The sequence below is a fragment of the Nicotiana tomentosiformis genome, chromosome 9 (genome assembly GCF_000390325.3).
Source record: "Nicotiana tomentosiformis chromosome 9, ASM39032v3, whole genome shotgun sequence".
Lineage (NCBI taxonomy): Eukaryota > Viridiplantae > Streptophyta > Magnoliopsida > Solanales > Solanaceae > Nicotiana > Nicotiana tomentosiformis.
Genome location: NC_090820.1, coordinates 22,882,864 through 22,954,952, shown reverse-complemented (window position 1 = coordinate 22,954,952; position 72,089 = coordinate 22,882,864). Strand labels below are relative to the sequence as shown.

At 35.4% G+C, this 72,089-nt stretch overlaps 3 protein-coding genes and 1 pseudogene across 7 annotated transcripts; 3 read left to right on the top strand and 1 right to left on the bottom strand.

Annotated features, from left to right (window-relative positions):
- Positions 1-11,860: 11,860 nt before the first annotated feature.
- LOC104115145 (glutathione transferase GST 23-like) lies at positions 11,861-13,310 on the top strand (annotated as a pseudogene).
- An 11,772-nt stretch (positions 13,311-25,082) lies between these two features.
- Positions 25,083-40,251, top strand: LOC104115142 (protein BLISTER-like). Its single transcript, XM_009625725.4, has 13 exons — positions 25,083-25,522; positions 27,144-27,891; positions 28,078-28,601; positions 30,519-30,638; positions 33,199-33,264; positions 34,871-34,981; positions 36,078-36,154; positions 36,845-36,912; positions 38,027-38,140; positions 38,249-38,421; positions 38,553-38,621; positions 38,968-39,123; positions 39,573-40,251. Exons 1-13 carry the CDS (start codon positions 25,466-25,468, stop codon positions 39,651-39,653), a joined length of 2,364 nt encoding a protein of 787 aa, XP_009624020.1. The 5' UTR covers positions 25,083-25,465; the 3' UTR covers positions 39,654-40,251.
- A 2,647-nt stretch (positions 40,252-42,898) lies between these two features.
- On the top strand, positions 42,899-60,883 carry LOC104115141 (7-hydroxymethyl chlorophyll a reductase, chloroplastic). Of its 5 annotated transcripts, none has more exons than XR_690541.4 (21): positions 42,899-43,044; positions 43,186-43,276; positions 44,335-44,419; positions 45,731-45,842; positions 46,042-46,126; positions 46,533-46,574; positions 46,670-46,748; positions 53,769-53,820; positions 53,915-53,977; positions 54,976-55,073; positions 55,896-55,931; positions 56,010-56,071; positions 56,556-56,583; positions 57,635-57,714; positions 57,826-57,895; positions 57,983-58,040; positions 58,842-58,906; positions 59,017-59,111; positions 59,200-59,330; positions 60,390-60,556; positions 60,756-60,883. XR_690541.4 is itself a non-coding variant. In XM_009625724.4 (20 exons), the coding sequence occupies exons 1-19, from the start codon at positions 42,975-42,977 to the stop codon at positions 59,288-59,290; spliced, it is 1,362 nt and encodes a 453-aa protein (XP_009624019.1). In that variant the 5' UTR covers positions 42,899-42,974; the 3' UTR covers positions 59,291-59,330; positions 60,406-60,883. The 5 variants fall into 5 exon arrangements, 2 of the variants coding, with proteins under 2 accessions (XP_009624019.1, XP_009624018.1); XR_690543.4 differs by adding an exon at positions 59,795-59,877 and having other exon boundaries at positions 60,406-60,883; XR_690542.4 differs by adding an exon at positions 59,795-59,877 and having other exon boundaries at positions 60,390-60,883.
- A 1,652-nt stretch (positions 60,884-62,535) lies between these two features.
- LOC104115139 (probable indole-3-pyruvate monooxygenase YUCCA3) lies at positions 62,536-65,224 on the bottom strand. Its single transcript, XM_009625722.4, has 3 exons — positions 64,323-65,224; positions 63,577-63,948; positions 62,536-63,068 (listed from the first exon to the last, which is right to left on the bottom strand). Exons 1-3 carry the CDS (start codon positions 65,007-65,009, stop codon positions 62,838-62,840), a joined length of 1,290 nt encoding a protein of 429 aa, XP_009624017.1. The 5' UTR covers positions 65,010-65,224; the 3' UTR covers positions 62,536-62,837.
- Positions 65,225-72,089: the final 6,865 nt, after the last annotated feature.

Below are 72,089 nucleotides of genomic sequence, written 5' to 3'. Positions count from 1 at the left end.
AGTCACGATCAGGCGACAAATCAGCAAAATCAGTCAACTGAGGAGCACATTGAATTCCAGGAACCGTCTTCTGCTGAACAGTCAACTACTGTGGAAAAGGAGCCAGTCACAGGTGTTCCAAATGAATGGAAAAGTGAACCTGGATATCGCCATAAGTTCATCATTGGAAATCCACAAGAAGGTATCACTACCAGAAGATCTCAAAAGATCAACTCTAACGTGGCCTTAATATCACAACTTGAGCCAAAAAAGGTTGATGAAGCCCTCAAAGATGACTACTAGGTCAAAGCCATGAAAGATGAACTTGATCAATTTGAAAGAAATAAAGTGTGGGATTTGATTCCAAAACTACCAAATGCTTCCATCGTAGGAACTAAATGGGTTTTCAGAAATAAGCTGAATGAATCTGGTCAAGTAGTTCATAAAAATCAAGGCTAGTCGCCCAAGGTTACTCTCAGCAAGAAGGAATCGACTACGATGAAACATTTCCTCATGTAGCAAGATTAGAATCCATTCGAACACTACTTGCTTTTGTTGCTCATAAAGGATTCATGCTATTTCAAATAGATGTAAAAAAGCGCCTTCCTAAATAGATATATCTCTAAAGAAGTATACATAAAACAACCTCCTAGATTTGTAAGCAACAACTTCCCAAACCATGTATTCAAGTTGTCAAAAGCTTTATACGCACTCAAGCAAGCCCTCGAGCCTGGTATGAAAGATTAAGCTCTTTTCTTCTAAATCAAGGTTTCAAATGAGGTAATATCGACATAACTCTGTTTATTAAGTGTTCAAATTCAGGTAATCTTATTACTCAAATTTATGTAGACGATATTATTTTTGGGAGCTCTAACTTTGTATTATGTGAAGAATTTTCTCATATCATGAAAATAGAATTCAAAATAAGCATGATGGGAGAGCTAACCTTCTTTCTTGAATTACAAATCAAGCAATCTTCCAAAGGGATTTTAATTAGCCAAACCAAGTACACCAAGGAACTCATAAAAAAGTTTGGAATGGAGAATGCAAAGCCTATTGGAACTCCAATGAGTCCAACAACTACGCTTGAAGAGGACATAAACGAAAAAAGTGTGGATGAAATAATGTATAGAGGAATGATTGGATCTCTACTATATCTCACGGCTAGTCGACCAGATATAATGTTCAGTGTTTGTAAGTGTGCAAGATTTCAGTCAGCTCTAAAGGATTCTCATCTTACTACAGTAAAATGCATCATTAGATATCTCATTGGGACCACTGAATTAGGATTATGGTATGCTCATTCCAATAATTTGATTTAAAAGATTTTTCAGATGCAGATTTTGCAGGTGATAGGACTGACAGGATAGTACTAGTGGAACATGCCAATTACTGGGGAATGCTCTAATTTCCTGGCATCGCAAGAAACAAAATTGTGTTGCCTTGTCAACTACTGAAACAGATTATTTAGTTGTTGGAAGTTGTTGTACATAAGTTCTTTAGATCATGCATCAACTTCTCGATTATGATTCATCTCTTACTTCTACTCCTATTTTCTTTGATAATACAAGTGCTATATGTCTGTCAATAAATTATGTGCATCATTCTAGGGCAAAACATATAGAAATTAAGCATCATTTTATTCGTGATCATGTTGCAAAAGGTGATATTTTGTTAGAGTTCATTAGTACTGAGTCATAAATTGCTGATATTTTTACAAAACCTCTTTTGGAAGAAAGATTTTGTCTATTGCGTAAAAAAATTGGTATTTTGTCTATTACGGAAAAATCTTTCATATCTTTGTAAAATATTTCACTTCCTTTTTAAGGTTGCTTAATTGATGAGTGTATTAATTTGATGTGAGTGCTATTATTACTCTTCTATTGGTGCCGCCGAAGCAACTCCTCAAAAGTGTCACTTCAATATAAACCATCCCTTCCTCTAACCGATGCAACCCTTCAATCTTTCAAAAGCCTAGTTAAGTACCCTCCTCCGCTCTCATTCTCCATCACTTATCACCAACTTTTCTACCATGGCTAAGAGAAACCTCTCATCCTCCACTGCCACAAGACGAAGCAGACGATTTTAAAAAACCCAAAACCCTGAAGACACCGTCGATCTTGAATCATCCCTTGATTCATACCTCCTCAAAACCAATAATAAAAGCAGTAAATCATCGGAGGATCTCCCCATTAGCCAGAAAAAGGTAGAAAAAAGACCTATGGAGCAAACCCCCCAAAAGGCCTACATGCAATAAAGGGAAAGTGAAAAGCACAGATTTTGGGCCAAAGGATAAACTGAACTTCTATGGACCAAGTGAGAAATCGAGGTTTGAGTCTTATACGTCTAAATCTATGGCTTATGGACGCTCTGTAAGTCTCTCTCTTATGAAAACTTTGCACTGTGATGTGATCTTTATCTTTGATTTTCAACATCTTTCTCCTTTGTTTGATACTGTTAGAAATTCTATGTATGAAGAACATGTGAGAATGTTTTATGCAAATATGTTTGTTAATAATAAAGATGACTTGGAGTCAATGGTTCTAGGCACTCAGATTGTTCTTGATTCCTATTAATTTGAAAAGATCTTTTCTGCTAAGTTTCATGGTTATGATGTTTTTGTGCAAAAATCCTGGCCTAAAGACTTTGAAGTATCTCTAGATGAGGCAAAAAAGAAATTCTGTCTGAAAACCCTCCTGACATTGGTCCTAAAAGTCTTAAATTTGAACACCGCGTATTAGCCCACATGATTGCTACTACTCTACTTCTAAGGACTGGGTCTCTCAGCACCTTAACTACTAGGGGTATCTTTGTTCTTTACTCTCTTGTTAACAATAAAAGACTTGACTAGTTTGTGTGGATTCGTCAGTATATGCTTGAAAGTATCAGGGATATATCCTCTTTTGTTGCTTGTTTACCCTATGTCTTGCTCATCTCACATATTCTTGAGGTCATGAAGGTTGATTTGGTACCTTTCACCCCTAAGTACATTACAAGCACCTATGATAAGACAGTCTTTGCTATGATGGGTTACACCTTAAGTGACGATGGATGGGTCAGACGTGCCAAGGTTGAAAGCACTCCAGTACAGGTTGAGCCAACCACTGAACCAACTGAGCCTCAGTCGACTGCTACCAATAACCTACAACAGATTTAGCAAAGTCTAGATAGGGTAAAAATCATGCTCATTGTAATGAAAGAACAAGTGGAAAAGATTAGGAAAGTCACCAAAGATACAAGTACAGATGTGGCTAAGCTCAGGATAGACATGGGAGTCATAAGAAGGCAAGGAATAAGGGCATTCAACTCTATGACAGAGAAGATGGACAAAATCACCAAAGAAGTTGAAACTTTCTATGACTCCTTCTGCACCAAAGTGATCAATACCCTGAAATACTTTATGGGAAGGAACTAAGGCAGTTTTGTGTGTGTGTGTGTGTTTTAAAATAATATTTTTGCTCTTTATTTTTGTTTTGTTAATTAATTTTGCTTTGGTCTGTAAGAAACATAACCATGTGCCTCTGCTGAAGGCATAATATATGATGCCCTAACTACTATGTTATGTCTGTTCTATCTGCACTTGCTTCTTTCTTTTTGATTGATGTGAAAGGGGGAGAAACATGAAGAGTAAAACAGAGCAACAACTCAGGGGGAGAAACACTTCAGTACATGGTAACAACTTAGGAGGAGCAACACTTCAGTACATGGTAACAACTCAGGGGGAGCAAGCATTTTAAGATATGAAAATATGAAAGGGGAGTATACTTTGTTTACTCTTTTTGATTGTCATCATCAAAAAGGGAGAGATTGTTACACCTAAGTTTCAATGATGACAATAATGCAAATCTAACTGTATCTATTTAATTGCAGGAAATTAGGAGGTCCATACTAAATCAAAGGAAGTCAATATATTAAAGATATCAGAAAGGAAACAAGATCAAATGCAACAAGGACAATGCTAAATCAAAGGATGTTAAGGCCATCAAAAAGGAAACAAGATTAAGTGCAATCGCTATAGGAAGACAGTCCCTACTTGAAGGATTGATTTGTAATCGGGAGATTCTAAAGATTGATCGATCAAGTCAAGCCACAAATCACTCCCCTGAGTATGAATACGAAAAGGAAGGACGTAAATGAATCCAACCCATCTCTTGAGCAGGATTCGGAGGCACCCCTTGGATCAAAACTCTTAGAATATTTTGTGCCTCAATCAAGGGTCAATCTGCAACGGCTACTCAAGACTCTCGTATAAGAAGACTGGCAGACTCAAGAATTCAACTATGCAACTTACCACTATTTTTTATGTCTTTCTAGTTCTTAGTACAAACACTGTATTCCTAAGTTTACTAGTATCTCAAAAGATAGGAAGTGTTAGGAAGCAAAACAAGAGTTGTGTCAAGTGTATAAAACATTGTTGATGAATATCGTTGGTGGTAAACGATCCATAAAACCACTGCTACTGTAACCAACCATTGAAGATCTAAGAGAACCCTTGTGATCCAAGGGAATTGGATGTAGGTACCACACCGGTATTGAACCAGTATAAAACCCTTGTGTTCTCAGCCTTTAATTTTTTTGCAATTTATTTTCATCGTCAATCAAACCTGCTGATAAAGCTAAGTCAACTAAGTCTCTTCTAAGTCGACTAAGTTTTTAAATTAGTTACAATTCATCCCCCGTTATACTTTCATTCTTATTATTATCCAACTTGTTGCTTAACATTTTACAAGTAAAAAATATTATTTTTGCTGATGAAAAAAAATCATTCCAATGTCAGATCTCCCAAATCCTCAAGTGATAGTTCATTGTGGATATATCAATATATAAGATGGTCATTTTAATTTAATCAATTTTCTGGAATACTATTCTTTTGTCATTTTTGGTGAGGTTCAAAGGATAAAGCTTTCGTGTTTGATAATTCAGAAACATGTGTTATAAAGTCACCACTTTCAGAACCTAGTTATCTGTGTAACTGCTCAGTTGAAAGAAGATTGGTTTTATTTGGGCAACGAAAATGGTGATGTTTACAAATATTCTGATTGGTAAAACACCTGATATATTGTATAAATATTATTTCTTCTTATGAGTGCGAGAATATATAATATTGTATATCATTGGTTTAACAATTATTTTTTCTATCTCTTCATTATATGTGAACTGGTCAAGAACAGACTCAGACCTAGCCTTTGGGTAAGGGGTCATTGGTCCCCGGTAAGTTCGGCAAAAAAGTGTGTATATATCTTTATATCTTAAATAACTGATATATATTTTGATTGACACCCCATGAATCAAAGCTTACGTAGCTGTATTGGTCGATATGGGGGGCACAACTTGACTTTTAGTGTACTGTTTGGATTCGATTCTTGCTCCAATATTTGCTTAATTTTTATTTGATAGTGGTGCCCCCGCTACATTAAAATCCTGAGTCCACCTCTAGTCAAGAATATCTTTTTCTACTTAGAGCATGTTTGGAAAGCCACCTACCAATTAAATTTGTATGTACTTAGCGATATGGCTTTCGCGCGCCTGCTATGTATTGGAACAACAGTTGTTACTAGTTGTTTATCCCTTTGGATTAGTTCTTAGCCTTCATGCTTATCCTAGATTAGATATAGTTTTAGAGCTATCCTTTTAGTTCATATTTATCATTCAGTTAGTTAGCTCTTGATAGTGTTTTGATTTGAATAAGTCTCCTAATTTAAGTAGTACTCTTATGAAGACTTGTATTTAAACTGAGTTTGGCATTCAATATAGATGCAGTTTTCCATCATATTCTTGAGTGTTTATATGGTATCTGAGCCTATACAACTCAAACGAGCGCGATCCATTTTTTTTTCTCACCAAACCCTCCAATGACAAAAGATGGAAACACTACCAGAGTTGTCAATGCCGACAACAATACTGGTACCACAATCAGCATTCAATTCAACCCCGCTTCCCAACTACCTATCAAACTTAGTGGCAGTCACAATATTGCCACTTGAAAATCTCAATTCTCCATACTTATGCACGGCTATGACCTCTACGATCACCTTGATGGGTCTACTCTGATTCTCACACCGAGCACTACTTTTGGAACCAATACAACCCCTAATCCTGCTTATACGCTTTGGTTCCGTCAGGATCAACTCATCCAAAACACTCTTATGGTGTCTGTTAACCCTACCATTGCTTCCACAGTTGTTGCTGCCAACACATCCAAAAATGCTTAAGACTCTTTGCACACTCCTTATGCAAACAAGTACCAGACTCGGATCTTCAGCCTCCGTGGCCAACTTGCACGAATCACAAAAAATACCATTCCTATTAGTGAGTACCTTCAGCATATTTGGTTCCTCTCTTATGAACTTGCCACTGCAGGTGCCCCGGTCTCGAACTCTGAACTTATCGTCAAGATTCTTAGTGGACTTGGCCCTCAGTTTCGCGAGATATCGGCAGCCATACGAGCACGCGACACCACCGTCATCTATGAGGAACTATATGAAAAGTTGCTCGATCACGAGCTCTTTATCTGTCATGAGGAAGCTAAGAAAACTCATAGTCCTATCACAACAGTAGTTGCTACTCACAACAAACAGAACAACAATGTCAACAATCGCAACAATCACCACCAATCCTACAACAACAACTCTCAACCATGGCGACAGAATACTCGCTCCAATACGTCCATCCAGTGGCAACCCCAAAACAATAACCCAATGGGTGTTATTCATTGCCAATTATGCAACAAGATTGGCCATACTACAAATGTATGCCGATCCAAGTCACATAATCATTTTGAGGCCAAAACCAATTATATCACAGGCTTCAACACTACCGCTAACCCATGGATAATGGAATCTGGTGCCACACACCATGTCACAACAGAACCTCATAACCTACAACCATACCAGGGCAACGAGGATGTCTCCATGGGTGATGGTAACAAAATTCCCATCTCACATATTGGTTCTACTCAGTTAAATGCATCAAATAATGTTTTTAAGCTAACTCATACTATATGTGCTCCAGCTATCAAACATAATCTTATTTCTGTTTCCAAATTTTATCAGGACAATCTAACATCTATTGAATTCTTTCCTTTTTCTTTTCTTGTGAAGGATCTGAAAATGCGGACACCGTCGGCACGCGATCAGACCAAAATAGACTATATGAGTGGCCCACTTCAATCCACAAGCTCACATATCTACCACTTCAACTTCCCTGACCACTTGGCACCAAAGATTGGGTCACCCACACTCTAGAGTTCTTGCATATGTCTTGAATAAATTCTCGCTCCCATTTGTTGAGCGAGACAATTTTTTTTATTGTAATTCTTGTCTGTCTAATAAAGCCCATCGACATCCATTTCACACATTAACTCTAGAAAGCTCTAAACCTCTTCAAATTATTTTCAATGATTTATGGGAACCCTCTCCTGTGTTATCTCTTGATAAAAAAATATATTATTATATTTTTGTTGATCAATACACAAGATACACTTGGCTTTATACACTTAAAAATAAATCTGAAGTCAGAGAAATTTTTCAAAAATTCCATACTTTGATAAAAAAAAATATTTAGATACCAAAATTCTATCGCTTTATACTGATGGTGGAGAAGAGTATAAAAATCTTGACTCTTATCTCTCGCTTCACGGTATCGAACACATTTCCACCCCACCCTATACGCCTCAAAGAGTTGCTCTTGTTGAGCGCAGACATCATCACATTATTGAAACTGCATGAACACTCTTACATGAGGCGTCTCTCCCGTCACTCTTTTAGTCCTTCGCCTGTCACCATGCGGTCTATCTCATTAACCGACTCCCCACCACACTTTTAAATAATAATTCTCCTTTTGAAAAATTATTTGTCTGGACACCTGATTATGCTTCTCTAAGAATTTTTGGGTGTTTATGTTATCCATGGCTTAAACGATACTCCAAAAATAAACTTGAACCAAAATCCACCCCATGTGTTTATCTCAGTTTTTCATTGTCCCATCACTGTCACTAGTGCTTTGATCCAATCTCATCAAAAATTTATTTATCCCGTGATGTACATTTTGTTGAAAATAACTTTTCATTCAAAAATTTGTTCTCTAATATTGCAATTTAAAAAGTCACCTGGAATGGACAACTAGTACAATTCTTAATTCACCCAATCCCACTCTTAATATTTCTAATATTTCATATTTGCCCCAACAAATTAAAATATCAATTCCAGTTGTAGAACCCCAACCCCAAACGTCATCTCCTTCTCTAAACCAAATAGACCCGCCACTACAATCCCTCATCTCCAGCATGCCAGCGGCAGAAGCGGATTCAGACTCTTCAAAGACTTCTACTCCAAGTAATCCTTCTTCTTTTTCTTCTTCTATAATTCTGACTGCCCAGGAGTCTAATTGTCCATGCCCATCTTCTTCAAAGCCTTCGAGCACTACCCGTCAACCGCCAAACCCCAACACATTTGTAAATTCACCAAATTCTACATCTAAAACATCACAAACCTCTCCACCACTTATAGTGTATCACCGCAGAACACCCCAATCCAAAACCATGGCACCTCTTCCTACTGTCTTTGTTCGAACCAGCAACACCCAAGCGGCATCACCAGTCGAACCCATACTTTCATGCTACCCTTCCCCTCCTAATCGCATTATCACTCGTTCACAGAATAATATTCAAAAACCAAAAGCAAATTTTTAACTACCTTGCTCACTTAGAAACTTTACTTGTACCACATACCTTCAAACAAGCCGAGAAACACCCTGAGTGGAGAAAATCAATGAAATCAGAATTTGATGCTTTGCTGAATAACCATACTTGGGAACTAGTTCCAAATGATCCGTCTAAAAATGTTGTTTCATAAAAGTGGCTTTTCAGGATTAAAAGGAAAGCATATGGGTCTGTTGATTGCTACAAAGCGAGACTAGTTGCCAAAGGATTTACTCAGAGGCCGGGTGTTGATTTTCATTCGACTTTCAGTCCGGTAGTCAAACTCACCACTATCCGAATCATTCTTGTTGTTGATCTCTGGTTTTATTGGCCCCTTCGTCAGCTCGACGTCAACAATGCATTTCTTCAAGGTGGTCTTGAAGAGGAGGTCTACATGAAGCAACATCTGGGGGTTACTTATGCCAACAACCCGACTCATATATGTAAGTTGCGCAAGGCAATTTATGGCCTGAAGCAAGCACCTCGGGCTTGGTACAATGCACTCAAAGATCATCTTCTCTACATGGGATTTTTCAAGACTGAATCTAACAACTCTCTATTTGTTAGGATCAACAACGCTGGTTTCATGTTCATTCTGGTATATGTTGACAACATCATCATCACCGGCAGCAATCATATCACTGTGAATGAGGTTATATCTTCCCTTGCCTATCGCTTCTCGATTAAAGATTTGGGAAACCTTCATTACTTTCTTGGTGTTGAGGTGATTCAAAGTTCAGATGACATTATTCTCTCTCAAGCAAATTATGTCAATGAAATTTTAAGTGCTGAATTGATGTCGGATTGCAAAAGTACTAAAACACCAATGAGTAACTCTGAGTTACTCAAACTCAATGATGGGGCTGACCTTACAGATGCAACTCGCTATCGTCGAGTCCTAGGCAAACTTCAATATCTGTCTTTTACAAGGCCGGACATTTCCTATGTGGTCAATAAACTGTCCCAGTTTATACAATCGCCATCGGACCTACATTGGAAAGTTGTGAAACGTGTTCTCAAGTATCTTCGTGGTACAATCCAGTTTGGCCTCCGTGTGTCCCAAAACTTTGATTTTAATATGCATATGTATTATGATGCTGACTAGGCTGGAAATCTCACTGATAGATCCTCCACATCTGTCTATATTATGTTTCTTGATTGAAACCCTATCAGTTAGTCTTCAAAAAAGCAGAAAATTGTAGCTCGCTCATCAACTGAAGCTGAATATAGAGTTGTTGCCAATGCTCTTGCTGAGCTGTTATGGGTGAGAAACCTATTGCTTGAGATGAAGCTTCTTGTCAGAGATACTCCCACAATCTACTGTGACAACATTGGTGTCACTTATCTTAGCGAGAATCTGGGCCTTCATAGTCGCATGAAGCATGTTGAGGTGGACTTTCACTTTATGCGCAACCATGTTCAACAGAAGGGGGTTCAAGTTGTTCATGTTCATTCTGCTGACCAACTAGCTGATACGCTCACCAAGCCACTTGCCAAACCAACCTTTGACCGAAATCTGTTCAAGTTAGGCTTAGTTACATATCGCCTAACTTGAGGGAGGCGTATTGGAACAACAGTTGTTACCAGTTGTTTATCCCTTTGGATTAGTTCTTAGCATTTATGCTTATCCTAGATTAGGTATAGATTTAGAGCTATCCTTTAGTTCATATTTATCATTCAGTTAGTTAGCTCTTGATAAGTGAGGCTTGCTCAGTTGGTAAAACACCTCCATCCACGGCCGTTAGGTCCTGGGTTCGAGTCACGCTGGAGGGAAAATGTGAAAACACTATAGATCCTCCTAATTGGGAGGGATTTTAAAAATAAAAAAAAGTTAGTTAGCTCTTGATAGTGTTTTGATTTGAATAAGTCTCCTAATTCAAGGAGTACTCTTAGGAAGACTTGTATTTAAACTAAGCTTGGCATTCAATATAGATACAATTTTTCATCATATTCTTGAGTGTTTATTCTATGCCTTTGCTTCTTGCCCCTTATATCAAATACCGATACGAGAAAGATGCGCTCAAATGCCCAACCAATAAAAGAGGCTTGAGCTCAATAGCCACCTTACTCAACTAGGTTGACTCGTTAGGTCCAAAATTATAAACCATTATACGCTATGGTGTCGATTTACTACTTCGGCACCACTATCGGACATTGCAGGTGGAGCATCTATTTATCGTATATCGTTTCACATCAAGAAAAGGATTGCTTTATCTTCTTTTTAAGAAAAATTTCTCCCTTGTACAATTACAAAATTCAATGTAGAACTTAAAAGAGGGCATTCGGATTTAATGAGTAAAAAGACCTCAATATTTATAAGTTTTAAGACAAATTAAGAATATATAGTTAGCCAAAATCTTCTTTTGCTTAATTTCACTTGAAAATGAAAAAGGTAATGTGATGGGAGATTTTGACAGTTTTTTGCATTTTGCATCCCTAATATGTACATCATTTTTCAATTTGTACCATAACTTTGATTTCTCACAATTGCCCCCTACAATATGACCTCCTTAATTTTAATCATATCCAATGTTCTTATAATTTCCTCCCTAATGTATGTATATGCACCATTATTTGATTGTATAATCCCATTAGAAGTAGGCCAGCTTTTGCAATAAAAGTAACTAGTCAAAGTTTAATCCCCGGACTAGAAAATATAAGTAATCAACACAACTAGCTACCTACCTACCCAAAAGAAAAGAAAAGGAAAAAGAATTTGAGAAAAGAAAGTCAGAAGTAAAAATATAAAGTATATAATAAGAAGGAAACTTTGAATAAAGCATAAATGGGTTAGGACCCGTTTGTCCCCACTCACAAAACTGCAATATTTTTTCAAGTAAAATACATGTCCAACCATAATTTCAAATTTCAAATACCATTTTTTCAACTTAACTCCAAATACTATTTTTTTCCCCAAAAAATTACAATCTTTTTTGTCCAAACGCCTACTAAGTCATATGTCATGCATCTTTGACTAAGTTGATAAAAATTCATAAAGATAACTAATACATTATAATTTGAACTAATCTTAATTAGTTAATTAATTAATTAGTCTAACCAAAGGTGCTATATTCTAAACTTTATTAATGAAAATTCAAAACCCTTTGCTTGTTGACCAAGTATAAACTCTCAATATTTTCTTTTAAAATGACAAAGAAAATTCAGAAACTTAGAGACCAAAAAATGGATCAAGATTTGTAGCTATATGGTGCATGGCCTAGTCCTTATTCTTTAAGAATAATATGGGCTCTTAAATTAAAGGGCTTATCATATGAATATATAGAAGAAGATTTGGCAAATAAAAGTGATTTGCTTCTGAAATATAATCCTCTTCACAAAAAAATCCCAGTTCTTGTTCATGTTGGAAAACCAATCTGTGAATCTATGGTTATCCTTGAATATCTTGAAGAAAAATGGCCGAATCAGTATCCATTGTTCCCAAGTGATCCTTATGAAAAAGCTGTGGCTCGATTTTGGGTTAATTATTTCGAAGAAAAGGTAACATTATTTGCACTCATGTTTTAATTTTATTCTTCCATATTATAACTTTGGGGCTATTCGTTATTCTTGCCGTTAGCAAATCGGCATGTATTTTCTCCAAAATACTTTGAGAAAGATATTCAATTTTACATTTTTACTTTTGAGTATATATAGTTCAAATTTTACGCTTCGCAGCTCTATTAGGATTAACGGCACTATATGTTAAAATTATCATTTGTTATGCTTCAGGTTGGAGCTGGTTAGAGTTGAGGACAAATATATATGAAATAATTTGCTAACGATAATTATATAAATCATCCTAAAGTATAACATATAGTAAAATTATAATATTTGTGTAGTATAAGGGTATTTTTTATCCTTTTCTCGTCGATTTCCAATGAGTTTATCTTTGAATGTAATTTTTTACTATCAATTTATTTAAATTCATATAAGGTTTATACACTGATGTAGAATTTTTTTATAAGATTGACTTTTAGTTAAAAGCTTATTGCACGTAATTCTACCGATATGAATAGTCTTCATTTCCTTCACCTTTAGTAGTCTCCTTTTCCTTCACTTCTCTATATTCACAGGATCACTCTCCTCCTAAAAGTTAAGAAAAAATGAACAAAAACGATGTCTAAAAATTGTTACGTCCAAAAAAAAAAAAAAAAAAAAAATTTCACACCTAATATTTTCATTCATAACTATTACCTCTGACCTTGATAGTATATTTGAAAATATTTTGCAGAGTGTATCTCTTTGGATTATTTTTAGAGCCACAGGGGAAGAACAAGAAAGGGCAGTAAAGTCCAGCTTAGAAATGTTGAAAACAATTGAAGAACATGGTTTTAGAAATCAGAAACTATTTTTCAGTGGAGGAAAAATTGGAATAGTCGACATAATCTTTGGATGGATTTCTCATTGGCTAAAAATCATAGAAGAAGTCGGAGGTGTCAAACTGCTTGAAGAAAACTCATTCCCTAATTTACAAAAATGGATGAAAAAGTTCAAAGAAGTACTTGTGATAAAAGAGAGTTTTCCTAATCACCAAAAATTATATTTTCCTTTTAAACTTACAAGAGACATGTTGCTAGCATCTTGAGTTTGTTGAACAAAATAAATAAAAAATTAATTAATTAATATATGTGTGTGTAAGTTTTTTCTTCTTGTAATAGTTTCAATTTTTTTTTATGAGTTTAAATTCTGTTATCAAGTTGAGTTAATTTATTATACCAGGTAATTACTTATAGCATGTCAAAATCCGATAACTTAAAAATAATTTGTATATTATAATTTATAACATCTTAACTATACCAATAATTACATGAAGTAGCGACGGACAAATTATATAGCTAAACAGAAAAATTCGTCGCTAATCATATTTAACGACGGATTAGTGACCGATAATTTTTTAAAAAAGTGTTAGGTACGAGCGATTTAGCGACGAAATTCGTAGCTAATTCTAATTTATTTATTTATTCTTTTTTGTAATGTATAAGGGTAATTACTAATTTGAACACTTTTCAGTGCTATATAACTTGATTTTTTCGGCAAAAGACGTAGTAATGAGTTATACTTGTTTAATCATAAGAATTTCATAAATAGCTCTTCTCTTATAAGCGACCAGGAATTTTCCATTTTCATGTATTCACACAATGAATTTAATAAGTTTCCTATATTTAAAATATGAATTCATTTTTCCTATATAAAAATAAAAATTTAGCTTACCACGACATAGCATATAGTAATACTTAGCCATCCTAGGACACTTGGTTAAGAAACTACCTACATTACAAAAAAATATTCAATAATTTACCACTTGGGTTGTTAATCTCTCTGCAATTTAGGTAAGAAATCTATACTTCAAAAATGAACTGATTAATAAATTTCCAATCCTCGTATCAACATGCTATAATAAATTCATTTTTTAAAACTTCTTTTAAATGGAAATTTCATGAGTTAAACTTTCATAAAAGATCTTTGTATTGACTGTTGAATTATTTAAATTACTGTCTTACCCTCTTTTCCCTTAGTATAAAATTAGATCAATTTGTTATTCCCGGTCAATATTGCTGTATTTGTAAATATTAATTCTGCAAAATATAAGTTAACGTAATGAAACAATAATGATAAATTCGAGCCCACTGAATTCACAGTGTTTCCTTAAGGAATTTAATCCCCTCCTAGTACCCAAGGTTATGGATTATTTCCTCCCAGGATAGAACGAATAACACACTGGTGTAGCGGTACTTCAAACCCCAGTGTTTCGGCGAACACAAAGTTCGGTAGCAAATCACACTTACAGTTGCTTTGTTTGAAGTTAAAAATAATGCAGAACGAAGGAGTATATACTCAGAAAAACGTATGGAAGTTCTGAGAGGAAGGAATGCAATGTATAGCCAATTTGTTGAGCGAATTGTATGTTGAGTTGAGTATCTTTCTTCAACATTTGCTGCTCATATATATAGCAGCCAAGAAGGAGTGCAAGACCAAACGTCCACCCTTCATGGTGGAGCAAGCATTACATGTTTGTGGAGCAAGCACTTCATGTTTGTGGAGCAAGCACTTCATGGTGGGAAGACCATTATCCGGCTGCCAAATTATCAATACACGGATTGGAAAATATCCGTTTACAAATACGGATAATCTTACGTTAATATTTACTATTAACAAATAAATTTGGTCCAAAAAATTAATCAATCAATCGATCATTTGACCAAATCCAAATCCAAATCCAAATCCAAATCCGAAGCCGAAGCCGAAGCCGAAGCCGAAGCCGAAGCCGTAGCCGTAGCCGTAGCCGAAGCCGAGCCGAGCGAGCGACGACGACGACGGCGCGAGGCTTGCTTTCTTCTTAACTCTTTAAGAGCTACAAGAAGAGCAATTATATATATACCCACCAAAAATGTCTTCCACTTCCAATATGGGACAATGTCTCATTGTTAAGAGGGGAAAACTTAAAATTTTACTCAAAATTTTATTTTCCCTCCATTTCCCATTCACCCTCATTTTAAGAATATTACATCTTAAAAAATAAAACCTCAACAATCCCCCACATGAATGGGGAATGGCTATATCAAGGAAGTATGCATGAAAAACTGTGTGATTTACAAGCAAGGATTAATTGCATCTGGATAAGTAGGTTTTCCTTTGAACTTTCCGTAGTAAACTTATGTCGGATATACTCGGTCAATCGGTAGATTTGATATCTTTGAACCGTCGATCTTTGGTGTATATCTAGACAACCATAAGTCACACAATCAACCCTTAACCGTCTTTGGTTCTCATTGTTGTGTTCGTTTCAGCCATGAACACCGCATGGTTTCATAAGTGCGTAGAGAACTGGCCTTACAAATTTCTCCTTGAAGCGGCTCACACTTCACACTTAAATAGGTGATTCCTAAACGTGTCATCCTGTAGATACACTATTTGATATACCCCGTATCAAATTTAGAAATCATTAAAAAGCTTTAATGCTTTATCCTTGGTACTGAACATTGTCTCATCACGAGAATGGACTAAAATTTTATTTGACAATGTTGAACCGTCATTAATGACTTTGTTTGATCTCTTTGAACCTAGATCTTGGGATCTCCAGTCTTCTAGGTAGAGTTACCGCCACAATGACTTGTTCTCGGCCATAGCCCCATTCCCCTTGATGATTTCTCAACTACCTCTCTAGTTAGGCCTTTTGTAAGTGGATCCGACACATTATCACTTGACTTTACATAGTCAATTGTGATAATTCCTCTAGAGAGTAATTGCCTAACGGTTTTATGTCTTCGTCGTATATGACGAGATTTACCGTTATACATGACGCTCCCAGCCCTTCCAATTGCCGCTTGACTATCACAATGTATGCATATTGGTGCCAACGGTTTGGGCCAAAATGGAATGTCTTCCAAGAAATTCCGGAGCCATTCAGCTTCTTCACCGGCTTTATCTAAGGCTATGAATTCAGCCTCCATTATAGAGCGGGCAATACATGTTTGTTTGGACGACTTCCAAGATACCGCTCCTCCACCAATAGTGAATACATATCCACTCGTGGACTTAGAATCAGTTGAACCGGTGATCCAATTTGCATCACAGTATCCCTCAATCACCGCAGGAAAATTACTGTAGTGCAATTCAAAGTTCTGGGTATGTTCTAAATATCCCAAAACTCGTTTCATTGCCATCCAATGAGATTGGCCTGGATTGCTCGTATATCGACTCAGTTTACTTATAGCACAAGCTATGTCTGGTCGTGTACAATTCATGATATACATTAAGCATCCCAATACACGAGCATAATCCAATTGTGATATGCTTTGGCCTTTGTTCTTTGCTAATGCAAGATTCACGTCAATTGGAGTCTTTGCAACTTTAAAGCCCAAGTGCTTGAATTTTTCAAGTACTGTCTTAATATAATGAGATTGTGACAATGCCAGACCTTGAGGAGTCTTATTGATCTTAATTCCCAGAATTAAATCAGCAACTCCCAAGTCTTTCATATCAAACTTGTTATTGAGCATACGCTTAGTAGCATTTATGTTGGCAATGTCATTACTCATTATCAACATATCATCCACATATAGGCAAACAATGACTATGTGATTTGGAACATTTTTAATGTACACGCATTTATCACATTCATTTATCTTAAAACCATTTGACAACATTGTTTGGTCAAATTTCGCATGCCATTGTTTGGGTGCTTGTTTTAGTCCGTAAAGAGACTTAACAAGTCTACATACCTTCTTTTCTTTACCTGGAACCACAAACCCTTCAGGTTATTCCATGTAAATTTCTTCCTCCAACTCTCCATTTAAGAAGGCCGTCTTAACATCCATTTGATGAATTTCAAGACCATACACTGCAGCTAATGCTACTAACATCCGTATGGACGTAATTCTTGTAACTGGAGAGTATGTATCAAAGTAGTCTAGACCTTCTCGTTGTCTATACCCTTTGACTACGAGCCTTGCCTTGAATTTATCAATAGTGCCATCATCTTTGATTTTTCTCTTAAAAATCCATTTAGAACCCAAAGGTTTATTTCCAGGAGGAAGATCAACCAATTCCCATGTATGGTTGTTCAATATGGATTCTATTTCACTATTGACTGCCTCTTTCCAAAACAATGATTCCGAAGAAGTCATAGCTTCTTTAAATGTTTGAGGCTCATTCTCCAATAAGAAAGTCACAAAATCTGGTCCAAATGAAGTAGACGTTCTTTGACGTTTACTACGTCTTGGATTCTCCTGATTACATGTACTTTCTTTTGTTTCTTCCCGAGGTCGTTTAGATCCTTCACCAAACGACTCACATTCCTTTTTATACGGATATATATTTTCAAAAAACTCAGCATTATCTGATTCTATAACCGTATTATTATGAATGTCGGGATTTTCTGATTTATGAACCAGAAATCGATATGCTTTACTATTTGTCGCATATCCTATGAAAACACAATCAACGGTTTTCGGTCCTATCTTTACCCTTTTGGGTTTAGGAACTTGCACTTTTGCCAAACACCCCCACACTTTAAAATAATTCAAGTTGGGCTTCCTTCCTTTCCATTGTTCATAAGGAATGGATTGTGATTTGCTATGGGGCACTCGATTTAATATTCGATTAGCCGTAAGAATGGCTTCCCCCACAAGTTCTGTGGCAAACCAGAACTTATCAACAACGCATTCATCATCTCCTTTAATGTGCGATTCTTTCTTTCCGCAATCCCATTAGATTGGGGCGTGTAAGGGGCTGTTGTTTGATGAATAATTCCATATTCTAAACATATTTCTTCAAAAGGAGATTCATATTCACCACCCCTATCACTTCTTATCATTTTTACTTTCTTGTTAAGTTGCGTTTCAACTTCATTTTTGTATTGCCTGAATGCGTCTATTGCTTTATCTTTACTATTCAGTAAGTAAACATAGCAATATCGAGTACCATCGTCAATAAAAGTTATGAAATACTTCTTTCCACCGCGAGATGGTATTGACTTCATGTCACAAATATCTGTGTGAATTAAGTCTAAAGGATTTGAATTCCTTTCAACTGACTTATAAGGATGTTTAACATACTTAGATTCCACACATATTTGACATTTTGATTTTTCGCATTCAAACTTGGGCAGTACTTCCAAGTTAATCATTTTCCGCAAGGTTTTATAATTGACATGACCCAAACGTATATGCCATAAATCATTTGACTCAAGTAAGTAAGAAGAAGCTGAAATATTATTATTATTTTCAACAACCATTACATTTAGATTGAAAAGGCCCTCGGTGAGGTAACCTTTTCCCACAAATGTTCCATTCTTACTAATTACAACCTTGTTGGATACAAAAACGTACTTAAAACCGTGCTTAACAAGAAGTCCAGTAGAGACTAAATTCTTTCTCATTTCGGGAACATGAAGGACATTGTTCAAAGTCATGACCTTGCCAGAAGTCATTTTTAGAAATACCTTCCCATATCCTTCAACTTTTGCTGTTGAAGCATTTCCCATATAAACTGTCTCTCCGGGTTCAGCAAGAGCATAGGTAGCAAAAGCCTCTCTAACTGCACAAACATGGCGAGTGGCTCCTGAATCAAACCACCACAGTTTAGGATTTCCCACCAAGTTACATTCAGAGAGCATGGCACACAAGTTATCAACATCATCATGGTTTACTACCATGTTTGCTTGACCCCTTTTCTTGTCTTTCTTCGGAGCACGACACTCCGTAGATTTGTGTCCGATTTTTCCACAGTTGTAGCAGTTTCCACTGAACCGCTTCTTGCTTGGGTTGTATTTCGGACCAGAAGCCTTCTTCCTCTTTTTGTTAGCTTCAACAATATTTGCTCCCATTATTGTTGAATTTCCACGGCCTCTCCTTTCAGCAGCTTTATTGTCCTCTTCGATTCTCAACCGAACAATGAGATCTTCAAGGGACATTTCCTTTCGTTTGTGTTTCAAATAATTTTTGAAGTCCTTCCACAACGGAGGCAACTTCTCAATCATTGCTGCTACTTGGAATGCTTCGTTGATTACAAGACCTTCAGCAAGTAGATCATGAATAATCACTTGCAATTCCTGGACTTGAGTAATAACAGACTTGCTATCTATCATTTTGTAGTCCAGAAATTTTGCGGCAACGAATTTCTTCATCCCGGCATCTTCAGTCTTATATTTCTTTTCAAGCGCATTCCACAATTCTTTGGATGTCTCCATGCTACTGTATACATTATACAGATTATCATCCAGTCCGCTAAGAATATAATTCTTGCATAAAAAATCAGAATGCTTCCACGCTTCAATCACGAGAAAGCGTTCATTATCTGGAGTTTTATCCGGCAGATCAGGAACATCTTCCTTGATGAACTTCTGTAGACATAACGTAGTTAAGTAGAAGAACATCTTCTGCTGCCAGCGTTTGAAATCAATCCCGGAAAATTTTCCGGGTTTTTCTGCCGGTGCCAACGCCGGTGTTCGGCTTGTCGTTGCGTTGGCAGTCGCCATCGGAACAGCTTGGTTTTCGTTTTCAGTCATCATCTTTTCTGTAAAAGAATGACACAAACAAACGTTTAATACACGTTTTCAAACTGGAGTAAAAATCACGTAGATTTTAATATCCAACAAAACGCCACGAAGGCTTAACTCTCCAAAACGGGAGTACACAAACCACAAAGGTTTTAGTTTGCAGAATAATAAGAATAACACAAGTACAGAAATAAATATTAAATTCCTTAAGATTGTTATTCCCGGTCAATATTGCTGTATTTGTAAATATTAATTCTGCAAAATATAAGTTAACGTAATGAAACAATAATGATAAATTCGAGCCCACTGAATTCACAGTGTTTCCTTAAGGAATTTAATCCCCTCCTAGTACCCAAGGTTATGGATTATTTCCTCCCAGGATAGAACGAATAACACACTGGTGTAGCGGTACTTCAAACCCCAGTGTTTCGGCGAACACAAAGTTCGGTAGCAAATCACACTTACAGTTGCTTTGTTTGAAGTTAAAAACAATGCAGAACGAAGGAGTATATACTCAGAAAAACGTATGGAAGTTCTGAGAGGAAGGAATGCAATGTATAGCCAATTTGTTGAGCGAATTGTATGTTGAGTTGAGTATCTTTCTTCAACATTTGCTGCTCATATATATAGCAGCCAAGAAGGAGTGCAAGACCAAACGTCCACCCTTCATGGTGGAGCAAGCATTACATGTTTGTGGAGCAAGCACTTCATGGTGGGAAGACCATTATCCGGCTGCCAAATTATCAATACACGGATTGGAAAATATCCGTTTACAAATACGGATAATCTTACGTTAATATTTACTATTAACAAATAAAGCCGAAGCCGAAGCCGAAGCCGAAGCCGTAGCCGAGCCGAGCGAGCGACGACGACGACGGCGCGAGGCTTGCTTTCTTCTTAACTCTTTAAGAGCTACAAGAAGAGCAATTATATATATACCCACCAAAAATGTCTTCCACTTCCAATATGGGACAATGTCTCATTGTTAAGAGGGAAAACTTAAAATTTTACTCAAAATTTCATTTTTCCTCCATTTCCCATTCACCCTCATTTTAAGAATATTACATCTTAAAAAATAAAACTTCAACACAATTGTCATTCCAATCACCAAACTTTATCCTTTCAATATGAGTTTTTCCTCAGTCATTAGTGTTATTTTATTCTCCATTATCTTGTCATTTTACATTATACCAAGCTTAAATGCCTATAACCTCCCAACAAATAATAAATCTTCTTGGGGCTTACCAAAAAGTGTAGTTAATATTACAAATTCCTTACCCAGTGGCCCTCCTTTGGTAATTCATTGTGCATCAAAAGATGATGATTTTGGATTTCACACACTTCAAATGCAAGATACATTCAGCTTTACATTCAAAAGAAATATTTTTGGAAGAACTTTGTATTTTTGTCACTTTTGGTGGGGTTCAAAGAATGTATCTATTGATGTGTTTAAAGGATATTCTTGCAGAAATAAAGCTTCACAAATAATATCGGAGTGTGACTACAGTGCCAGGGAAGATGGGATTTATTTATCATATGACATCTTTTTTGTGCCATATACAGATTTGATAACTAAGTGGTGATGACTAAGGTCTGATGTATTTTCATCGATCTCTTCAGTAATGAGTATCTTGTTTCTTATATATTTTTTCATGTATTTTTGCATTCCGAAAATGATAGTTGGAATTAGGGGTGTATATAGGTCGGGTTGGTTCGAATTTTCTAATTATCAAACCAAATCAGGGGCGGATCCAGTCCTCTAGCACCGGGTTCAACTGAACCCAGTACTTTTATTGCGGAGTATAAATTTATGTGTAAAAATTTATTAAAATTACAATAAATAGTAAATATGAACTCATAACTTTAAAAATATAATGATGTAATGCTAAAAACCTTAATGGTTGAACCCATAAAATTTAAATCTTGGATCCGCCTCTGAACCAAACCAATTATATCGGGTTATTAAATCTAAAAACCAAACCAAGCTAATAGAAGTCGGGTTTTTAAATCTCGATTTTTCTCGGGATTTTCGGGTTGTTTCAGGGTTTTTTTTCATAAAGTCTTCATAACACAAAATATAGAATTTGTGCTCCAAATATTTCTTTAATCCTAGTAAGACAGAACTATATAAGGTATTTTTTTAATAAAATAACATAAATATGAGATGATTCATGGCATTGTACTAAAATATTCAACAATAAAGATGAAAAAATTTAATAAGCCATAATGAAAACAAACATAATTTAAAATTACCAAAAAATTTAATAAGCCATAATGAAAACAAACATAATTTAAAATTACCAATAAGTTGCTAAAATAAGTATAACTCATATTATTTACATGAATAAACATTAAAGAAAAATAAGTTATGCATTTTATCTAAACCACGGAAAAATTAAAAAATAGATATCCAACACTATTTTCATTCACAGTACAATTGAATTGAATGACTTTTATTATCATTAGTATTGATTTGATTTTGGTTTAGGATTTATTTGAGTTACTAACATTTATGAACTATAAAACTTTTTGGAGCATCCAAAAATTATAAGTCCAAGCTTGAAATAATACGTTAAAAGATAAAATTATTAAAAAACTTAAGAAATATTTATAAACTACACTACAATAAATATTTTCATGTATTAAATATATTTAAAATTTCTATACATATAATGTCGGGTTGGTTTGGTTTCGGTTTGACTTTTTTTAGTTAAAACCAAACCAAACCAAATATCGTCATTTTTTTTCAACACCAAACCAATCAAACCAAACCATTAGGATTTTTTTCGGTTTGACTCGGATTATCGGGTTGGTGCGGTTTATCGGTTTCATTTGTATACCCCTAGTTGGAATATTGAAATAGGTCGAGGTCATTTTAGATATGATAAGACGATTCAGGTGAAAGGGATATGTTTAGGGGCGGAGGCAGAAGCCGAGCTATGGATTCGGTCGAACCCAATAGTTTTTGCCCAATAGTGTATTTCGTGTTGAGAATTTTATTAAATATGTAAAATTATTAAATTTAGAACCCAATCATTTACACTTAAAATCGTGTTTTAAAATTCAGAACCTTAAGGTTAAAATTCTGGCTCCGCATTTATATATGTTGAGCGTTTAAGGGATCTTACTCATTTGTTAGAAGAAAAAAAGCTTTCACAATAATGGTTGTTCCCAGAAGACACGACTAGTTTATTTGTGGTGTTCAAAGAAAAAGAGAATCTAAGCTACAGTGAGAGGCTATATTTGTAAAAATAAATAAAAGAGGCAAATTTGAAGGAGTGTAGCCTCAAAAAAGGTTATGTGGTGCAATTCTTTTCTCCATTAAGATCAAAAAAATTGCATGGGCGCCTTATTTGGCCGCTCCCATTTAACTTATATCCATTTTTTTAAAAAGTTTTAACTTGTATCCATTTTTTAAACAACTTCAAGCCCCTTTCTCCTCCTCCTTTGTCGTCTTCTTCTTATTCTTCTTCTTCGGGTGACAGAGATTTTATATGATGTTTGTGAACATATTTTAAGGTAGTTTATGATGATTTACAGTTGTGAGCTGTTATGACGTTTTATTTTTTACTATTGCTTAGGGTTTCTTCTTCTTCTTTTTCGTAATTGCAAAATTGGTTCATTAGATTTATTGTTGTTTTGACAAATTGATGACTGGGGTTCGTTCCCGATGATATTTGGAGGTTATGTTTCAAATTTTAGCTCATTTGGACTAGATTTAGGTATTAAATCGTATATTTGATTGTTACAATTCAAAGAATAAATTTCTGTTTCTGGGCAATTTGCACTTAACATTGGTTGCACTTCAGACCTTTTGGTCTTAAGTGCATCTGAATTGCAATTTTTTACTTCAAACTTATTGGCCTTAAATGTAGCAAAACGTTTATTGCACTTCAGACCTTTTGGCCTTAAGTGCATCTGAATTGCAATTTTTTACTTCAGACTTATTGGCCTTAAATGTAGCAAAACGTTTGTTGCACTTCAGACCTTTTGGCCTTAAGTGCATCTGAAGTGCAATTTTCACTTCAGACTTACTGGCCTTAAGTGCACGAAATCATTGGTCACAATTTAGACCTATTTGGCCTTAAGTGCATCTGAAGCGCAAATTTTCACTTCAAACTTATTGGCCTTAAGTGAATGAAAACGTTTGTTGCACTTCAGACTTTTTGGCCTTAAGTGCATCTGAAGTGCAATTTTTTCATTTCAGACTGATTTTTTTAAACTTCAGACCCGATAAGTCTGAAGTTGATCGTAAAGTGGATATATTTGCAAACTTTTTTGCAAAGTGGATATATGTTCAATTGTGATCCCAAAACCGGGTATATTGCAAAAGCCCCCATATAGATGCAACATAGCCCATCAGTAACATAATTGGGCCCATCTGACCAATTGCAATACTTTCGGGATCTTTACATAAATAGCCTGATGAATTAACTGTTCACTTTTTCTAGTCGGTATGTATATATTTTACACTAATAATATATAATTCTACATATATTATACATAAATTATATATATAACGATTGGGTGCCTACTACTTAAGTTAATTCTTCGATAGATCGTTTCAGTTACTACTTAAGAAAGAAGCGTGAATAATGGCATTTGAGTGTGTAAAGGCGTTACACCAAAGTGATACTGAAAAGAGTTACAAGTGCTGACCAAAGTTGTGTTCATATGTCGAGCTTTAAACCTCTCAGTAAAAATAAAAATTTACATTGGCCACATATTATGAAGTAATCCAGTAACGACGACTTTTATATTCATTTTACTTTATTTTGTGATTAAATTTTACAATGGAATTACTTTTCTGCCTTTTTATCCGAGCTACAATAATTGGGTTTCCCTAATATAATAATTTTATCATTACGTCTAGCAAGATTGACTAGAATATATTACTATTAATGTAATTGAGCACCAAATCAATATATTGTTGCGTTATTACCATAATCTTTCATCTAACATCATTTTTGCACCCACAGTTACTACGAAAAGTTACCAATTTTGGACAAAATAATAACAGCTATTATTCATTTCCAAACTAATTAGATTCTAATATATGAACTATTAAATATACATTTTACTGAATTTGGACTTGTATCATATTCCGATAATAAATTTTTTGAAAAGGTACAACAAGTCATAAATTATTTTTCATAAGGTCTATCTAAAACTTAAAACCTAAGAGCTGTAATGTCATTTTCAAAATTAAAAAGTTCAACAAAATTAAGAAAATTTATTCATTTTTTATTGACTTAATCATTGTTGCAGGTGTGTCACGTGCCATCAAAAGTACACGTGTCCGACTATAAAACCTTGCTGCAACGTCATATCTGTAACTGCTGGTGGGTAAAACAAATAATTAACGTCATAACAAAAAAAAAACAAAAGAAACACTAAAAAAGCAAAATAACAGAAATTTAAGAGCTGCAAATCTACAGAAAAAGAAAAAAATAGAAAAACATTTGAAAAGAGCCTTTTCTTTTTCTTTAACTTTCTCTTCTTCTTCTTCGATCCCATCAGAGCCCTTATTCTGAATCAAATTTAGGTTTTTTTCTTCATCATTTTCAAAATTCCAAATTTTGGCCCCTCAACTACTCGAATTTTTATCCATTTACCCCGAAATTGAGAATTGAATTTGTTGTTATTACTCACAATTATTTCTTGTATATGAAATGAAATGTAGATTTGATTGACCTGTTTTGTTATAAGAGAATCTGGAGTTAATTTTTTTAATTAGGGTTTTGGGACGAGGATTTAAGAGGAAAGTTTTGATTTTTCTGCGGTTTTGAATGGCGTCAGCTCAGGTGCTAAAAAAGCAAGAGCATTTGCAAGCTGGGAAAAAGAAGGTATTTGAGTTTTTTTTTTTGAATCTTAGAAAAGAGATGCTTTGGTTTGGTTTAGGGATTTACTTTTTAAGGTTGTAGGATTACTTAATTTACTTGATCGTCTGCAAATTAATGTTTAATTTGTAGATAATAATAATGAGCTGAATTCTATGCGTGGAGAAGGTTTATATTGAATCATATTCTACTTCTGATTGGTTACAAGTTGGAGTGTGGTAAAGAAATCTCTTATTTTGAATTATCATAAGTACCTTTGAATTGTTATCACCTAGTTGAAGTTTATGGACTCCCTTTTCAAGAACGTGACACACCGAGTCAGATCCAGGATTTAAACTTTATGAGTTTGGGATGTCATTGAACCCACTAAGCATTTGAGTTACTGAGTTAGAAATTTAATATTACATATTTAGAAGCTCAGTTGAACCCGTAACTCGTACTGTAACGGGAAATTTTAGGTGCATTGTCTATTTATCCTTTATCATCCATAAACAAGGATTGCGACATGGCTTTTGATTTGTGAAAATGGTGCAATTTCAATTATCATGTATGAAGTTAAAACACATCAAGACTAAGATTTGAGGTTGTAGCTTGAGAAGGTGCTTTTTGTTGGTTGGATAAATTCTAGATTTTCAAACTGTTATAGACAGTTCTACTCGAGTGAGGCTGGCAGTGAAAGATATCATTGCCTAGATCATCTTCTATAAGGATTAAGGGCATTCTTTCCTTATCAAAAAAAAAAAAGGATCATCTTTTATAAGGGCAGATCTTATAATGTCACAATACTTGAATGAAACTAGCATGAAATGAATCTGATGGGTGATACTTTTTCAAAGACTTTGTTATACAAAGATTTGATACTCGGAAATATATAATCAGGTAAAGCTGGCCAGGGATTGATTTAGATGATAGAAAACCTTTGAGCCTAATGTGAAGCATCAGCGCTGATCAATCTGATCTTTCAGGTAGAAGTGAACATTAGCTGTGTTGAGATAGCTGTTTTTTTTCTTTTTTGCTTATCCCTATAGCTGACAATACTGCATAACTGGTACTATTGATTTCAGAACATCTTCTATTAAGGCAGTAGTTACAGGGTGTATACTCGTAAAAGAATTGTCTTTCGTCAGTACAAAGATTCTAATATGTTGGCTGACTGGTTTTGGGTGGGGTACACGTTCTCTTCCTCATCTGCAACCAGGTTTTGGTGTCCTATACTACGACATTGGTGCTGATGTCTTTCGAAAGCACATTGGTGCAGATATCTTCTGAAAGACCGCGCCTTAAAAGCTCCGGACGCCATCTTTCAAAATGTTAATCTGTTCTACACTTTGCCGTTGTTTAACAATTTAAATACTTGTGACATCAAGAACTGCAAAAAAATATGAGTTGGTGTTGTCCCACAAGCTGTGGCATCCTGCTAAAATTATGGTTATCATCATACCAACATCTAGATTAATCTTCTTTCGTATTAAAAGAGGTTGTTGGCTGCTCCCTTTTTTTCTATTGTTTCGACTTCACTAAATTGCTATTGCCTTGTCTATGTTCTGAACATCACCTGCTTTTGGTCTTTATAGAATTTGGTGCAATTCTTATTTATCTGATACTTTTGCAACTGTATCATTTGCAGCTAGAGGAGTTTCGCAAGAAGAGAGCAGCAGAGAAGGCTAAAAAGTCGACTCCAAATAGTCAACAGCTTGCTTCTGATGGAGGCGTAGAGAATCAATCTTCGGGAAATGAACACTCTAGAATTAAGGACTCCAGTGGAGCTGGTACATCTGATACTGTTGACAGATCTGTTCTAGAACCTTCTGAAGTACATGCTAAGCATGATTTAGCGAAGCCTGATATTACCCAGAAGTCTGATTCAATTTTTCGCCAAGATGCTAATGCTGGTGCTACGGCTAGTTTGTACAAGTACAACGATGATGCTGTTCTAACTTCTGCTGTTCGTGCCAACAGTTATGATTTTGGTTCTTCCATCTCAGCGTTATCTCATTTAGAAGATAAAGGGTCTAAAAGTGATGAGAATCTTAAGGTTTCTGAAAGAGTTAGTGATACTTATGACTCCACTGAGAAGAGGGAGAATGATGGGGCCTTAGAAGGTCTTCCATTCGGATTTACGACTAATCACTCTACAGCCATTTTTCCGTCATCGTCCCCCAATAATGACAGAATTTCAAGTCAGTTCACTTATGATGATCTGGGTAAAAGCATATCAGAGGAGAATCATGCAAAGGATCATTCTGTAACTAATGATGGTACTTATCATGCTTTTCCAGAAAATGTCTCACCTTCAAATTCATTTGGTTCTCATCAAGACAAGCCAAGTTATACAGATCGCTGGACTAGTGGCATGAGTTCCTCTTCATATGGTGGTAATTTTCTTGGTTATAATGTATCTGTTCTGCACCTGAAGGACCTTTGTTTCCATAATTTCTTTATCTCCTTTTCTCCATTCTTCTATGGTTTCTTTGACCCAGCGAACCGATTAGTGTAGTGCACTATTTACTTTGCCACATTGATGGTGCACAATCTGATATCTATATCCCCTTTTTTGGTAGATTACATGCCTCGTGCTACCAGTGTCACAAAATTTTATCCTGAAGTTGGGCGAAATGATGTTGCTGTGGGATCTAGTAATTTTGTGGTGCCTGATAAAGGATACAGCCAGTTAAGCAGCTCCGGTATTGACTTGACTAAAACTTCTCCTTGGGCGTCGGACTCCAAGTATGACGGTTTTAGTTTTGATGCTAGAAGTTCTTCTAGTTACTCACAGATGTCTCCGCCCACAACTGGGGCAACTGGGAGGAGATCTCCATCTTTCCTTGATTCCATCAACATTTCAAAAGTTTCTGCTGCATCCCTTCCCTCAATAGGATCATTCGCTACAGACATGTATGACTTGGTTCACCCTAAGGACAGTCTGGGTTCATCAAATTCTGAGAACTTGACAAAACCTTCAAAAATTACTGGTAATGGGGTGGATCCATACAAGCATGCTGTTGAGAAAGATGTGGGAAACATGGACAGTAGACATTCATTTTACTCACAAAAGCAAAATGAAGATTTTGCTGCTTTAGAACAGGTTATTATACAATTTTCCCTGTTTTACATAGTAGGTCTACAATTGTTGAATACCATTTACCTACAGAAGCTCAAATTGCTCCTTACTTCCTGGCTTTTGGGTTGGCATATATTCTTATTGCCCACTTTAGTGAGAACATTGGGCCGGAAACAAATGCTGTCCAGTCACCAACAATGTGATGCTTCTCATAAAGCAGATTGCATATTCAGCTACCAAAATTTCCTAAGTACCATGAATTGGTTCAAATAATGGGCAATTGATAGGCACAAGATTTAGAGTTTCCTACTCAGTTGACTGTGAAAACTAACTATTTCGTTGTTTCAGGCCGCTGTCAAAAATAGCAATTTCATGAAATTCAAGTTGTTAGCCACAATGGGTGTAAACTAGGATGTAGAAACTCTACTCATAACAACAGATCTTGGTACAATTTTAGATGAACTGCTAATATAGGGCATGCTAACATAGAGTTGTGTTTTGTCTAAGAGCATGTTAGATCAATTAGGTAGCGTGAAAATACTTTGACAAAAGAAAGAAAAAAGAATGATGTCTGGTGCTTTTTATTTATTTATTTATATTTATGAAAAACTGAAGAATAATATACCTTATTCTCAAGGTTTTCTTTTGGAGTAAATGAGTAATAAACATATGATCTCTATCAAATAGAAGATATTAAGTGCTGGTCAGTGTTATCAAAGGCGAAAAGCGCAAAAAAGCTCTAAGGCCCGTTGGGGCTTTAAGCGCAAAGCGCAAATAAAACGTGAGCTGTAATGAAAAAAAGCGCAACTGGATTAAGAAGTAAAAATATGTATATGTAGTCCAAGACCAACAATTATAAGCAAGAATAACAAATATATGGAAAAAAAATTGAAGAAAAAATAACGATAAAGTGAAATATCAATTGTTCAGTGTCGCATTTTCAGGATTACACTCAGTGGCAAGGAAAGTATGCCTTAGATCCTTGATGCAACACTGAAGCATCCGCAAAGCGAGGCGCAGTGCTCAACATGTTCTGAGCCTCGCTTTAGGGCTTAAGCGCGCCTTTGACAACACTGGTGCTAGTGAAGGTTCTAAAATAGTGCACACTGTCTAACATGTGGAAATAATGCCATCCACTTTAAGAGATTCATTAGCCAGAGCTTTATTTAATTTGCACCTTGTAATATATATGGTAGGCGAGTAGCAAGTTCAAATCCTGCTGGGGAACCAGGTCTGGTATTCATGTGGAGACGGTTGAAGCCTTGAAGGAGCGATGCCCCATTATCTACTGACTTTTGTAACCGGAGCCTATGGTTTTGTCGTTTATTAATATATATACACACACACACACACACATACATACATATTTACATATGTGCATATACAATTTAAGCTGGAAAAAGAGAAATAATGTCAGGTATGTTGAATGTGCTGAAAGGTAATTTGATGCGAACTGAACACTGCCCAATGCCCAATCATGTTTCTTTTCTTTAATTGTGAACTACAGAATGTCCTGTGCATTTATTAAGCTAAAAGAGTTTTTTCCTGCAGTGAACGGATATGAGTAATAAACACACACCTTGTTGCTTCATTCAAATAATACTGTCAAGATTTTTGAAGGTCTCATGCATTTGTTTATTTTTCTTGTTCCAATAAAAGAATGGTGCCATGCATTTGTACATATCCAGGGTTGATGGAGCTAAAAGAAAAAGATAGAATAGGTATTTCTGGTGTATACTAATAATTAAAGGACACTTGAACTTCATCATTCAGATAATATCCAAAATCAAGAATTGGCATCTTCCGTTTCTATTGAGGGGCGGGACAGCCTATGGCAAGAAAAAGACAGGGACATGCGTGACCCATATTTGTCCGGATATAGGATTTTGTATAGGATCTGCAGTGGTAAACAGTAACATGCTCTATGCTTATTTTCTACAGCATATTGAAGATTTAACACAAGAGAAGTTCTCCTTACAACGCGCTCTTGAGGCTTCACGAGCTCTAGCAGAGTCTCTAGCTGCTGAAAATTCAACTCTGACAGATAGTTATAACCAACAGGTATACTTTCATACTTCTGCATTTATTCAGAACTGTCAAAAGTCAAAACTTAGCAGGCTTTCCATAGGGAAGCATATGCAAGCTTAAAATATATGTTACATAGGCCATGTTGTTTCCAAACCCAATGAGAAGCTTTCAGATTAACTGTTGGCAAAATAGAAGTTCTGATTCTCCCTTATACAACTGGTCAGCATTATTATGTGTCAGCTGTTTTCTTATGGTAACTTGTACATTAATTATTTTCTACATTCTACATTTTTGTTGTCAAACCTAATGCATTACTAAAGGATTACGTGCCATCCTCATGGTTTTCTGGTAGAAGTATGTAATGAGTATTGTACGACTATTCTTTTCATGCGTTTTTGATGTAAATCCTAAAATCATTATCAAAGAAATAGTGTCGTTTTCTTATACCAGTGTTAGGTACTAACATAGAATAACTAAGTCAAAATTGTTACATCCTGTCTTTATAGTGTTCATAAAAGTGTTCATCGAGTCCCTTTAGTCTAAGATATAAATTACATGAGAACTTGCTGGCATATATTGATAGAGAAATATAAATTAAAATGGACTACAAAGTCATGGAAAAAATGTTGCAAGCAGAAAGGCACCAAAGTAAACTAGAGTAATGGGGCTTTTGTTGTTGTTGGTGGGTCGTGCTGCCAACATTAATCTCATAATAACATTTTGACTGGATAAATAATATAGGATCCCAAGACAACTCTCATTGTTACGTCCTAGTGGCATACCTACTCTATAAGCTATTTACTTGAGCACGTTTGGCGTAGCTGATTAAAAGTAGCTGAAGAGCATCAAGTGCCGAAAAACACTTTTTAAGTGGTGAACCTGAATCTATAAATAAGTAATTACATGGTTGGATAGAAGTGCTGAAGTTAATAATAAGCAATTAATGTGTTCGGTAAAAAAGTTCGCACTATTTTATTAAGATGATTGAAATGCTCTTAAAGCTATTTACAAAAAATATAAACGTAAAAGTATCATTACATGGAAAAAGATCAACAATGGAAATGGATTGGAGAGGGAGTTTTGGGTTTTGTTCTATCAAGCGTTGGGGATAAAATAATACTTTTGAAGGGCTTTATCAGAAAAAGTACTACCTTTTTTCAATTTATGTGACATATTTTCCTTGTTAGTTCATTCCAAAAAGAATAACACATTTCTATATTTGGAAACATTTTACCCATTTTACTCTTAATGAGAAGCTTTATAGTCACACAAATGTATGGCCCCACAAAGCTTTTACCCTTTAAGCTTAAGACCACAAGTTCCAAATTTCTTCTCTTTTCTCTTAAACTCCGTGCCGAGTCAAAGTACGTCACATAAATTGAAACGGAGGGAGTGATACTTTTGAAGGTGACCAACTTATGGATTTTGGTTTATTTTGCTTATAAATGCTTGTCTTATAAGCACTTTTCATGTTTACTAAATGCTTAGATAAGCCAAAAGTGCTTATAAGATGGTTTCCACCAGCTTAAGAGCTTATCCAAACACCCACTTATTTTCTTCATAGTTAAAATACCTTTTATGCAATATATGCTAGTGAAGATTAGCTCTGGGTCAGTGTCTAAATGTCTTCTTGGAGGCATGATCGAAGAGCTAACTTACCTTGAAAGCTACATCAGTGTGAGAATGAACTACATAGAGCTTCATAGACAACTATGCACTAGTCTGCACTTGGCCCCTGTGTAGGTTCTGATCTGAGTAGTTATGTTACATGGAACGAGTACGGGTATCCGATACGCTGTGCAGATTCATCATTATTTAAATCTTGAACTCTAGGATACAAATATAGGTGCAGTTGGCAAGACATGGCTAGTAGATGTATACATATCTCAGTATTAATTGAAAAGTCATAGAACTAGAACAAGTGTGTGCCTTAGGTGTGTGTGTTTGTTTATCTACATATGTATATTTAGCAATAATTATGAGAATGAAAATAAAAAACTGGAGTTGCAGGGCAATAAGCTCTCGTCAGAGAGCTTCAGAGACAACAATGCGCTAGTCGGGCACTTGGCCCCTGTTTAGGTTTTGATCTGAGTAGCTAAGTTACATGGAGATGGGCACAGATATCCAATACGGGTGTGGATTTAGAAGTTAGATTCATCATCATTTAAATCCTAAAATTCTAGAATACGAATAAGAATATGGTGCCAATCCTATGCGTATCCCACACTCACACCCAAATCCTGCTGGATCAGACATGGTGTGGCAGGTGGTTTTGAAGGACTTGTGTAGCATAGCTGAACAGTTAATTAGTCACCTGTCAAAGCTAAAGGTTGTTAAGAAGTGCTGATCATAAAATTTGAAAAAGGACTTTTTGAGTCCACATCAGTTTATGAATTATATTCTCCTTTCTCTTGGTTGAGTTTTAGTTCGTATGTGTGCTTTTTTTTTTTTTTTTTAAAAATCATTTTGCAATACATCTACATGACCAGTTCATATGGCTGGCCTCTCCTTGAAAATCTTTACACTTTTGGTAATGATGTGTGTGCCTTTACATTTTGCAATAAATCTACATGACCTGTATTTTCTTTTGCAGGGAAGTTTTGTTGCCCAACTAAAGGCTGAGATGGAGAAGTTGCAGGAGGAGATTAAAGTTCATCTGGTCTGTACAATCTTGTTCTGTTTCCGCAACATATTTGAAATGTTGAACTTCTGGAAGTTGTTATTGATGACTTGCGTTTATTATCATTTTTTATAAGGACTTGTATTTATAATCTAGGCACCTTTTAAAGTTTGTTTTATTCTGTTTGATTATTATTTATTATATTTATTATTATTATGATTAGTGCACCCTTGAAAACAACATAACAACATTCCTTTTGAAAAAAAAAAGAATCTATTCGAGGGGAAGAGGACTCGAACCTCCACGCTATTTAGCACGAAATTTTGAGTCTCGTGTGTCTACTACTACTACTACTATTATTATTATTATTATTATGTATATCTGACTTATTCACTTTTTATTTTTATTTGGTAATGATGATGACATGAGTTGAGCCTAAATGGAGATTCATATAGCTGACCCCAATTTGTTTTGTAGCTGAGGCGTAGTTGTTGTTGTGTTTTATTCCCTTTGATATATCAAGAAGTATTACTGATCAATTTGTTTTGGGGTTGTTGATGTGACATCTTAAAAGTTAGCATCCAGCACTATACAGATTGGAAGAGAACTAGTTTAAAGACGTTCTTTATCTTCTAACAGACTTGATTTGCTCTATGTAAAAGTTAGAAAGTGAAGCAATATATACTGGTTATCCGAATCTTCCATTTCTTTGCTTCCTACTTCTTTTTCCCTTTCTGTGGAGTGTGCAATAGTAATATGGTTTTAACTCTTTAGAGTACAAATGATTTATTAAATGATCAAGAGAGTTGATTGGTAGTTGAAGAATTTAACATGGTTGCTTCTCAAGTATGTCACACTAGTATCTATTACTCCCTTTGTTTCATTTTGTATGACACTTTTCCTTATTAGTCCGTTCCAAAAGAAAGACACCTTTTTATATTTGGAAACTTTTAAATTTTAAACTTCCAAATTTACCCGTATGACATGCTCTTATAACCATAGAAATGTTATGTGATGTTTAAGACCACAAGTTTTGAGGGTGCTTTTGATATGTACCGGAAGTCTTTCTTTCTTTTTAAAACTATTTGCGCAGTTAAAGACCACCTTTTAAAATGAATCAGAGGGAGCATTTATCAATTTGTTTTTTTCTTTACTCAAATTTCTGTCTTTCATGATCAAACCTTAGTCCTTGTTCCGCACTTTTTTTGATCTGGCTTCATTAAGTTTGTTTACCATCTCATAGTCTGACATTTGGTCTGGCAAATGGTAACGGATTCCCTAACTGATTGTGAATGGTTCTCCAGATTTAAATTTTGTCAAGAGGCATACATTTTGAGGTATCTGTAAAAACCTGTTGAAGAATGTATTTAATCACCTTACTTATCAAAAAAATGTACTTGAGCATCTAAACTCTGGTTACATATATCTAGGATCTTCTGGCCAAGGTTTCTGGAGCTATATGATGTACTAATTTCATTTATTGTCTTTGTTTAGATGAGTTGTGTGCCATCTATACATGGAAAACTTGCTCTTTTTTCTTTCCATCAATTTTTGTAATCAGATGGCTGGATGAGTCAGTAGCTTTCAGTATTATTGTAATTTGAGGTATATGATTTGCTTTCTTTATTGAATTCAATGTAACTAGGGTGAACTTGAAGCCGTGAAAATGGAATATACAAATGTACAATTGGAATGTAATGCTGCTGATGAACGCGCCAAGTTGTTGGCGTCCGAAGTGATTGGCTTGGAAGAGAAGGTAATTAACTGCAGTATTCCCTTCTGTTGACCCAAATAATTTGTTAGGCGTGTCTATATCAATATAATTTGTTAGGCATGTCTATATCAATATAATTTGTTAGGCATGTATTGACTTTAAAGTGATTTAACACTACTTCCTCTTTGTTACTGGTTTCACATTGAAATTTGAAACTTGTTTAACTTCGTCATCATAGCTTGAATTAGTGTAATGTCATTTCATTTTTAATTATAATTTAGTGAAAGTCATGGTGTATAAATAAGTTGACTGTATTGACTTTGAAATAAGGAATTATAGACTTTATGTTTCACTATCTAATTGTTTTGTTTTGAATTATAAGTCGGGTTTGTTCAATGTAAAACAAAACTTAAGCTGTTTAAGGTGGAGCATAATGTCTGGAGCATTTTTACCTTATCAGACATCAGGTGTTTAATCACTTAATACTTATTCAGTTCAAATGGTAACAGCATTTCTTGCAAACGTATGCTATTCTTGTAGTTCACATTTTTGTATGGAAAAAATAATTCTTTGTCAAAGAAATTGATTGTTAAGTAACTGCAAAGAAAATTGAAACTGGCTTCTCCAGATGTCTGCAAAACAGTTTGTGTTATTTCACTGATTTGTTTAAACTATCTTCTACCAAGTATTCCAAGATGATGTCTTGTTAATGTTTCTCACATATAATACTATGGCAGTTAAGAGGGAAATCCGGTCTTTTCTTCCAGCTTTCTGATGGTCTAAGGATAACGGTTAACTTAACTTATAGTTACTTAAATCAATAATGCTAGTCTTGGGTGATTGAGATGTCCAACCAGTGTATTCTTTTTTACCCGTCCTTTTAGGTAAGTGAATGCTGTTGCTTTTTTCTCTCTTTTTCTTTTTCGTGTTTCTTTCCTGGGGATATAGAATCTTTGCCAACTAAATATGAACTCTCTTTTGTGCCTGTTCTTTCTTTTTATTTTCTCCCATTCTGTTTGTAAAAAAATGTTATTGACAATTGGCTGAGACCGTAACTTTTGTTCTTTTTTTAATTTTTTTAATTATGGGATAGATTATTTTTTCTGGTCTTTATATTTTTGTCTACAACATTTTGTAGGCACTTCGTCTAAGATCTAATGAGCTTAAACTGGAGAAAGAGTTGGAGAAGTCACAAGCTGAACTGTCTTCTTTCAAGTATGTTCGAGGCTTGACTGTAAATTAATTAAGGCCGTCATGTTTCCACATAACTTTGTTCTGGTTATAGTTGTCATTTTCTTCTGTTCTCCATTTTCCTCCCTCCTGTCATTTAGACTCCCCACCCTTTTAGAGTGGGCATGCATCTTTTCATTTTGTAAAGTTGTAAAATTTTTCTCTGGTTTCTTTTTGGTGTACCTATGAGGTCCCTATTTGTATAGATAATCTGGTTTTCTTCATTGAGAACCATGTTTTGGTGTAGGTTCTCTTTTGTTGGCATACAACTTGTATACGGGGTTCTCCCCTTCTTTTAATAAAATTATTTACCTTGTCAAAAAAATAAAAAAGAGGGAGCTGAGTTGTGGTTTAATTGTTTCTTGGTAATGGAAATACTGATTGTTTGATGAATATGAAAAAGATATGCCAAATGGTGGCAGAATGTATTGCTTTTACTTATGATACTTCTAAAAAATTCGTGGCTTCTGAAATTAACTAGTTGGAAATCATATTGAGCAGCTGCATGTATATGATCTCATACTAATCTGTATTGGCATAAAAGTTTTAGCGTTGAAGTGAATGTGGGTAGTGAATATCAGAATAAAAAAGTTGAATCTTTTTCCCATTGTCATTAACCTTTAGATATCTATGGAGATGTGTATTGATCTCACTTAACTCTCTATCTTCCTGCAGGAAGAAAATTTCTAGCCTTGAAAAAGATCGTCAAGATCTGCAATCAACAATTGATGCTTTAAAAGAAGGTAAGATATGGCTATATCTGCTTGTGCGTACAGAAAAAGCAGTTTGCTTTTTTTATTGGAATTCAGTGTGTCTGCAGGGACACATATGTTGTGTCATTTTGACAAGTTTCACTGCCTTCAATTTTCTTAAATATACATCCCAGGTTCGATAAATACATCCAACTATCACAAATAAAATCATTAATCACACTCTGTTCAAAACGATTAAAAAAAAAGAGATTACACTCAGTTCAATAAGTACACAATAAGCCACAAAAAAAAGTATGTAATACTGCCTATTCTGTTGGCAAAATGGTTCCGAATTTCTTAATTATTTGTGATATTCTAGCTGTAATATCCCAACATTGGTTGCGTTTTGGGAGAAATATAGGTCAACACGTCTGCAGCCTGGTCATTTGATTAAGATAAAGTACCAAAAATAATTTTATTGGCTGGACTTATTATGCATATTCTCATGGAAGCAGTCGTCCAAAGAGTCTATAGGACTCCAAAGAGCAGCTTCCGAGTACCAACAACGAGTACTTTGTTATTGCTTCAAACCAATGAACAGTATCTTCTGACTGTTCATTTTGTTTATTTATGGTACCCTGGCTCCCTTTTTTGGATAAGTTATAGCAGCCTCGCTCCTTCAAGCCATTGAGGGGAAGGACCATTAAGATGCGAGCACTTCGTTTATCTGTAGATCATTTCATCATGCTGGAGTTAAAAATATTCGTCTGCTCCGTCATTGTGGTTAATTTTGTCTTTTCTTCGAATTCTTTTTGCACCCAGATGGTGTCTTTCCACAGGAAATGATTGATCTGTCATCCTTTTTTCTCCCTTTTGTAACAAACTTTAATATTTCATGGCTGTATTTCTCTGATGAACGATCTGAGACTTGAACCTTACAAAATTTTGGAGCTTTATGGCTCTGTCACTTCCAAGTAGGGCAAAATGCTGCAGAAGTTATTATTTCTAAACTATTTTTTTTGTGACTCTTGAAGTGATCTTTGGTTGTCAATATCCTTCCTACCTTTTCCTAATTTCTCTTTAATATGCTTAGTGTTGTGAGGCAATCTCTTTTCTCCATCATATGCTTAATTCCTTTATGTTTCCTGATTCTTCTTCCCAACAGAAAAGAAGCTTTTGCAGTCCAAATTCCTAAAAGCTTCTGCTAATGGCAAGTCAGTTGATCCTAGCAGGAGTATGCCGGCAAAAATAGATGTATCAACTTCAACAGAGGATCTCTGTATGTATTTCAAATTTCTCAAATTACTGCCTCATATCATTTGAAGGCCACTTTTTATCATTGAATTGCTTTTTATATATTCATAGATTTCAAATTGTGTCCATTCAGGTGAAGATACTATCGCAAGTAGTGCCATAAATGACCCTAATTTGGTTGGTGCTGATGGCCCCGCCTTCTCTTCTCTGCCTGATTTTGGGCAGCTTAGTCTTGAAAGTTTGTCACTGGCCATTCCTGCAGATCAGATTAGGATGATCCAAAACATTAATACATTAATTTCTGAGGTAGCATGATATCCTTGAGACTGATCATTTTCTACACCCTCTAATTTAGTCCTATCTTCTTTGCTCCAAATAAAATCAGGCGTTCATGACTATCAAATAACTAAAAATTGCACTACTTGGAATGATTACAGTTAGCCTTGGAGAAAGACGAATTGACAAAAGCCCTGTCAGTCGAATCTTCTCAGAGCTCGAAATTGAAGGTAATTTGAACCGATGTGCTAGACGGCAATCTCATTCTCTGCTTTTTCCTTTTCTTTTTACCTGAAATTTTTTATTCCTTTCTTTTTCCCCTTTGTTATCTGTGAGTAAACTACATGCATATTTCTTTGGTCATGTATGGACTACTAATCTCTAAAAACTCATCCTCTCCAACATGCCCAGACATTCTTTTTAATATCTGGCCAGCTTCATGTAGTGTTTGTGTTAGAAGTCCCGCATTAATCTTCTTGAGGTTCATAGCTAGTTTAAAGGTGGATACTAATAATTTTGTTTCTCTCATTATAATATTCTTGGGGGATTTTCCTTCTGTTCCTTTTGGGTGTCAAGGAGTTAAACAAGGACTTAACTCGAAAGCTTGAAGCTCAAACTCAAAGACTGGAGCTTTTAACAGCTCAAAGCATGGCAAATGATAACAGCCAAGCAAGGCAACCAGATTCAGTGTCTGTACATGACAATATGGCGTATGCTGATGAAGGAGATGAGGTAACTTAACATATGTTGCTTTGTAAGCCTTTTACTGATATGACTTCTAATTACTGCTTTTATGTGCTTCGCTAGCCTTCTAAAGATGTTTTGTTACCTTTCCATCTTTCAATTTTAATAGTTCTACACTTCTGCTGTTACCTTTCTTCGTAAAGGGAACTTAAATGATAAGGCCTCTATGCTCTAGGATTCCTTATTTAAAATTCATCTGTGTTAAATGCTAAACTACATTGATTATAGCAAGCTAAGAAAGACTTGAGTTTGAACTTGACTCTTTCTCTTGGAGTCAAGTTGCTGGAAATTATCCAATCTGGCATCAGGCTGTTAATCTTGCATGTTGGTGCATATCGCCAAGCTGATAATATCCAGTATGATTAGTTTGGTGGTTGCTGTAATTTTTCCTTTTTATCTTCTTTTTTGTTTCTTTTTTTGCATGTCGTTTGGATCAGGTGGTGGAACGGGTCTTGGGATGGATCATGAAGCTTTTTCCTGGAGGGCCATCAAGACGGCGAACCAGCAAGCTTCTTTAATCTTCATGGCACGAGTATGATGACGAGTGTTTTCTTGTGAAAAGCTAGCCTTTTGCTCCTCTCCAGCCTGTATTTTTGGTAGCCAGACGGAGTCCAGATTTTGTACATTATCCATGGTTTAGACACACACCCCATTTTTTTTTTCCACCAGAGAAGCAAATTGTATCTAAGAGGCATATCAGAAGATGGGATAGCCAGTTCTAGACAGTTTTGGCAATTGTATCTAAGAGGCATATCGGAAGATGGGATAGCCTGTTCTAGACAGTTTTGGCAATTGTATCTAAGAGGCATATCGGAAGATGGGATAGCCAGTTCTCGACAGTTTTGGCAATAAACATGATTTCGTTGTATACAAGGATTCGTTTATCAAACATTGTAATGAAGATTAGAGACGAAGAAAGATTTGGGGACTTCTACATGATGTATTTCCAGAAGATGTGTTTAATTGTCAATCACGAGAAGAAAAGGTTCAAATGTACTTTTTTCTTTTCTGGAAATGATATTTCTTTTTATATAAATATTATCTTCCTTATGTTGTATTTGCTGAAAACTGGGGCTTTAAGTAGCCCAATATATTAAAAAGATGTTTTTGGCTGTCCTTTGTACTTGCTCTGGAACCAGAATTCCATTAGTTTTTCCATTTAATTTATTATAATATTGTGTGTTCTTTGTTCTAGACAAGCGATTTATAACTCAGTTGAATCGCGATTTTGGTTCTTCCTTTCCAAGTGCAATGCATGTCCAACAAATGGGTTTACAATATTTTTTTAATGATAATGGTGTTCGAGCTAGTTTATACGTGCCTCAACCTATTTTATTCGAGCATAAATATTGAGTAACTCTGCCAAGAACAAATATGATAATTACATCATTGGTTTATAAAGTAAGATAAACCCGAAAAAATTGTTGAAGGTATTCAAATATAAAACCAAAATCCATTATTTAATATTTCTTCTATTAAAATTAATTGTCCAAGGTTGATTTTGATGGTCAAAATGAAGAATTTGGCAGTTGTATTATTCATAGTTACTCTTTGCAACCTAACGTCAATTATTTGAATATAACATATTATAGCCTGAAATTTTTGAACAAAAAACTTAGAAAAAAATAGTACTCCTAAAATTAATCAATTTGACCTTTTAAGATACCGAGCACGGACAGATGATTTTCTTTAAATATTTCATCTTCCACCATATAATTTTGTTGGGCGACACGGAGTGAGTATTTTTTTTTTTGGTAATCTTTTCACTGTTTTTAAAAATTATAAAATTGATTAATTTAGGTTTGCGCCATCTAAACTCGACAAACTGCTGATTTATGAAAATGCTTGTTTTGGAAATGTTCTTTTGAACTTATTCACGCTTCTTTTTATAATCCTCATATATTTCACTGTTCCTTAAATATATTTTTATAAAAATTATTGTTAATCAAAGATTCAGAGTTACTGCTTCTTTTCTATTTTTCATTAAACCGCATTAAGGAACGTGGTATACAAAATGTTAGTAAATGATATAATTACAGTTCCATTTGCCTGTACTAGTCTTGTGAATGTTTGGACGCTCAAACCACAAAAGATGAACCAAATTGTTAAATAAAATCTGTTTGTTTTTGACTTTTTTCTTAATTCTCTCTAATGATAATTAGTATTACTTGCAGTATTTACATGGTTGTCTTGTAGTAGCATTTAATTAGTTGAAAAAATTTATTTATTAGTACACCAGCTATTTATAATAATGCAACATTACACTAATATTATACGGTTTGGTTGTGGAAATGAGCGAGTAATCCCACACCGTTATTGAACAATTCTTTTTTCCCAGTTATAATAGCCAAAGGAGGCAACACTATTCGCCGAGCTCAGTAATGTGGGCTTGTAACCCAAATGGGGGTAATAATGTGGTGGAATGTTGGGCCGTTCCAGATGGTAGGGCTTGGTGGGCTAATTTCTGGCCTGCCCTGTCCAAGCACAGAGTTGGGTCACGTGGCCCAAGAAGTGGGGCGGACCGCGTGAGGCTGGTTTCACAGAGCAACGAATAGCTCCCCTTCTGTGCAGTGGAAGGATAATGGGCCGGTGTTCTCCAGGCCCAACAAATGCCTGATGGGCTGCTCCAATTAAACCACCACTTTTTGACTTGGCCCAGCCTATATAATGTTTTTTTTGGTCGACAAAATATTTCTCTATCAAATTAAAATAGCACGGACTTGCTAGTTTTCAGACTAATAATTAAAAAATAGCCATTTTTTGCAAAGTCATTGAAAAATAGTCACTATTTTGCTGCAACACGGAAAATTCCAGCATAATATACTGGAGATTGGTGCACATGTGTATGAACTTCCAACATATTATGCTGGAACTCCAATACACGGAAAGTTTCAACATAAAGTCACTATTTTGCTGCAACACGAAAAATTTCAGAATAATATACTGGAGATTGGTGCACATGTGTATGAACTTCCAACATATTATGCTGGAACTCCAATAACGGAAAGTTCCAACATAATATATTGGAGATTGGAGCACATATGTATGAACTTCCAGCATATTATGCTAGACTAGTATATTATACTAGAACTCTAGTATATTATGCTGGAATATTTTCCGGATTTTGAACAGTTTTTTCGTTCAAATTTATCTTTATATGAAAAGTGGATAAATTTCAATTACTTTTGAAACTGTGACTATTTTTCAATCACCACTTGTAAATCTGGCTATTTTTTGAATTTTACCAAAATTAACTTCTTAACCATTATTTTACTAATTTTTCTGTTACCACTTAGATACTACTCCATCTGGTTCATAATAAGTGATTTTTAGTCTTTTTATTTTGGTCCAAAATAAATAACCTTTTGTATAATCAAAAAAGAATTAACTTTGGTTTTTCAAAATCTGTCCTTATTTATATATCCCAGCGTGTCAAGTTAACAATATACAAATTTTTATTTAGGATAATTTACTCAAAATACCTATTTTTTAGGAGTTAGTATTTTCTTAAAGGGTATGTTAAATGTCAAAATGTCACTTATTATGGTTAAGTCCGGAGGAAATAATAAATTAACCATAATAAATATATCAAACTCTTTATTTAGTCCAACAATATCAAAACAAATTGTAACAAGGGAAGTATTTTATTTTTTAATTACATAAATATACAAATATTATACTATATTTTTACATAAGCTTAATGTAGTACCACACGACATCGTTAAAGGCACGGCTGTTGATTTTCCCATTAAAAGATTCACGTTTGATAAATTTGTGGCGCAAAACACTTCTGCAGATACACACACACCCCAAGCTCACAGTAAGAGAGTAGAATAGCAATGGCGTTGCTCACTGGAAACATCTCTTCTTTACCTTTCAACTTTTACACTGTTTCTTCTTCATCACAAGGTTCTCTTCTCTCCAATTATACGTAAACTGTATACTGAAGAGGAAAAAAAGATAAAACAATGACAAGCTTATGCTACTACGTTTTTTAAAAAAGAGACAATGTTGAATTATGTTAATTTTGTTATTTGAATTATGTTGCAGAAACGAAAGCAGTGAAAATTAGAGAAGATTGGAGGAAAAAATCACGACCTATTCCTCCTGGTGGGACTTATCCAGCTAAGGACCACTGCAGGTTCATTATTCTTTCTTCTAAATTTAAGTTTATTAAAATATTAGCTTTACCTCTGAATTAGTATCTATTACTCCATTTATCTCATCTTATGTTACCTTATTTGACCGGGTATGGTGTTTAAAAAAGAAATAAAGACTTCTGAAAATTATGGTTTAAAACAAGTGATATACATTTGTGCGGTTATAAATCAAAAATTTTAAAGTTAAATTATTTGTGAATATAGAAATGTGTTATTCTTAGACAGACTAAAAGGAAAAGTGTATGATCATACAAATTGTGATTATGGGAGTATTAAAAAGGGAGAATAATTGAATGAGTTTGTTGGGTATTTTTAGAAAAGAGTTGAAAAATAAAATTAATTAAGTATTTATTTTTAATCGGATTTTTGATTTTTGATTTTTTGATTTTTTGTAGGTTAGAAGAGTGAAAATGTTGTAACGAGAAGATAAAAAGAGGGTCTCGTGTTGTTATTTCTTTTTTGAATTATTATGTGTTTGACAAGTTTTCTTTTGAGGAAACTATGATGGTTCAATTTTCATAAATTTCATAGTAAATGTGAAGCATTTATAGAAATAAATATACGGATATTGGACATTATTTGGCATGAATTGAAAACAGAATGTGAAATATTCAATTGGAAATGGAGGGAGTATTTCGTTGGGTCTTAGAAAAGCCTTATAGTATTCCTCTATCATATTTTGGAATATTTCTGGTGTTAAAACTTGAAAAGTACTTTGGGGTTAATTTTATATAAATAGGAAGAAGAAAAGTTTGAATGTGTTATATGTTAAGTTTGTTAGGAATATGTTAATGTAATGCTATTGTTGATGTCACATGAATGTTGTACATTAACCCCTATTACATACTAGTAATTCGACGTTTTGGAGGTTATAATTTCGGTATGTTGTTTCACCAGTCATCTTCATACTTATTAAAGTTAATTGCTTGCCATTTTTGTGACATTTTCTTAATAATCGTATTTCGTTTTAGTGGTACCAGGACTAGCTGTAGGTTTTATATAACTTTCTGATGGTAGTATAATATTTTCTGGTTTGCAGCCAATGTGGTTTATGCGACTCTTACTACATTGCCCATGTCAAGAATGCATGTGCTTTCTTGGGGGATGGCATGTCTAGAATTGAAGTGAGTCTTTCTCTGCTTTTGTACTAGTCATGGTACTGCTAGCTTTAGTTGCAGTTCTGATTGTTTATTCCTGGTTTTTCGTTCCGTAAGTTGGTCAAATAACTCACTGAAGTTTGATTATGGCATGCTTTCACTGTGACATGCAGATTTTCCCTGTGAATTTTCGTTTGTTTTTGCTTCCTACCTATTGCTGTCTCATTTGTATGTTTCACATGTCATGAATATGTATTATGTGCTATGCATGCAACAAGACTTGGCATTGTTATTGCGGTGTGTTGTGGAGGTCATAAAAAAAGTTGGCCAGATAAAATTAGAGTGCAGAGATCATAGTGGTCCTTGCTTTCTGTTACCATCCACTATTAGCTTGTGTGAAATTGAATCTATCTTTCTTTGGCCACACTATTTTCATTAAAACCCCTTTTGTCGGGATCATAAGAGATTTTAACACTTCAGTCCTATGAAAAGTTTTGTACTAGAACTTGATGGGTTCTCCTGTTCTCGCCCCAACTAATTCTTGCATAAGCATGCTCGTCTTTTATTTTTCTGTTTCACTTGCTTTAGTAAAAGGTGTGACCTGCTATTCTGCTTTTGATTATTGACAAGATATTGGAATAAATGAAGTATTAAGCATTATTATATTGCTATAAGAGCTGGCTTGTGAGCAAATGTGTTGCATTTTGAATCATGTTAACATAATCTCGCCGTACTGAGATAAATAGGTTGGATAATGTTATACACTTACACTGAGCCGCAGAACGGTTTTAAGTCAAAAAAGGACACATCATAGGGGAATGGAGAAGCAATCATAGACCTTCATCAAGCTCTCCGTCGGGGTCTGCATCTTACGCGAATGAGCTGTCCTCTACTCTGTTAGTTCTTGTCCTTTATTTTTAGGTTTAATAATATCATACAGCCTAACATAGTTTACAGGTATATTATTATCTTGTGACATTTCAAGAGGTATCTTGCCCAATTTCGCACAAGTTCGTTTTACTTTTTCTTCTTTTGTCCTCGTGGAGATTCATAAGGGGAACTTTGTCCAAAGGAACTTGGTAAAGGTTGAAATTTTGTCCTGTTTTTAGTTTGACTGGTGGAGGAGGGTGATACATAGTGCATATTTGCTCTTCTATGATAAAGATTGATGGGACTACTTACTAATAAAACTCTGGTGCTAGCTCCGAGTACTATCTCCTAGGAATGCGCTATCAACACAGACCTGCTATGCTATGTGGAATCTGCTCTTTTAGTCAAAGTTATATGATAGTTCAAAATAACCAGATAATGTTGACTGTTTCTTATCTTCTGTTTCAGGCTTTGGAGCCTATTGTCCACGGACGAGGACGGAAAGAAGATTCGTTGGATGAGATTTATATGGGAGTGTATGAGAATCTGTTGTATGCTCGTAAAACTCAGCCTGTGGAAGGTACAACTTTGGATCTGGTAAATAGTATTCCATTTCATATGTACAATTGTTTGTCTTCTTGTGCTCTTCTACTGAATTTAACAAATTAGTTAGTTTTCCGGGAGATCTATAGATTTGTTTTTGAGTGAGTTGTTACTGCATGCCAATTTCTTATCAAACATCTGCAATTTTTATTCCATCTTTTCATTCTGGCTTTCAGGAGCTCAATGGACGGGGATAGTGACAACTATTGCAGTGGAGATGCTAAAAGCTGGGATGGTGGAGGCTGTTGTTTGTGTTCAGAGGTACGGTCTGCATCCAACTTGGTTAAAAAGAATTTTGGTTCTCCCTCCTGGTTACTTTCATTGTAATACTTGTGCATTTGAAATTCTGGTTAGTTATTCCATAGTTGCCCTTAGTAATAATGATCTAGAAAACCTCGCATATTTCAGTACGCATAAAAGTGAAGAATTGTCTTGGTGGAAATCATGATTTTCGTTTTAAGCTTTACGTAACATCTTAAAACAGAAAGTAGTACAATATGCATGGCATTGAGGGTTTTTATACTTATAAAATAATTAATACACCAAAGTATAGAACTTGATCCTGTTCATTCTTCTGCAAATTGCTACTTTCACGTATTTTCCTTTTTTCTTCCCAATTATATCCAACAATTTATGGACTCTTACCTTCTTCTTTACATTGTTTTAGTGATCCAGAAGATCGATTTACTCCCCGACCTGTCCTGGCAAGGTTTGTGAATAAATTTCTGTGGTATTTATATTCATGTTGACATATTGATATATTTACCCATTTCCATCCTCCTCACTGCTTTATGTTTTCAAAAGGACTCCAGAGGAAGTTATAGCAGCTAAAGGTGTCAAGCCAACACTGTCTCCTAATCTAAATACTCTCGCCTTAGTTGAGGTTTCTTCTTTCACTTCCATTAGCATCAGAATTATTTGCTTGTTTATTATCATCATCAATGCATTTATTTAGCATCGCTGTATTAAATTTCTGAATGGAGCATGTTGTCCAGATTGAAGATGTCATATCTCTCCTCAGTAGGTCAATGAAACTTGTGTAGCTATGCTTTGTAATTTTCCTGTAATTGGAGATTTCATTAAGATGTCATATCTCTCGGTAGGTCAGTGAAACTCGTGTAACTATGCTTTGTAATGTACCCCAATTGGAGATTTCATTAAGAGCAGTTATTTTGATTTTTGATTTATTTTTTTATATTTTGGTTCGAGCTGAATTCCTTTTCCTGGCAATGTCATCTTGCTTGTCCCCAAATATGTCCTCTCTTTCCTCTGGGACAGATCGTAGGTTCTTCAGTTAACTTCCTTTTGTCACTGTCCGACTGCTTTTCCTCAATTGCTTCCTCCCTTTCCTTTGCGAACTAGCTGCTCTTTCTTTAGTCCTCCTACATGCCAAGCTTTATCGCACATTGAGTAATCACCCACAGTAGAATCAGTCTAGTTAGGAGCTACTTTAGGTAATGGCATCTACTCTTTGTATAGAAGGTGGTTAACCCTGATTTAGAATCTCTTAAAAGGTGAAGCCAGAGAACGGTATTGTCTCTGCTAGATGCTATAAAGAGTAGTTTCTGTTGAATCCTTTCTGGTGCCTTTTTTGGACAGTTTTTTTTTTTTTTTTCAAGACATGGCAAAATGCCAAATTACTGAAAAGAATTTAGAACGGCCATGAATTTTGTGGTTGTCGTAGGACTCAGACTATTTCTTATGTTTCTCCTCTCCCATTTTACCATTAACGTACAAAATAGTGTTTCTGTTGCCTGTGCCTTCTCCCTTGTGTAATTTCTCAATTTTTATTATTTTGTTATCTCTTTTAAAAGATGTAATTTCTCATTTATGAATCTACTTTGCTTCAACTATCTGTATTTTAGTTCCTATGTATGTTTGTCTCTGTGTTACTACATGGTTGTATAAGAAGGGTACTTCCAATTTTGTTCTTATGGTGATTTATACAGAAAAATCTTTATAAAAGTTATGTCTGCTCAGCAAAATTTCTTCTAAGAGTTTGTGTTCTGACAAGATTTCAATATCAATGGTTGTTTATGTTAAGTTACAGCATGTACATAGTGTCCCACATTGGTAGAGGAGTAGTATGTCCTTGTATAGTATAGCTATAAATAAGGCTCTTGTGTTGTATTATTCATTCATTCAATATATCAATAACATATATTCTCCCGTGCCTTCTCACATGGTATCAGAGCAATTGTGAGAGATTTATCGCTGTGCATAAATTCCAGCGATTCCGGGAAGAGAAATTAGTCACCGGAAGTCTTTTTCCGGCGACTTTTTAAGGCTGTTTGCGTCTGTTTTATCTCAGTCAGTGTTGTGCAAAATCCAACACTACCACAAGAGTCGTCACTGTCCGGCGACCAAACCCCAGTGAACAACTCCGGCAGAAGCAGCCTCACGCGCCACCAGAAGCTCACGCGCGTGAGCTCACGCGCCGGCGCGTACGACCACTTCCGGCCATTTTTTGAAAATTTTCCTTCAGAACAGTTGGGTCGCCTGGTAATTCCGATCCTACCCCTACTGTTTTCATTTCATTCCGATAACTTTGAGTTTTTTCCGGCAGCTACAGTACTATTCCGGCAGCTACAGTTTCAGTATTCTGTTTCTGTGTTTTCGTACACCGTTTCAGCAGATTACAGTGATTCTTTCTCCTATTTGGTAATAATTTGCAACAATGTCTTTGGGATTTGATGCTTTTGGGTCTAGAAACATGAATTCTGGAAACTCTAGTGCTATTATTACCTCAGAACCTCTAATGGGAGGTTCAAACTACTTAGCTTGGGCTTCATCTGTCGAGTTATGGTGTAGAGGTCAAGGTGTTCAAGATCATCTAATCAAACAGTCTAGCGATGGAGATGAAAAGGCAATAGCACTTTGGGCAAAAATCGATGCTCAGTTATGTAGCATCTTGTGGCGATCTATTGATTCCAAGTTGATGCCCTTGTTTCGTCCATTCCAGACATGTTATTTGGTTTGGGCAAAGGCACGCACCTTATACACTAATGACATATCTCGCTTCTATGATGTGATTTCACGGATGACAAACTTAAAGAAGCAGGAATTGGATATGTCTACTTACTTGGGTCAAGTACAGGCAGTCATGGAGGAATTTGAGAAGTTGATGCCAGTTTCGGCTAGTGTGGAAAAACAACAAGAGCAGCGACATAAGATGTTTCTCGTTCTTACCCTCGCTGGACTTCCTAATGATCTTGATTCAGTACGCGACCAGATTTTGGCTAGTCCGTCTGTCCCGACAGTTGATGAATTATTCTCTCGATTACTCCGCCTTGCTGCAGCACCAAGTCCACCAGTGATCTCATCACAGATACTTGATTCCTCTGTTCTTGCATCCCAGACAATGGATGTTCGGGCATCTCAAACTATGGAGCATAGACGAGGAGGAGGTCGTTTTGGAAGATCTAGACCCAAGTGTTCTTATTGTCACAAACTCGGACACACTCGTGAAATGTGTTATTCCTTACATGGTCGTCCACCCAAAAATGCTTACATTGCTCAGACCGAGACTCCAGGTAACCAATGATTTTCTTTATCTAAAGAAGAATATAATGAGCTCCTTCAGTATCGAGCAAGTAAGCAGACATCTCCACAAGTAGCCTCAGTTGCTCAGACTGATACTTCCTTTTCTGGTAATTCTTTTGCTTGTGTTTCCCAGTCTAGCACTCTTGGCCCATGGGTCATGGACTCCGGCGCTTCTGATCACATCTCTGGTAATATATCACTTTTGTCAAATATTGTATATTCACAGTCTCTTCCCACTGTTACTTTAGCCAATGGATGTCAAACTAAGGCAAAAGGAGTTGGACAAGCTAATCCCTTGTCTTTTATCACCCTAGATTCCGTTCTTTATGTCCCTGGCTGTCCTTTTAGTCTTGCATCTGTTAGTCGTTTGACTCGTGCCCTCCATTGTGGTATATATTTTATTGACGATTCTTTTATTATGCAGGACCGCAGTACGGGACAGACAATTGGTACCGGACGTGAATCAGAAGGCCTTTACTACCTTAACTCACTCAGTCCTTCCACAACATGTCTTGTTACAGATCCTCCAGATCTAATCCACAGACGTTTAGGACATCCGAGTTTATCCAAACTTCAGAAGATGGTGCCTAGTTTATCTAGTTTGTCTACATTAGATTGTGAGTCGTGTCAACTTGGGAAACATACCCGAGCCTCCTTTTCACGTAGTGTTGAGAGTCATGCAGAGTCTATCTTTTCCTTAGTTCATTCTGATATATGGGGTCCTAGTAGAGTCAGTTCATCCTTGGGGTTTCGCTACTTTGTCAGTTTCATTGATGATTATTCAAGATGTACTTGGCTTTTCTTAATGAAAGATCGTTCTGAGTTATTTTCTATATTCCAGAGTTTCTGTGCTGAAATCAAAAACCAATTTGGTGTTTCTATTCGCATTTTTCGCAGTGATAATGCCTTAGAATATTTATCTTCTCAATTTCAGCAGTTTATGACTTCTCAGGGAATTATTCATCAGACATCTTGTCCTTATACCCCTCAACAAAATGGGATTGCTGAGAGAAAGAATAGGCACCTTATTGAGACTGCTCGCACACTTCTAATTGAATCTCGTGTTCCGTTGCGTTTTTGGGGCGATGCAGTTCTCACAACTTGTTATTTGATTAATCGGATGCCTTCATCTCCTATCAAGAATCAGATTCCGCATTCAGTATTGTTTCCCCAGTCACCCTTGTACTCTCTTCCACCTCGTGTTTTTGGGAGCACGTGTTTTGTTCATAACTTAGCCCCTGAGAAAGATAAGTTAGCTCCCCGTGCTCTCAAGTGTGTCTTCCTTGGTTATTCTCGTGTTCAGAAGGGATATCGTTGTTATTCTCCAAATCTTCGTAGGTACCTTATGTCAGCTGACGTCACATTTTTTGAGTCTAAACCTTTCTTTACCTCTGCTGACCACCATGATATATCTGAGGTCTTACCTATACCGACCTTTGAGGAGTTCACTATAGCTCCTCCTCCACCTTCGACTACAGAGGAGTCTAGTGTTGTTCCCCCTAGTTCCCCGGCCACAGGAACACCACTCTTGACTTATCATCGTCGTTTGCGTCCTCCATCAGGCCCAACTGGTTCTCGTCCTGCACCTGACCCTGCTCCTGCTGCGGATCCTGCTCCTAGTACACCGATTGCACTTCGGAAAGGTATACGGACCACACTTAACCCTAATCCTCATTATGTCGGTTTGAGCTATCATCGCCTGTCATCTCCCCATTATGCTTTTATATCTTCTTTGTCCTCGGTTTCCATCCCTAAGTCTACAGGTGAAGCGTTGTCTCATCCAGGATGGCGACAGGCTATGAGTGACGAGATGTCTGCTTTACATACAAGTGGTACTTGGGAGCTTGTTCCTCTTCCCTCAGGTAAATCTACTGTTGGTTGTCGTTGGGTTTATGCAGTCAAAGTTGGTCCCGATGGACAGATTGATCGACTTAAGGCCCGTCTTGTTGCCAAAGGATATACTCAGATATTTGGGCTCGATTACAGTGATACCTTCTCTCCCGTGGCTAAAGTGGCTTCAGTCCGCATTTTTCTATCCATGGCTGCGGTTCGTCATTGGCCTCTCTATCAGCTGGACATTAAAAATGCCTTTCTTTCACGGTGATCTTGAGGATGAGGTTTATATGGAGCAACCACCTGGTTTTGTTGCTCAGGGGGAGTCTCGTGGCCTTGTATGTCGCTTGCGTCGGTCACTTTATGGTCTAAAGCAGTCTCCTCGAGCCTGGTTTGGTAAGTTCAGCGCGGTTATCCAGGAGTTTGGCATGATTCGTAGTGAAGCTGATCACTCTGTGTTTTATCGGCACTCTGCTTCAAGTCTCTGTATTTATCTGGTAGTCTATGTTGATGATATTGTTATTACTGGCAATGATCAGGATGGTATTACCAATCTGAAGCAGCATCTCTTCCAGCACTTCCAAACTAAGGATCTAGGCAGATTGAAGTACTTTCTGGGTATTGAGGTTGCCCAGTCTAGCTCAGGTATTGTTATTTCTCAAAGAAAATATGCTTTAGATATTCTTGAGGAGACGGGGATGATAGGTTGCAGACCTGTTGACACTCCGATGGATCCGAATTCTAAACTTATGCCAGGACAGGGGGAGCCGCTTAGCGATCCTGCAAGCTATAGGCGGCTGGTTGGAAAATTAAATTATCTCACAGTAACTAGACCCGACATTTCCTATCCTGTGAGTGTTGTAAGTCAGTTTATGAGTTCTCCCTGTGATAGTCATTGGGATGCAGTTGTCCTGGAAGAGCAAGAAACAGAATGTAGTTGCTCGGTCTAGTGCAGAAGCAGAATATCGAGCAATGGCTATGGCAACATGTGAACTAGTTTGGACCAAACAATTGCTCAAGGAGTTGAAATTTGGTGAAATCAGTCGGATGGAACTTGTGTGCGATAATCAAGCTGCCCTTCATATTGCATCAAATCCGGTGTTCCATGAGAGAACTAAACACATTGAGATTGATTGTCACTTCGTCAGAGAAAAGATACTTTCAGGAGAGATTGCTACAAAGTTTGTGAGGTCAAATGATCAACTTGCAGATATTTTTACCAAGTCTCTCACTGATCCTCGTATTAGTTATATATGTAACAAGCTCGGTACATATGATTTGTATGCACCGGCTTGAGGGGGAGTGTTAAGTTACAGCATGTACATAGTGTCCCACATTGGTAGAGGAGTAGTATGTCCTTGTATAGTATAGCTATAAATAAGGCTCTTGTGTTGTATTATTCATTCATTCAATATATCAATAACATATATTCTCCCGTGCCTTCTCACATGTGTTCTGACAAGATTTCAATATCAATGGTTGTTTATGTCTCTAGCATGACCACTTCATGAAATGTGGAAGGAAATGATGTAAATGTCCAATACTTCGTGAGAAAGGATTCACTACTACGAAATCCATCAGGGTTAAAAAGTGTTATACTTTTAGAATGCCCTTTATTCTTAATCCTCCAATGGAATACCTTTGCAATTTCCAATGAAATACTTCTGCAATCTTTTAAACACGGATCTTCCTAAGCAAGCAAGAATCAACTGTTATGCTTTGAAGAGAGGTATAAACCGTGGTCCATTCCCTTTCTTGGGTCCGAGGCAGGTTCCGTTACAAGTGGAAGCATACTGATCAGCTTGTGGACTTCCTGGTTCCTCCATTCTTTATCCTGAAGGGGGAGGGGATTGGAAGGAATTATGAGAGAATGCTACACTTGTCCCTCATGGGTTGTGTAAGGGTTTCCAAAGGGATTTAAATAATCCTGGGCTACTCCAACCATTGCCTTAAGATTTTGGGTTGGATGCTCAGGTTCTTTCAAACAGTATCAAAGCCAAACTCTGGTGAGCCCGTTTGCACAGCCGCTCTATCCTATTGTTCTATCGCTCTGGGCTTCTCTCTCTCTCATTTAATTATAGCACCTTTTTGGATGGTTTTTGGCTTCTTTTCATTTATCCCTGCTTCAGTCAGGTCATATCTGATGGTCTACTTGTGTACAAACAATGAGGAATTTGATAGATTTAAGTTAGTAGCTGCGTACAGATTGATTTGCTGAGAGAGCAAGTACAAAAGAAATCATGGCATTCAAATCTGACAATTTTTCCTGAGATCTTTCTTTTCTGGTGCTCTCTTTTTTGTTCTTGTCATTAGATCTCATATTTACTTTTGAAATTCTTTTTTTTCATATACTGAGCTTCTAGTTATCTTCTTGTCATAACAATGAAATCCATACAGTTACACACTTTCTAGTTGTGCATGCTTTATTGCATTAAAAATTGGTTTAAAGGGACTCTGGTTTTCACTGAGAACTGTAGTGCAAGTTTACAGTATAATTTGATGTAAGCAATCTTCTTCCACAAAACAGGCAGCTGGTGTAAAGCGACTTCTGTTCTGCGGTGTTGGCTGCCAAGTGCAAGGTATTCATGTTATTATGATCTCTTTGTTTCTGCTTTAAGATTATCGCTTATCATTATATCTATATCACAAGCAGAGCAATTTCGTAACTTGCAGCTTTAAGATCAGTGGAGCAATATTTGAATCTGGAAAAGCTATATGTTCTAGGCACTAACTGTGGTAAGTAATCAGATGCATTCATAAATTCTTTCTCACATCTTTGATTATGTCGAGTATTCTACCAACTGTCAGAGATTTTGATGAAGGTAGCAATCAAGTATGTTTGGACAAAGATTTGACCTATTTATTTTTGCTAAATAACAAAAAGTTTGATATATAATTCAGAAAGAGTGCCTATTGGCCTAACGATGATATACTATAGTAGTTGAAACCTCTATTAGGATAGCGCATGCAGCTCTCTATGCCAAAAACGGAAGTTCCACAGTGCCATGCATATCCGTATAGAGATATGAGGAAAGAGAACATTGTCTGTCCTAAGTAGTCTGTGATAGAAATATTTGAGTTGTGACTGAGATCTTGTGCCTCTATAATTCATCAAGTAACTGATAGAGTTCCTCAACTCTCCCGATATTGCAAGCTTCGTTTGACTTCGAGTCCAAAATTGTTCTCCTTCCTGTTACCTGCACACTTCATAAATATTAGACTTCTGCTGATATGATGTTTTGTGGATAATGCTGAAAGTGTCACATAAGAGATTATCTCCATACGGTCTCTGTTTCTGTAAAGCCAACTCTTGCTCTATCCTCCTATATCTACATGATGCTTCTCAAAGAGATGTTCCATAAGGTCTTGTCCCTGTTTCAATCATCCAACAGCCTTTTGAACCGCATATTTGTCTACAATAAACCTTCCTCAATGAAGCCTGTTCCTCTACACCAAATCTCAATAGCCATTCACCTAATAGGGCCTTGCTGAACACCATTATGTCTCAGAGGCCTAGTTCCCCAATTTTTGTGAAGGAGTAAATACCCTCAAATTAATCAGATGATATTTCTTCACAAAGATTCCACTGAAATTCTCCAGTTTGTCCACCACAGAAGCAGGGAGGGAAAGAAAGACATATAGTTGGTGGGATTCTCTACAAATTGCTTTTTATTAAAAACTCCTTCCCCCCCTAGATATTTTAGCCGAAATTACTGACAGTAGTTTCTTGACAGTGGATAATGGAAAACGAGAAGGCTTAGATAAGTTTCTGAAGGCCGCTAGCAGTGAACCTGAAACAGTTCTTCACTATGAGTTTATGCAAGACTACAAGGTGTGCTCCTGTTATAGTACTTTCATATGAAAAAGGGGTGTGCTCATGCTACTCTTTCATGACAAGCCCACCTTCTTTGTGAGACAACCTATGCATCACCTCTGTGATCTTGCAATTCTATACATTCAAGTATAAGCACAAGGGAACCAACTTCTATATTCTCATGTACTTGTCATGGCTATCTGTTTTCTGAATGTTGTATTCTCAAACTTGGCTAAAAAACCTTTGTTAACCTGATGACTAGTGTGCTCTGTCTAGAATATGGTTATATTTGGCTGGTGAGTCAATTCACTCTTGAAGATGCATTTCGGTATCATACTCTCCATCCCAATTAATTTGTATGCCAGTCTCGTTATCTGGCATGTATCAAAATGTTTGAGACCATTTTACTAATAATATTACTTTATACAACTTTCACAAGTTTCTAGAATACAAGTCTTTTAAACTAATCCAAATTTTAAGGTTTGATTTGATTGTTCTATGTCAAACTAACTTCTTTAACTACTATTTTAGTATTTTCTTCCACTACTACTTATTTAATACACAAGTTGAAATAATATCTTAACATAAAAGTTGACAGAGGGTGTACTGTTCTATGTTGCATCAAATCTGCCTATAAGTAGGAACTTCCAAATGAGGAAGAAAACACTGAGCTCATATGTGTCTCGTTATCCTCTTAGACGAAAATATTTTGACAGTTAATCCTATATAACCATATTTTAGGTTTCTAATTAATTATCATCTAAAGGATATACTACTGAATTATGTATGATGGTGTTCTAATCAGTTTAACATACCTGCCTATGCTCTACATTTCAACAGGTCCATCTGAAGCATTTAGATGGTCATATTGAAGAGGTAAAACAGTATCTACTTTTTCATATCTTCTGTTTTGTCTTAATGATGTTTATTCAGATTTATATTTTACTAAAGCAGGTTCCCTATTTCTGTTTACCAGCAAATGAGTTAGTTGATGTTATTGCACCATCTTGTTACAGGTATTTCAATTGCTTATTCTTGATTTGCTGACAGTCTTTCAATATTATTATGTATACTTATTCCAATTAGCATTTTATTTGGTAAAATTCCTTCAGTATTGGAGTATAACAACTAGGGAGCAAGTTGATAAGCATGTTTTTATGTGCACAAGGTAGTGTGATGGAGTTATACTTTCTACATGATCTCTAGTTTTCACTAGTCAATCGTCACCTTTTACTTGAGCAGTTAAGTTAAGTCAAGATCAGTAAACACTATCAATTGAAAGAAAGAAATCAAACAATTAAACAATATGAATATGGGTTTCAGCTGTCTAACAGATGTCCTTAAAGTAATGATGCTCTCTAGGTGTAGAAGTCTGAAAGAACATTCTATACAAGGTTAATGTCCTGTATTCTCATGTATCATATATTGCATTGTTATATCTACTTCTTCGGAGTATTAACTCGTGCTGACTTGTAAAGTATTCTTTTTTCTGTATTACAGCTGTTTTGATTACACAAATGGCTTGGCGGTGAGTTTTCTGTTCATAACCAAAGGTCCTGATATATTGTATAATACACTTTTTACAAAGAGTACTGATAACAGAAACATAGGCGAGCTGCATGCGCCACAGTGCATGCGCATACATTAGATTTCCATAGAGCAATGAAAAGAGTACTGTAACTGCCGCTTTGATCAGTCTTCAAAATTGATAGAATTTTAAATGTTCAGTATTAGAATATTAGAGTTAGAATGTTATAAGTGTTAAGTTTTTAAGATATATCTCATTGGACAAATATCATATGTGTTTTCTGTTTGACATCTATAATATCTTTTCGACATTTCTGTATTTCAAAAATGGCAAACCCGAATTGGTCTCCGCTAAATGGGTTTAAGGGGGTATGTTAGAATCTTAAGTGTTACTGGTGGTGTATGAAAAAGTTAAAATGTTAGATGTGTTAAGTTCGTAAGTCAGATTATCCTGCTTTAACAAATGAGTAATATGTTTGATCTTATAGATAGGTGTGTATTGCAGTCATCAAATTGTCAAACTTGAATATGTCTCCTCTTATTTTCTCACAAAAAGAAGCTTTTCCAGTGAGTAGTTCCCTGAGGGGGAAAAAGGTTTTGCAGAAGTAGTCTCGATCATTGTCAAACTCAGAAATTTGGGTTTTAGAGCTGCACCTGGCTACTAATTTGCTCCAACTTTTTCTTAAGTGAAAGCTTGTGACATATCTAGAGATGAAATTCCATGGTTCACGTCCAGAAGGAATTTTGTGGTCAAGTCCTTTGGGTCCTGGATTAATGCATGGTGGTCCAGTTCATATGTTTGCTCTTTAAGGTTTTCACAAAGATTTTTCAGTAAACGTATCTTATTAAAAAAAAAAAAAAAAAATTTTCGTAAACGTTTGATGCTACATTTATTATCCATTGCAATTAAGTACTTTTTGCTCCTAAAAGATTTACCTGTCGCTGTCCTGCTCCATTATGGTGGTGCTCCAGATGTTACCGAGGCAGATTATTTCTTCTGAATAAAAGCAAAACTTGATATCCTGTTAGTCTTACATTCAAGGAAATTTCAGGATTTGGTGGTGGGATACATGGGTGTACCAAAATATAGTGGAATCAACATGATGCAGCATCCACAATATGTTACGGTCAGGTGAAGTAATGCCAAATGTTTTAATCCTTTGACTGGGTACTAAGGGCATGTTGTTTGCTTTACCATGGAATAAGCTTTTTAAAGAGATACCTTTGCATATTCCAAATGCAGAAATGAACGTGGTAGAGAAATGCTAAGCCTTGTCGAGAACCTTTTGGAAATTACTCCAACGATAAGTAGTGTAATACATGATGCTCCATCTCGTAACGTTGCCCTTAAACTCTTTCTTGTATAATATAACTATCTTAAGGCATGTATCTTATTTCAGGGTAACCGGCGTCCATTTGTCGTAGAAACCGTAAAGGCAGATGATGAAGCAAAATTTGGTATGTGGTTATCTTGTGAAATATAGTCATCATAAGTAGTTACTAAGCAGACTCTCTGTGTACCCATGCTGGTTCAGAATTTGATATCTGCTCTCGGGTTATTACTGTTCTTGGTGGGTCCATCTTGCGAGGCACATACTTTAATCAACTATCTGAATTTTTATCCCATCTTTATCACCTCGATGTTGTAGAAAAATGGGAACTGTAGGGGTTTATGAAACTTCAATCCTTTCTTATGTCGTGTCTCATTTTCTAATTTTTGCTTGTTCAAGTTATGCAGCCTTTAATGAATTTATTACTACGCTTTGACCATCCTTAATTTTTAAATTTCTTTGTCTATTATTTGCTGATTCTGGTCCTTTACAAACACTCCTCTTTATGTTTAGCTATTTCGACATTGTTTATCTAATCAGAATTTTCTGGATGGGAGAGAGACTAATCATAGTTGACTCTCAAATTAGTTTGATATTACTCATAGTATATCTGTTATGTTGTATATACAGGCATAGCAAAACACTACTTCATTTACTTCTATAGTATGTGGCACATCTCATTGACTATTTATGCTGGCCTAATAGTTCACCTTAATTTGTTTTGATCATTAAAAGTCAAGTGGATTTGGCTGTTTTATTTGCTTACAGTTTCAATTATTTGTTATAATACTCATGGTTGGTATGCTCAAGGTAGAATCCTGAGAAGTAAATCTTTTTCTGTTATGATCTTGAAGTAAATATTTTTCTCTATGATGTTTGAACCTTCCTCCATGATACAAGACTCATGCAAAACTTTCTGAATTTCCAGGAAGAGGTCCTGCTCAACCTGCTCCAAAGTTTGTTGGAAATTTAATTGCATTTTTTCTCAACATAGTAAGAATTTTTTGTTCATATACTTGTTAATTTCAGAAATGATAATAAATTCCTTCTCAAAAAGAAATGATCATAAATTTCCTGTGCTAAACTTGGTTCTCTGGGTTCAGGTCGGACCGAAGGGTCTAGAATTTGCACGTTACTCACTAGATTACCACACAATCAGAAATTATTTACATGTAGTCCGCAAGTGGGGAAAGGAAAGGTTTGTAGAGAATTAATGTTTATTCCAGTATGAGCGATAAACTCATGTTCTTCTCTACTCTAACTACTGTGATTTTTGTGAAAGGCAGAGCTGACAGACACATGCCAGCATATGCAAAGAAAATTGTTAGCATGTACAATCAGAGTGGAGAAATTGATCAAATGCTTTCCAGCAAGTGAATAATTTGATGATGAACCTTTGGTGATAGCAACTTCTCATGTACGTAAATAGCGTCAATTTTTAAAAGAATAACTGCATGTATTATCTAAAGTAGAGATGCGTCCAGTCTATAGAAGTTCGAGGTAGTCCAATTTTTACGTGTCAAACTGAACATGCATTTGAATTAACGCATTTTGATAGAGAAAAAGCAATTTCTTTTATAATAATTAACTATGTTGACTATTGGTAAACAAAATTCTTCATATAGTTTCAGATGCTCGAGGATAATGCTTTTGATAGTGATTCCATAACATCTCATTTGATTTGGTTTGGCTTAAAATATCTTTGTATTTGTTTTCTGGGTCAAACTGAATGTATTAATTTGCTTATCAGGAGTCAATTCGACCTCTCACCAGAACGAAATCTGAAGATGATTTGTAGTTTTCGAAAATAAAACTTTCATCTTTTCAAACCATGTTCAAAGTATAATGATATGGAAATTCATTTTTTCAAAAATATTGTAGAAATGGTTAAAAGTATTAGTCAAAGATAATGAAAGCTGACTGGTGGACTATGAATTCAAATGGAGGGGAAGTTTCTTATCCAGGTACATGACTTTCTTTGCTGTAAGAGTTAAAAGATGGTGAAAGCTAAATTTTTGGTTTATGATAAATGCTTGATAGTTTGGATTTCTCGGAGCTCCTTATCCCGGCATGAATGTTCATAGGCATTGTTCAATGGACTTCTTAAGTGGATTTTTAAATTCATGATTTTTACACACAAAGTAATCAAGGAAAGTAACAAGGAATTTTGTCACACAAGTTAATCCACACTTATTTACATGAGGATTTATAACAGAGATGCAAACATCAGTGTTAGGGCGCAACCTTAGAGGTGGATACAAAGACATGAATTTTTGGAAGTTAGGATGGAAAAGAAATCACTAAGTGTTAGGAGTACTAATCAGTGTAATTTAAACATTTTGATTTTTTTGAAGTTCTTTACTGAGTCTTAGCTGCACTACCTGCAGGTCTCACCTTGAAAGCTCGTAACCTGTTATCTCACGTTTTTATGTAGCACCTATATAAGCTTTACATATTTTAACTTATACAATCACAGGATACACAATCTTCAGGTAGGACATGCAGCAGTAAGATACAAGGCCAGTGCCCACCATCCAACTCAAGTGAACACTTGCAAAGTGATTGCATGATAGATCAAAGCATGAAGGAATGGGCTTTCTCATGGATATAGTTTGTGACCAGGCCATGTGTATTCCTCTCTCGGTAAGAGCGATATCCAATAATAACAAGGTTAGAAAAACCTAAGTAAATTCCACTGCAAAATGACATAATAACAACTGTAGCTTCAGTGTCGTGTGTTAAATTCAAACACTTTGCATGGAGCAAGTTGAGGAACATGAACTGTGTGTTTTAAGTTCAATAAGGTTTGAAACTGACTTATTTTTATATTTCTTATTGCAAGACTTTTGTATGTGGTGGTGAAGCAATTCTAGATGGGACACTAGATAAAGGTTTGCTGCATGCTTGATTCAACAGCATGGGAACTCATATGGGTTGTCTATCTATATATGTACTGCTGCTTTGGATTTTCTTCCTTTTGTTAAATCTTTTCTGTCAGTAGATTTTTTATGTTCTTCTTCATTGTGAAATGGGAAATTTAAGTCATGTTGGATCTGATTGAAAATCCAAGTAAGTTCAAATAAAATTTGTCACCAAGGAGACAACCATGGACCACTTTTCTGAACTTATAAACAACCTTCTTCCTCCCACAGTTACCTTCATCCCCCCCCCCCCCTAATTTTTTATAAGAAAAGAGAGAAATGTAAACTTCAGTTTATACATACTGTACAGGAATCTAATAAAGAAGAATGAGACAGGAGAAAAATCTAGGATGCTAACATGGAAATGATTCATATAGATTTCCTGATAGGTAGCTAGACTAGATGGATAAAATGAATCATTGTTTCTATTTTCCAATTTTCTATTTTTGGCAAGGCAAGCTGTTATATGAGATATTATGAACAAATGTTAGAAATATTTTGACTTCTGAGGAGGGGAATATGTGGATGAAAAGGATTTAGGAAATTTCCATTCATTCATGGTGCTTTGACCCCTGAGCTACCCCATCCATGCAGTTGTCCCCTTTGAAATTCAAGATAATCTCACTTCACTAGGTGATAATGTCTGAGCTAGACTCATATGGCACTAGTCTGAGGTATGGAATTCTAATTCTATCTAATTTGGGAAACCTCTTAAAAGTATACTATTATACATGTGACTCTTTAAGAAAGATTAAGCAGTATCAAACTATTCTCCAAGTTTGGCTTTTTTAATAACTGAGAAATTTTAGAGGGCTAGCTAGCTGGTGCATGATCGATACTCAATGAATAATGGGCTCACTCCTTACCCTTTTATATATACCAAGCTCTTTATTTGCGGTAAAGATGTCTCCGTGTGACCTATAGGTCACGGTTGGGAATCGTGGAAGCAGCCACTAATGTTTGCATTAGGGTAAAATGTCTACATCACACCCCTTGCGGTGTGACCCTTCTTCGGACTCTGCGTGAATGCCATATACTTTGTGCACCGAACTGCTCTATTTGTTCGCGGTAGAGTTTTAAACTTATGATGTGCGTCTAACGTGTGCCGCGGTTTTATACTGAACCAAGCCTTGGGGCTATCTTCCAAATTTGACTTGAAGGCAATGGGATCTTTTTAACCCTCTTTTTTATTTGTTTTTTGTGTGGGCTCTATCCATGTGCTTGGCAACATGGAGGTGCTCTAAGAGTTTTACATAGGTATTTCCTACTAAAGTTGTGAAGAGTCTCTGTCAAATTTAAATAGAAATAAGGGATGTTCTGGAATTATAGATATTTGGTCCACCATATTTAATGGGACCCTAGGTGGACCATGTTCTAAAGATAGATCCCATCAGTAGAATAAATGACTAGGGTGGACCAAAATTTATTGAGTGAGAGAACCTATCTATTACCTTTGACCCTTCTTTACCAACTTGATAATATTAGAAGATGAATTTTCCTTCACACAAGTATTGAAGCATGATGTACAAGAGGCAACAACAACAACAACCACCCAGGGTAGTGTGTACGTAGACCTTACCGTTATCCCGGGTAGATATATTGTTAGTCATAATGCATAATTTGAACAACATACTTGCATATTACATCACTTTTTAAAATACTTTTTATGGAACTGGTTATATTACTTACCGGGAAAGGAGATATATAAAGTCACATTTTCTATTACATATTATTCAACCTTTTGTACAAATTTTCCTTAGAAGTAGATGCTGAAAAAGCCTCTTCTTCCTACAAAAATTCCCAAATATGAATTTTGGGATTTCTCTGGAGAGGGCTGCCCTCTGTTTTGTCTCTTCCTTCTCTTGTCACAAATGGTCTTTACTTTTTTCCCCCTCATTACAGACTATCAGCTTGTTACTTGGCAAGTAAAATTACAGGAAGAAAAGGTAAAAATTAAAAAGAAAAGAAAAAAAAAGAAAAAGAAAAATCATATTAGCTTGGCATTAGAAAGGTAACTTGCTTCTTCTATGGCTTGCAACAGCAACAGATTGAGTTTTCTGCTTAATTTCTTCTTTCCATATTTTACCAATATCTTGTGATACTTTAATTGCATCCAAAGATGCACCAGAGAGTCCTTTTCTTGTGAATCCAACTGCATATAGACCAGCTTTTCCTTTCCATCCATTTGGAAATGGGCTTTTTGGAAATCCCTCCCTTGAAAAAAATTCATTTTCCTGTATAAAAAAAAAACAATAAATTCTCATTAGGCCACTATTTTAAGGAAAAATATTCTTGAAAACTCTTATTAATTATCTAAAAAAGAAAAAAATGTGTAAGAAAACAGAAGAAAAAAAAGAAACAAGAATTGCATCTCAGATCTGCTGATCTAATCCATTTAACCATTTTCTTGGAAAACTCAATCTTGTTTCTGGAAAATTTATTACCATAGTAAAAGAAAAAGAGAATGAAAAAGAAAATCCAGAGAAAATAAAAAGATGGAAAATGATCAGTTATGTTTCACTGTTCCCAATAAATTAATTTTTTTTTGGTTGAAGCAAATGAGAATACTATCCACCTGATCACTAACTATACAAGAAATAGGAACAGAGAATCTACAAGAAAACCAACTTCCATAACTGTCACAAGAATTCATAAATAAAAAAAATAAATACACCTACTTGAGTACACAACCAAAAACAAAACAAAACAAAAAGAAAAACAAAACTTAGTTTCTTTTCTCACCTTTAACCAGGAAGGAACATTGCTGCAATATCCTGTTGCCAAGATGACAGAATCAATCTCAAGAATTTCCCCATTAACAAACTCTACTTTTCCTTGAGAGAATTTCTTGATTCCAGGAACTATCTTTATATTTCCAGATCTAATCTTTTGTAACGCACCTATGTCTAAGACAGGAGTCTTCCCTTCTGTGTTCTTGAGCTGTAAAGGTCCAATACATGGCCTTTTTAAACCATATTTTTCTATATTTCCAAGAAGTAACCTTGCTGCAACTAGCAATATCTTGTCAACCATCTCAATTGGTAGCCATTTCATCATCGAAACTCCTAACTCAAACGTCGATTTTCCAAGAATTTCCCTTGGCAAAACATGAACCTGTTCATTAAAAATGAAGAAGTTAAGATATCATAAGATCATATACTTGTGAGAAATTGGAGATATAAGGAAGATATGTTAGTCTGAAACTATGTTGCTCCGACTCTCCAAAAATATCAGTGGGTACGTGTAGGATCCTTCAAAAATAGTGTATTTTTGGAGGATCAGACACGGTGCAGCGCCATTTTGGAGAGTCTGCTCAACATAGGTCTGGAAAGATGCTCTCAAAATTATGGAGTGTAATTTTTTCTCCTAGCATACTTAGGCTTGTAGCTTATGAAAGATTTTAAGAAATTTATTTAGTCTTTTCAAATGTACCAAAAAAGAAAAAATACTTGTGAGGAATGATTTTTGGATGAGAATATGAGACTTACCGAGCTTCGGACAACCATGGATGGACTTGCATTATGGTGGCAAAGATCAAGTGAAACTTCCATTCCAGAGTTGCCACAGCCAACAACTAACACATTCTTCCCTTCATAAGTTTCCCCTGTTTTATAGTCACAAGCATGCATAACATGTCCACCAAAATCTTGCAATCCTTCGAATTCGGGCATCACCCTTTCTGCATTCTCTCCTGTAGCCACCACAAGCCACCTGCATATATATTCAGTGATTGAACCATTTTTAGACACTGTCTTTACCCTCCACAAGCCACAAGTTTCATCATACTTAGCAGTGTGAACCGACTCATTAAATCGTGGGTTGATCTCGAAATGTTTTGCATAAGATTCAAGGTAGCTTATGAATTGGTACTTAGTAGGATACTCAGGGAAGTTTTCTGGAAATGGGAAGTAAGGCAATTCACAGAATTGTCGCGGGAGGTGAAGTTTAAGGCGATCATATGTCTTGTTTTGCCATAGGGAAGCAATGCAGTTGGCGCGGTCCAAGATTACAAAGGGAACCCCTTGTCGTTTAAGACCCGCGCCAACTGCTAATCCTGAAGGACCAGCTCCAATAATAACAGGACCATTTACTAGTATGCATCTACCAGTAAAGAAATCTTCTTGTTCAAGTGCATGAACCATTAGAGGTGAACAAGGATTACAATATTGATTCATAAAGAAGTTCTTGAAATATGCAAATAACTCACTTTTTTGATGTACTATTTTTGTTTTTGGATAGATTTAGTGGGACAAAAGAGCAAAGAGGAGAAAAGAGATCAAGAGGGAATATAAGTTCTCTAGTTGGTTGTTTGACAAACAAATGTGTGGAGAGGGTTTAGAGGAATAGAGAGGTTTAAATAGGGGGGGAAGTTGGCCATAAGGGGGTGGCATGTAATTAGGATTTGAAAATGATGTCTTGATTGTCCTTTTCATATGATTAAAGTCTGTGGTCTTCTCCCCTTTGTTTTGATGTACATATATTCTTTAATTAATATATCTACACATTAGATATTACATATACATTTGTTTAACTCTCTTTGAACCTATATATATATATATATATATTTTAATGAGACCCCACATTCAATGTAAAGACTTCTATAAAAAGCATTTCATCTATATCCAAGCTATATGCTATTATAGTATGGGTTGTATGACCTCAAGCTACCTACTTATACCTAAATATTTTTTTTTGCATCCAAAATAAGCCTTAGTTTGTCACATATTTGGATTCAACCTACAAATTGAGCTTTCATGTATTTGGACCTCTATAATTTTTTTTGGGGGGGGGGGGGGGGGTACCATATTATGCTCTATAGTTATAAATTTGCTCCAACTAAGATATTGCAAGTTGAGGGTATGGGATAGTTAGACTTATTAGCATCACACGTCTTAATTAATTCGTTGACTTAGAGGAAATGCTTGATTATTTTCCATTTAAATGGAGCAAAAAATAGGAATAATTAAGAACTTGTAAATTCTTTGCCTCACTTGTTTGGTTCTTGGACAGAGGGAAGAATTAATTGCTTGTCAATTCCATATAAGTTGGGGTTCAAATATATGGATTTTCTATATTCATTATGTGAACTCAATATTCAAAGGATTCATCATAGTTGACTTCGGCTTATAGCAACCCTTCTTTATTCGAGCTTGAGACTGATTTTGCTATGTAAAACTATATAGGCGAAAAAAACAAAATTAAATAGAAGAAAATTTTGAATGACTTTGACTTTGGTCCTGCTTTTCTTGAGCCGTTAGTCCATCAAAAATAACTTCTCTACCTTCACAAGGTAAAGGTAAGATCTGCGTACACATTACCTTCCCGGACCCCACGTTGTGAGAATATGCTGGGTATGTTGTTAAAATTTATTTTGGTCCACTATTGTTTATACTTGTGAGGGGAGTGTGTGTGTTAATATGTGTCTTCTCTTTCTACTCTATCCATTTTATTCCCAAAGCCAACTCAAGAAGAAAAAATAAATGATTTTCCTTTCACTAAATCCAAATTTCATTTTCTTTTTGAATGTGTGTTCTCTCTCTTCCATTCTTTTCCACCTAAAAGCAACATTGAGCATGAAACCCCATAAGCAAACCCTTCAAAAGACAAACAAAACAAACGAAAAACATGAGGTGCAGCTATTTCTCAATATCTTCTAAATTTAACTTAAGTAGGAAACTTTTTATAAAACATATTGAGTTGTCTACATACTCCGAGAGCACAAGTTTTCCAAGCAAGATTTTGAATCCCATATTACACCATCCAAGTTTCTTATTGTAATTAGTGTAGTTAGTGATGGAAATGAGGGCGAAAAAGGGCAGCCCGGTGCACAAGCCATCCCATGTTCACGCAAGGTCCGGAGAAGGATTGCAGCTCAAGGGGTGTAATGTAGACAACCTACCCTAATGCAAACATTAATGATTGATTTTACGGATCGAACATGTGATCTATAGGTCACACAGAGAAAATTTTATAATTGCTCCAAAGTTTCTTGGAAAAGAGAAGAAAGTTCAAACTATAATATGATGAAGAATGAGAGGGATTATGATGGTAGTGAGATCTCATCATATCAACTTAGTCAATTGCACATATCAAGTTTGAGTTCTTCTAGGTTGATCAAATCTTTTGCAAATAAAATTTGGTTTTGCCAAGCAATCTACTAAGCTTCAACTTGCAAATTTGGTTTAACCAAGTGATCAAATAACTTGTATTCTGTGCACTATGCTAGAAGTGAGATTCACTCTGTTTCATCTCAGGTAGAGTAATAATATGTTGATTATTTTGGCCATTCAATCATATGAATATATGATACTGAATTTTGAGAGTGCGTTAGTTTAATTAAAATGACTTGTGAATATATGCCAATCATAGGTCTCATGGGCAAGAAAACATTGCTCTATCATATCTGCAAAGGGTTTTTTTGTTTCTCTTTATTGATAGCTCAATGATTATGTTAATTAATTAAAGTCAGACCAAGGTAGAATAATCTAGTTGCTAATATCATCAAACATCATTATCATTTGAGGTGCGACTCAATTGAATAGGTGACCTAATTAAGGCCAAACCTTAATACAAGGTCTTAATCTTGCTTAATAAATATCTTATCCATTTTTATTTGAAACTTGTGCTTCTAGATCTTTGATATGTAAAGTTATTAATTTTATAATAATTCTTTTTTCAATTGATGATATAACTAATCCATTCAATCTTTCTTCCGACATTGTTGATCTTGGGTGGAATTTTCTTAAATTTAATCGCGAAATACTTTTTCCATTGGACCTTCAACTCAATAATACATTGCCTTTAATTAAAGTAATAACCATGTGGGAATTTGTGTTTACATGGATATTAAACACATCAATATATGATTCCAATTTGTAGCATGAAGCATGTCTACATAAGCCTTAAAAGAGGAAATATATAAATTTCAAAGTTGTAAACAAAATTGAAGCAAGTTTTAATTGCTTACCACTTCATCTGTAATTACCTCAAATAAATTTATAAAGAATTATAAAATAAAATTTAGAACTATGTGGTTGTATGCTCGGTGACAAATTAGCAGCAAATGATTGATAAAAATTTGCTTATCAATAAAATAAGTAATAATTACTTAGATTATCATATATAATAAGAGTAATGTTGGGGGCCTCTAATTCTTTTTGGTGCTTAAAGCAAAAGCTTTTGGCTTTGTGAAACCCCCCCGGTGTTTATTATTTTGGCAAAATATAATTGCTACTTTATAATCTCAAAACATCCACTCTTACATCTATTTGATGTATACATGGTAAAAGTCTACCCACATAGGATATTTACATAAATTATACTATTAATTTATTATGGTTCAATAATAGATTAAAATAAAAATATGTATTAATTAACTACCGTTTTGGTATGTGACAATTGTCAAGTATATAAAGAAGGAAGGAAAAAAGCTAACACACACACGCCGGGAAAGTTTAGGGATGCACTCGTGAGAATAATTGATAAAATAGTTAATTAATTATCTTTTTAGTCGTTTAAAAAATTATAGAAACTAAAATAAAATATGCCTTAGTCGGCGTAACTTTCTGTTTAGCTTTTCAGATATATTACACTTTGCTTTTGATTTATTCAACGAACTTTATCTTTGGATTAATCTAATGAAATCAAGTTGTAATAGTTTTAATACTTAGGCGTACTTGCTCTACCCAAGAAAAATATTTAACAAAAAGAAAGTAAGAAATATTCCACAACTTTATGAAATCACGACGAAGTTCGTTAATTATTTTGCCTTTGAAACAGTCGGTGGATAATTAAACTATGTTTAGAACTTTAGATAGACTTATATTTATCATTTTGTACCATTAAGGCCAATGTTAGTATAACAAAAATAAAATTATATAGATTCTTGGACAAGATCAAATAATATGATATATTGGGGCTTAATTATGAAATTAGTTTTGAGTCTGTAGGTTTTGTACAATTTAGAAGAAAAAGTATCACTCTTGAATTATAATAAAAAGTAAAGTATAAGTGTGCCTGTAATTATTTTTGAATAACACAAATTTTGTTTTCAAAAATATAATTCGCCCATTTAAACATCCAGCGTACACAAGAAAGTAATACAAGGCAAGAGGCAAGCATGTGAGGGTTTTGTATTTCCAAGATTTTATTTCTAAAGATTTTTTTTTTGTTGTTAGTCCCAAAGTAAACAACCAAAAAATGTTTTCTCTCTTTAAATAATGTGGACCACAAAAAAAAACCAAAATATTAGTTAAAGTAGATGGGAGGAAATATCTTCCAAAAGAAGTTGTAAAATTTATTTAATAGTTATTCGGAATCAAGAAAATGAAAAGCTCGTTAATTTTTTTCTTCGTTTTAGCACAAGCTGAAATAGTATCCTGCAATCAGAAAAAAAAAAATACAATAAGATTTACAAATTTAAATAACTATAGGTAATCTTTAGTTAGAAATCATCCACATATAAAGAAGATGTAAATGCAAAGAACGGTCATCCCTTCGGTTGTGGAGAATGAGAGCAGAACAGAAGTCTTAAAAGTAATTTTACGATATATAGGCATGTTTAATGATTTTACTTATTTAATCAGTAGTATCAATTTATTTAATCACAACCATGCACGGTTGGTTTCTTTAAAAAAAAATTAATTGTTAGAGGTAATAACTAACTATAATTAAAATAAGGCAAGTATTTCAGAACGAACTTTAGTCTATCACTCGTTATTTGAGCCAACACTTTTTTAGGAATTAAGACTTTTATGTCAAAAAAATGTTACAATGTAACAAGTTAAATGGTAATGTCGTGCTTTTAAATCGATGAAGATTAACTTATTGATCTATAATTCTTTATTATGAGAATTTATTATGAACTGACAAGTTTTACGCTAGCTATCAGCTAATTGCGACCCTTGTGTTTTATCTGAATTTGAAACAGGCAATGCAGACAAGCACATAAGGAGAGTTGATGAAAATTAACTTATGCGACCTTTTTGAAAATTTAGCTTAAATTTATAATTCTACCCTTAATGAGAAGCTTTTATAACCACACAAATACTTTGAGCCCCTTTTTGACTTATTTAGGACCACAAATTCCAAAAATTTTCATTTTATCTTAAATTTTATGCTTAGTCAAACAGGTTCACATAAATTGAAACGGAGGGAGTATTATGCTTTTATCTCAATTTTCAAAAACTAGGGATGGACGTAAAGGACGGCGCATGCATGTCAAGATCGACATTTTTTACGAGACATGCCTAGTAATTAGTTAACTCAAATCACTCTCCAAGAAGCCAACGGCAGTGAATGTTTGCTATAAGGCTAATGAGATATGTCATTTTAACAACAACGGCATACTCAGTATTATCCACACCGTGAGGTCCGGGGAGGGTAGTATGTACACAGACTTTATCCCTACCTTGGGAGGATAGCAAAATTGTTTCCAATAGACCCTTGGCTCAGGAAGAGATATGTTATTTTAAAATTAAGTTAATTCCCTCTTAGAACAGTTTCACCTCATTTTTATTATCTTCTCGTGTAGGAATATTATGTCCATGGGGGAGGATGGGCTGAGGAGGACGTGTCAAAAAGAAGGATTATATTAGCAGACTTTTGGGCTGGTAGACTTCTGAAGAATAAGCACATGACACTTTAGGCGAATCTCATGTTACAATGAAAGAGGAAAGTAAAATTTTTTATAATACATAATACAAGTTCATATGGTAGATACGTTTTGAACTCGATAATGGCCTAGCCCAAAGGACAAATCCGTAAGTCCTGTTAAGCCAAAGCAGACAATAATATGTACCATAAGCTTCGCTGTAATGTTCGTTCAACTTAATTAAACTATTGAATTTCGTTCTGATTCACTCACAAACTAGATAGAAAAAAAAGGGGAAAAAAAGAAGAAGAAGAAGACAGGTTTCATGGCTAGTTTATGGTCTAGAAAAAATTCCATCTCGATGGTCAAGAAGGATCGAATTTTGTAAAGAGAGAATTTTTTATCCCCAACTCTTTAAAATGGATTTCTTATATTACGTACATCAATATAACATTTCATGAAAATATTACTCCATTTGAGAGTGGATATTTTTAATATCATTTTGGAGGTGAACTTTAACAGATCGTTAAGGTCTTTGAAAACAGAGAAGGATATATTTTATAGGCTAGTAAATTAAATGCTATCGAGGTAGGAAACACAAACTCACGTGTGGCTTGTTAGAAATGGAAATCTCTTGGATAAGAATTGTCATTACAGATAACCAAAATTTATCATTTGAAGTTGGAACAATTAGTTTTGTATTTTCAAGGCTAATAAGTACTAGTAGTAATTAATAACATGTGCCACGATTAATTGCACTCTCTCAACATAAACAACAACACAATGTACAAATTTTCAACCCAAATACGAGAGCTAAACCATAGTCGTTTAGTAATAATGCAAAGATAAAACACAAGAGGATGAGTTCAATTGCATTCGGTGTTTTCTGACATGAAACATAAATATATATATATATATATGAAAATGCATTAGAAGTTCAACAATTATTAAATTTTGAACCCATAAATTTAAAAGTACAATATATTCTGTGCTAAGAACCTTAGTGGTTGGCGCATTGAACACTTCTTTCACGGTCCCCCTACGGCCTGCTTTGAAATATATTTTAGGCAGGTGAGAAGAAATACAGAATACGAACTGATTTCATTGTATTCATCGTACCTCACCCTATTTATCTTTTGTATAGGAGGTCAATTGTTGCTCCCACTCTCAAGATTGCAATCCCTACCAAGTCGGGAAGGAATGAGTAATCGGTCAGGGAATCGGACATCGGTTCTCTTAGATCAGGTAGGAGCCGGAGCAGGTAAGTTAGTGTCGATCCGATTCATATTAAAATCTTGGATCAGTCTCTGGACACGCACTATGTATGAAAGGGAGCTGACAAGCATACGCGCAAACTACTCACATGGAGTAGGTGAAAGAAGGGTGCTTGGGATTGCTCACATTTCCCTGTTGGAATTTGGAACCAATTGTACACCATATATAAATCCAGCTTCCCTATCTAGCTTGTGAGGTTTTCCATTACATTGAGATTGGAATTATTTTATTCCAAACCTACACTTAGCCTTGAGATTTACACACAAAACATGTTGATAATATGTAATTTAATCCCCAAAGTCCAACTCTTTGCCAACCCTATTCACAGTCCTAGACATCCCTTGCATTTTGTAGCATGACAAAAACACAGAGATGACCATTTCTTGGC

Bases quoted from the DNA above. Each gene is read 5' to 3' on its own strand.
- LOC104115142 (XM_009625725.4), top strand. From the start codon at position 25,466: ATGGCGTCAGCTCAGGTGCTAAAAAAGCAAGAGCATTTGCAAGCTGGG. The intron at 30,639-33,198 runs GTATACTTTCAT...TTTCTTTTGCAG, and splicing joins CAGATAGTTATAACCAACAG to GGAAGTTTTGTTGCCCAACT. The intron at 34,982-36,077 runs GTAATTAACTGC...AACATTTTGTAG, and splicing joins TGATTGGCTTGGAAGAGAAG to GCACTTCGTCTAAGATCTAA.
- LOC104115141 (XM_009625724.4), top strand. From the start codon at position 42,975: ATGGCGTTGCTCACTGGAAACATCTCTTCTTTACCTTTCAACTTTTAC. The intron at 44,420-45,730 runs GTGAGTCTTTCT...CTTCTGTTTCAG, and splicing joins ATGGCATGTCTAGAATTGAA to GCTTTGGAGCCTATTGTCCA. The intron at 53,978-54,975 runs GTAAGTAATCAG...GTTTCTTGACAG, and splicing joins TGTTCTAGGCACTAACTGTG to TGGATAATGGAAAACGAGAA.
- LOC104115139 (XM_009625722.4), bottom strand. From the start codon at position 65,009: ATGAATCAATATTGTAATCCTTGTTCACCTCTAATGGTTCATGCACTT. The intron at 63,949-64,322 runs GTAAGTCTCATA...TTTAATGAACAG, and splicing joins CCATGGTTGTCCGAAGCTCG to GTTCATGTTTTGCCAAGGGA. The intron at 63,069-63,576 runs GTGAGAAAAGAA...TTTTTTATACAG, and splicing joins ATGTTCCTTCCTGGTTAAAG to GAAAATGAATTTTTTTCAAG.